Source organism: Protopterus annectens, chromosome 7.part0 (assembly GCF_019279795.1).
Source record: "Protopterus annectens isolate FY-2018-M chromosome 7.part0, PAN1.0, whole genome shotgun sequence".
NCBI classification, from domain to species: Eukaryota; Metazoa; Chordata; order Ceratodontiformes; family Protopteridae; genus Protopterus; species Protopterus annectens.
Window position 1 is genome coordinate 1,658,275,584 of NC_056739.1, and position 72,089 is coordinate 1,658,347,672.

Sequence of the window (72,089 nt, forward strand, 5' to 3'; positions counted from 1 at the left end):
ATCAAATTGCCACCATGCTGGTTTAGGCACTTATACTATCATAAGATTACAGTGCCTCAAATCCTGTTTCCTAGAATAATTTTAGGGTCAGTGCATAGGATAAATTCATGACTTGTAAATATTTGCTGACCACCTCTACCTAATGATGCCAGTACTAAGTATTCAACTGATCAGTGCATCAACAATGACTGATATGCGCTAGGAAAATGTTACATTGACATTTGTTAACCAATGAAACTTGTTCTCTTTTCTTTTCAGTCAAAATAGACATGGACATGCAAATATTCTTTACGTGATTATGGAATATCTGAGATTGGCCATGGGGCAGCAACTGCTGATCAGGTTGACTCTCTTAAAGAAATACGAGGCTTGTATTGTAGTACCGAGAAACAATGCTTTAAAATGGTTTTAGATCACATACTATGTGCAAAATTGTCCCATCTTTAGCACACCAAATTCTTTTTTTACTTATTCTGACCGCTTTACACTAAGCCTTTTAAATAAAATTGACAGTTTTTATACTAGGAATTGGTTAAAGAAGGGGTGGAAGGCCACTTGTGGTGTAGGGCTTGTAATGAAAGACATTAATGAGTAAACAGAACTGTAAACATAGCAAACAGTTAACACAGCTAGCTGAGGAAATAGAAAAAAGGGGAAGGAGGCAAATTTTTGATAGATGGCAAATGAGTAGTGTACAGAACAGGGTTCAGTAAACTGTTAACTGTTCAGATAAGGGCTTTTCACTGTGGAGCAATTAACTCCCTGGCATGGCTCTTGACCTTAGGGTACTTTAAGTTGTTGTCCATCAATAGTCTATATACACACACACAAACACACACACATACATGCACACATATCTATATATATATATATATATATATATACACACATACACACACATATATATATATATATATATATATATATATATTTTTTTTTGCTATTTTTGAAATTGAAGGCAATTGCATTTCTACTGCACCACTCATGTGTAATGCTAAGTGCCATTAGAAGGTAACCAGTATCAACATAGTTAAAGACAATACTTCCTATTCTGCAAAGGTCTGCATATTTGGTGAGTTCAGGCACTGGGGTCAGTTTTGTTAACTGAGAAAAAAAAAGATGCATAAAGAAAGTAGCCCCAGTCAGATCCTTGGGCAACTCCAGTGGTGACAGTTGAGGGTGAGAATAAAATTTCATCAACTGGTCTCTGCCAAAAAAGACAATCAGGGCAGCAAAGGCTTTAGCCAATATGTGGAAAAGCCCTACAGGTGATTCTTAATGAAGCAAGCTGAACTGCTCAGCACCTTATCCCATGTAGACACAGTGCCTCCCCCAGAATGACACCAGCTATTTAATTATTGAAACCAATTATCTATTCCTTATATTTAAGCATCATTTGAGATGAAGGAAGGATTCTACTCTGGATCAGTGTCTTACCTCCATTTAAAACATGCATGTAGGTTTCTCACATGTCTCTCTGGATGTATCTAATGGTTTTTGTGTCTCATGTCATTCATTTACATGTGTACCATGTGTCTCTATCACTGCATCAAAAAATCAATTCATTGAACAGCATTTTCTGTGCTATTGCATTGAGCATGGCATTCATCTAACTGCTTTTACTGAGATCGCAGTACAGCAAGGATCTGGAAATTTGCCCTTTCCCCACTGTAGTGGCATCTTGGACTTAGTATCTATAATTAGCGGGAGGTGTGGGGGTCCAGCTTCCAACATGAGTGGAATCTGATGAATGGCATTTCCAATGAAATGCCATTCATTGAAGTGTTACTTAAATGAAGTGATATAATCCATGTTTCACTACCATGTTGTAGCCATATTTATCATGATGTATGGTCCTTTGCTTTCAGGCGTTTCCAGAAATCCTGACACCTGCTAGAAAAAATCACTGTAGCCCCCTCCTTGTCTAGCCTAATGAGTGATGAGTCAATGTGTCTGACAACAGAATCACCTATCATTAAAACATTTCTGTTGCTGCTGTGGTTCAGAGTTATAGATTTGGAGTTTCTTTCAGGGTGACTCTTTAAAGTAGCTATGCATGGGGTGGAAAAGTGGCCTAATTTTTTTGCTGAGATTTACCGCGGGATTCAATAAAATCTGTGTAGACTTCATATGAACCCTACACAGAGCTTACGTGTTTGTGTGGTGACTAATTACGTATTCATGCCGCTAGCCACATTTAAATGTAAACAAGCACAGTTTCATGGATGGCAACAGTGTTGTCGGCCAGGTAACCATATAAAGCAACACAGATAGCGAACATGATTCCCATAGAGTAAACTAGGTTAGTGGGATTGCATGGAAGGCCACATTGATTACCAAGGTTTAATATATAGCGATGTATATGGTCCAAACACAGTACAGGACAGTGTATACAGTGCAGAGTAGTGTGAAATCCCATTTCAGACATATTGTACAAAAGTTGTGTAAATCACCTGTAAGGGTAGATGGACTGCCATTTATAATAAACAGTCAGGGGAAGTGTGTGTATTGAATAGGGATGCACAGACAAACTGTAAGAATGAACACAAAGAAAAGGACAGGTAAAACATACTAATGTACAGCAGATGAGGGCATGTCAATGGAAGACAGTTGTAGCAGGAACACTAATCACATATCAATATGGCACAGCAGGGACTGCACAGTGAAAATGTGTATTATTTGGCTGTCACACAAGGTGACATAACAATGGAGAAAATGTCTTTCTGAGATAAGCATTCTGACATGAATAATGCACAGGACATCTATCAGGGATGTTCTATACAATTGGGGTTGGGTGCATTTTATGAAGCGGTGCAAACTGATTTCCCTGAATATAAGTTTAATGTCAACAGAGGTCTCCAACAAGTGGGACAAAGTTATAGGCTCATGGACAACAGTAAAAGAAGCATGCACAATCATGGACAATATCAGAATAATACCACCAGTAATCCCATGTCTCTGACACAACATATGTGATAGTGAATGATCTAAGATGGCTCTGCACAAACACACTTGTACAACTATTATGACATGTCAGTAGTCCATGACAGTAGTCATGCACCCCATCCGGACTGTAACATCTGCTGGAGTTATTAGGAGGGACATTGCTATACCTCTATGTAACATTAGGTTCACTACCGGCTAGTTGGCTGGTGTGCATGGCAGATATATATGGGATGATACAGACTCTCATGATTGTAATCCATGCTATCAATGTTTTCAAACAGCCATGTATGTACTGTGTGCATCATTAGAATAGGTATCACACCTGCATGTGGTGTAACACCTTGATGGTTGTTCCGCACCATCAGACAGTAATGTTTATGCAACAAAAGGAATACCTAGGTATGGCCAATATGATGTGTAACAGCTCACTGTGGTAAAAGTGGTACACTTCAGTTACACATCCCTGGAAGATGTGTAGGGAGGTACATGAAGAAGGGTGCATTGTACTCAGTTATTGGTGTGATGAAGGCTGTGAACTATGGAGGTATTATGGCCTTTAATGTTGCTGTCTTTCATATACCCAGTAGATTTGTTACATATAAGGAAGTAGTCAGGACAATGGCTACATGCTGGTGGACATTCCATATACCAGCTACCCAAGGACAAAGGTCACATACCAGTTGGTCTGTTTATAGGGTGTGATGTTTATATTAAACCTGGGTTGTGCATTCGACTTCATAACATAACCAATCCCCCCCCACATTTTTTTTCCATCTCATGTGTTGTCATGGCTGTGGCAGCAATCTTTGGTGTGTGTTGATACTGTCTGTATTATACTGATATCGCAATTCATGTCAGTGATTGCCCACAATCTGTAGCCCTTCAAACAGCTCTGTTTGGGCACAGGATGTGTATGTCATTTGTGACATCAATGACTTAAATAATGGACAGGAAAAGGCCTAGCAGACAGCCCTGATCTACAGACCTGATCACTGGACCTGACATATAGGTCACTTCACACATTTTAACATATTTGGATGCCACATATGTAATACAGTGGTCTACCCACTTGGTGATATAGGTGTTTATGGCCTCATCTGACAGTGTTGAGTGAATACCTCAGTGTGGATTTGTGTGAAATGCCTTGGCCTGGTTAAGTTCCACAGGATGACAGTGTTGTCATCGTATATGTCCTTGATGACCTCTTTCTGTCATCTAACAGATAAATAGACATGAATGTAGCATTAACAACTCACAGAGGTCTGTTGAACACAACTGGGATAGTACAAGTGTTGATTCAGAAAAGGTCCATGATGACATATTGGTCTACCTCACAGATAAGGAGATCCAGGATGTGTCTGTACATGCATGAATCAGGTGCTGTCCCCTCCAGTTCAGATGGATGAATGTTGCTGTACACCCTTCTATGGGAACACAGTCAATGTGGAGGGTGTGTTGAAGTGTATATTCAACCATGTCAGGAAGGTGTATGAGCTGATTTACTCTATAGGTGATCTGTGGTATTTTCACAGCCCATTGATTCTGTGTGATATGCCTGGATGAAGGTAGGATAGTGGATACTGGCTATCTTGATCTGGCCTAGAGTGTTGATACAATCTCTCACTCAGGTATCATTTAGAAACTCTCCCAGCTAGGGATTAACCCTTACATCTCTAGATAGTTAACCAATTGGCTCACCGACATAATACATACTGTGGAAGTCGGCGAATCAATCTCTACCAGTAGATCTGCCACCAGTGGCATACCCTAGGGATCTGTGCTTGCCCTTTACTGTTTGGAATCTATATTTTGACAGTCCAGGCTAAAGTATATGGTTTTCAGCTTACCAAGTTTTCTGATTCTTGCAAAATGGGTTAAGTCATTGAGTCCACCAATGATAATAACGTACTACAGGAGGGGCTAACACAGACAAATGATTGGTGACAAAGCACCATGTTCTACAGATAAATGCAAATATCTGTCTTTATTTTGGCCTTCTGCAAAGTGGAATTCCCTGCTAATCACAGTACTGACAACACTCCCCCTATACTGAAACCCAGTGGTGCAAGACCAGGGAACACACGTAGATAGCAATCTGAGCTTTGACCACCAAGTGTCCAAAGTGGTGTGGAAAGACTACGTTGTGCACATCATAAGTCAGGCCATCATATTCAGATCTAAGGATTATATAACAGCACTGTTCTTGAACCTCATCAGAACACTGATAGTGAATAATGCTCCCTCTTGCATGTAACTCACCAGACAGCTGCAACAGCTGGAGAAACCACATGGGTTTCTCACCAAGAAAATGCAGGGCCTACAAACTATGCCATGATGTACATGGATAGAGTGAAAGCCCTGTCACTGTAATCTGTATCGTATAGGATGAGGTGACTTATACAAGGTCTCCAGGCCAGTCTCTGACCCTGACCTGGTAGAAATACTGCAAATTCACAAATCAACTATAGCTGATTCATAGATTCATAGATAAATACTAGGCTAACTGCCCTTGTGGGCCATTTTAGACCTAGCCAATTTCCCTATATGAGAATCAAACCCTGCACCTTGTGTCTGTAAGGTAAATACCTGTACCATTATGCCAACCTCCCACCCGTCAGCAGAGTCTGGTGAGAGGAAGACAGTAATAACAGTGTCCCACATGCTGGTGTAAAATGCACTCTGCAATATAAAGCAAGGTAAAAAACACACACATTAACTTCAGTGAGAACAGAACCCCTACCTACGTACAACTATAGAACTCTGTATTTAAGGCAAACACCACAGCTCAACTCTGACTTAGAGAGTGTCAGACATTTTATAGCTGATGACATCAGAAGTGACCAAATCACCTAGAGCCATATTTTACACTGTCAAGTGGCTAGCCCTGCCATGGCTCACTGTCTGTGATCCATGCTGTCCTATCTTAAGGATACTGCACACCATAGTAGATGCCCAAAGTGGTTGGTCTATACAACTTTTCACCCTATAGGGCACTATGTAGAGTCTGTGCTGCTGCCCACAGATCCATTCATTGCTGTGTTTGAGCTGCAAACACTCAGCATGTTTTTCAGACATGGGATAAACCCCACAGAGACACAGGGAGAACATGCAAGCTCCAAACAGGCATTGGTCGTAGGTCAGGATCAAACCTTGTACCTTGTGCATGGGAGGCGAAGACCTTAACCATTAAGCCATCTGGTCTCTTCTTGTCTTTACAAGAACAAAGGGGACATCTACAACTGTGGGCAGTGCAGAGGCATCAAACTCCTACCACATTGCATGAAAGTTCTGGAGAGGGTGATTGATAAATGGATGCACAGAGTAGTAGAATGTAAGATGGGAGATGAACAGTTTGGATTCAGATCAGGATGTAGCACAATTGACCCAATGTTTGCATTGAGCCAGATACTTGAGAAGAAGCTAGAGATGAGGAGATAGTCCAAATGGGCATTCCTAGACTTGGAGAAAGCATATGACAAGGTCTCAAGAAAGCTGATCTGCGCAGTACTGTGGTGGTTTGAAGTCCCAGAAACATTGGTAGAATTAGTGCAGGCTATGTATAAGGACCCTTTGACTCAAGTACAAACAGTGTTCAGCCTCACAGAGGGGTTCTCAGTGGGAGTTTGTGTACTCCAGGGTTCAGATCTGGGCCCGCCACTGTTCATACTGGTGATGGACTACATTAGCAAACAGGTTGGAGGGGACAAATCAACAAAGCTGCTCTACGTAGATGATGTGGCAGTACAGAATGACTCTGAGTTAGAATTTCAGCAAAGCATAGCAGAATGGAATGCAAATCTGAAGACACTTGGGATGAAGCTAAGTATAGATAAGATGGTGGTAATGGCAACAAATTGGGGAAATCAGAAAAAGCTGAGAATAGAGATAGAAGGGAAGATAGTGGAACAGGTAAACAGCTTCAAGTATCTGGGAGGGGTGGTTGAGGAAAAGGGAAGTTTGAATGAAGAGGTCAAAGCTAGAATCAGAGGGACTGCAGCCAACTGGCATTGAGTATCAGGTGTACTCTATGACAGAAGAATGCCAAAGAAGCTGAAGAGTATAGTGTACAAGGCAGTGGTATGACCAGTACTACTGTATGGTACAGAAAAATGGGCAGTAAAGGAAGAACAGTTGAAGAAGCTAGAGGTGATATAAATGAAGTGCCTGAGAAAGGTGGTAGGATGCACACTGTGGGACAGGCAAAGAAATGAGGACATAAAAGCAGAAGCCAAAGTAGCTCCAATTGCAGAAAAGATCAAGGAGAACAGATTACGGTGGTTTGGGCACATGTGTAGAAAAGCAGAAGACAATCTGGTGAGGAAGATTTGGGACAGACAGGAAGAAGGTAAGAGGAAGCAAGGACATCCAGCAAAGAGGTGAATGAATTGTGTGAAAGAAAATCTGCAACATTCAGGCATAAATGTTGAAGAAGGCAGGAGTGTAGCACTGAATCCTGAGAATTGGTGACAGTTAACACAATACCCTGACTTGTGTAGAAAAAATGGGGAAAAGGGGGGTGATGATGATGATAATGATGATGATGACATCAGAAGTGTCTGGTGAGAAGAAAATGCTAATAGCAGTGTCCACAGTGTTGGTGTGAAATGCACTCTGCAATGTCAAGCAAGGACACAAGCACACACACCTCAGTTGACCACAGTAAGTAAAGAACCCCTACCTATCTATGTACACTGACTAGAGAGTTCTGTATTTAAGGAAACACCAAAGCTCAAGTCTGCCTTGGGGAATGTCAGACAGCACTTTATGGCTGATGACATCAGCATTGCCCTTTGAGGAGAAAATGCTGATAGCAGTGTCCCACATGTTGGTGTAAAATACACTATGTAATGTCAAGCAAGGATACAAACACCCCTCCCCCCTCAGTTGACTTCAGTGAGAACAAAACCATTACACCAAACACTGCTAGGTGTATGTTCATCTCTCCTTGTATTCATTCCATCACTTCAACCTCTCTTTGTGTGTTGATTATGTTGGTGGATGGTGACTGTGCTGATGGATAATATAAATACGCTATCTTAATTCAATAGTTTATCAATAGTCCTGTACAGTGCAATGTTTTAAAATTATTTCTAACATTCTGTTTTTGTCACATTCAGGTGATGATGGATGAAATCTTCATCTAATGTGATGTGGAATCTGTCCTTATTGTGACAAACCATACTGCACACACTTTTCAGGATATCTGGCTGAAAACAAATAGCATCTGCTGAGTCGATCATTTAAAAGATGTACCACCCCTTCTCCATTTCTAGAAAGCTGTATACAGAATTAAATTATGATTTGCAGTGAAGCCTGCGAAGCAGCTAATATTTACAACTGCATGGAGGGAGGCATTACTGATAAAAATTGTGGAGAACACATATTTTACAGTAGTTATTGATTGTCACATTTACAGTCTTGATCACATTTTACTTAACTAATGCCATCATTTGTAAAAAAAAAAAAAAAAAATTAGAATGATATAGATTTAAACCCTGTTCCCCAACCAGGATCTCACTGCTTTTACCACTGCTGTTACAGGGAAAGCTAGGCAGCAACATTATTTTCCACACTAAGTACTGTCCAGAGTGCTGACAGCTATGCGCCAATGCAGAGCCTGTTTGCAAGAGAAAGGCAAACCAATTGACATATTTCCATTTTTTAATTTAAGCAGAAAACCGCAACTGCTCATTGCTGAACTCCATGCAAATGGGGAATACAACAGCAGATCTATTTATGTAATAAAACTTATGACAGAACACTTCCAATATAAACTGCAGTATGAACAGCATATTGTCTGACAGCTATTTCTCCCATAGCATATCTTCCTAACTACTGCATGCGTTCAAGTTGAATTCATGAAATGGGAATCACACATGCGCTGACACTTTGCCATCATCTGCGCAAATGAGTTTCTCACCAGTGCACTTTGTAAAGATTTGTTTAGCATGATTTAATATGGTTATTGGCTAGTTATCTTCCATCAGATAGAAAGGCATTCATAAGCACAATAGAATGTCAGTGCCATGCACTTCATGGAAGACATCCTTATTCAGAGTTATCTGTGTCCTGCAGCAATGCACTTACAAATGATATATAAGTAATACATCCACTGTAAATGGCACTACAGAAATAAATTGCACAACTGCACTATTACATTTGGTATAGGTTTATAATGACACAGGATATTGGTCATCCATGATCACATCACACTGATAATGTCTGGATATCTTTAAATGTATTTTTGCACATTGCAATCACAGAATCAAATCTAAAGTCCAGCCTTTGCACACAAATCTGTTAACATTATATGGTACTGGTGACATTATGCTGATGTCATCCTCTATAAATACCACTACGAGAATAATGATATCAGACTTCTGTAATAGCTCAAATGTTAGATACTGCCCTCTTGAAGCTGAAATAGATAGATAGATAGATAGATAGATAGATAGATAGATAGATAGATAGATAGGGGTTCAAATGGTACAGCAGTGAACTTGTGTGTGTGTGTGTGTGTGTGTGTGTGTGTGTGTGCGTGTGTGTGCGTGTGTGTGCGTGTGTGTGTGTGTGTGTGTGTGTGTGTGTGTGTGTGTGTGTGCATGCGTGCGCATACTCAGAAGAGCAGTGGTCAATGTCCTCACTCAAGTATCATTCAGAACAAATTTTTACAGTGGTAAATGACTGCATAGCAATTTCATACAGACCTCCCATCATCCTCTTTTAAACATACACGGATGATGTCATTCTCTATAAAGTGCAGTCGGACACTGTTAAAGTTACAGTTGTGCTGTAGTGCTAGTATTAAGTGCTGTGTTCTCCACATTGTGGAACTAGTTAAGTAGGTGTATTAATTTCACAGTAGTCAACTTGTTTGTGCATGTATGTTCAGTGAACTGCCAGTATGAAGACAATTTTTGAGCAGCATATGAGACACTCTTACCAACATCTTCTTCTCATAATGCACTGATGCTCTCATTTGCTATAAAGTGTACTCTGACACTGTGAAAGGCAGACTTGTGCCATGGTGCTAGCATTAAGTACTGTGTTCTCCAGCTTGTGGAACTACGTAGGCAGGTGTTCTAATCTCACAGCAGTCAACTTGTGCTTGCGTGTTTGTTCAGTCAACTATCAGTCAGGATAGAATTTTAGAGTAACATGTGAGACACTTCTCCCAACATCTTTTTCTCACCATACACTGATTCTATTATCTGCTATAAAGGGTACTCTTACAGTGTGACAGTGAAAATTATGCTGGGGCACTAGTGTTAAGTACTGGGTTTTCCAGCATGTGAAACTAGTTAGGTAGGTAGGTGTTCTAATCTCACAGCAGTCAACATGTGTGTGTGTGTGTGTGTGTGTGTGTGTGTGTGTGTGTGTGTGTGTGTGTGTGTGTGTGTTCAGTCAACTATTAGTAAGAAGACAGTTTTAGAGCAGTATTTAAGTACACAGCTATGTGAGACACTCCAACCAACATCTTCTACTCACCACACACTAATGCTGTCATCTGCTGTAAAGTATACTCTCACACATCGAAAGTCAGATTGTGCATTGGTGTCAGATTGTGCATTGGTGCTAGCATTAAGTACTGTACTCTACAGCTTGAGGAACTAGTTAGGTAGGTTGGTGTTCTAATCTCACAACAATCAACTTGTGTGTGTTCAGTCAGCTGTCAGTCAGAAGACCCTTTTAGAACGGCATGTGAGTACAGTGTTATGTGATGCACTCCTACTGATATATTCTTCTCACCATAAACTGATGCTGTCATCTGTTATAAAGTGTACTCTGATATGGTGAAAATGAGGCTTGTGCTGTGGTGCTAGCGTTAAATACTGTGTTTCTAATTTCTGTAAAGCTAGGTAGGCATTCTAATCTCACAGCAGTCAATGTGTGTGTGTGTGTGTGTGTGTGTGTGCGTGTGTGTGTGTGTGTGTGTGTGTGTGTGTGTGTGTGTGTGTGTGTGTGTGTGTGTATGTGTTCACTCAGCTACAAGTCAGTAGACAGTGTTAGAGTAACATGTGAGTATGCAGCTATGGGAGACAGTCCTTACTAACACCTTCTACTCACCATACACTGATGATGCCATCCCCTATAAAGTGCACTCTGACACTGTTAAAGTCAGACTTGTGTGGGTGGCGCTAGTGTATTCTTCAACATGTGTAACTAGATAGGTAGGGGCTCTGATCTCACAACAATCAAGGTGTGTATGTTCATTCACCTATCATTATATGGACAATTTTAGAATGACTTGTGAGTAAGAGCTATGTCAGTCCTTCTCCAAACATCTTCTTCTCAACATACAGTGATGATGTGATCCTGTATAAAGTGCAGTCTGACAGTACTGCACTCACACATCTGTGTTGGTATGAGCATTAACTACTGTGTTATCTAGACAGGTAGAGGTTTGAATCCCACAGCAGACAACATGTGTGTGTGTGTGTGTGTGTGTGTGTGTGTGTGTGTGTGTGTGTGTGTGTGTGTGTGTGTGTGTGTTCATTCAAATATTACTGTGCAGACAATTTTACACAGAGATTTAACTTCACTTGTAGGTCAGACACACATCTCAATATCTTTTTCCCAGCATACAATGGTGTTGTTATCCTCTATAAAGAGCAGTATGACACTTTTGAAGTCAGACGTCTGTGGTGGTGCTAGTCTTTTGCTGTATGGAATCCAACTTGTATACCTACACAGGTTTGATGTTCAATTCTGACCTCAGTCAACTGCTGTAAGTTTTATATTACAGTCAATATATGGTCTTTTGAATCTCTTTTTATTTGAATCTCACTCAGGAGAACCTTTGCCATAGCCCCATGAATCCAACATCCCCTTGCCTGCTCTGTCCACATAAATTTCTTTCTGCAGAACACCAGAAGATGTCATCATTTCAAAGATGCATACACATATCATGGAGCAGTGACCTACCATGGCCTTCTGCAAGTCATCTCCAGACTGCTGAATATCTGATTGATAATTCTGTCATTGGGTGGTGCATAATGTATGTCACATATGGACAAGAGGCAGTATGTAATACAATTAAACACATACACACATATGCACTTACCCCTACTTTCTCCATCATATAGATTTAGTGATTTTGGTTTAAATGGTATAATAGCTAGGATTTTCTTGGATTTTTTGTGATTTTGGCCATTAGCTTACTAGTGTCTTTTGACACTATGAACACTGCACATGTCAATATGGCTGTCATTCACATGTACTATGTTGAGGTATGGATGTACAGTAGCCTTACAACAGTGTATTCCAATTTGTGATTTGAGGTAATGTATTGATGGCCACTGCTGCCATTTGCTTACATGTTCCTTCCAAAACAGTTATAGTAATATGACTCCTTAGGACTGTTGACATGGAATGATGCTATGTACATTGTTGCCTTAGTAAGGCATGTGTTCTTGTAGTGGAGTATATAAACATTCTACACATTTCTCATTCAACCATCACAATGTGAATTGCAGTATGACAGAGGTGTGCATCTGTATGTATACCTACCATCAGGAAATGCTTTGTGATATACAGCAATATTACATCATACTGATTTCATGGGTACATATGCCTTTCTTCAACTATATGTTTTAATGCTGTCATATACACAAACATAACAAGTACAGATTCACTTGCAACTTTGTGGAATTCATTGTATGCACAATTGTGTTGCTATTCACAAGGAATACTCAGGTGTTCCACAGCAGTATTGTATGGTTGTCAGAACTTGTGTCATTAACTGCTGTACATGAACCACATCCACCTTATTTTAATGTGTCCATATATGATATCAGGGCCTTCACAAACACCTTTCCAATGATAAACCTATAGGCATATGTTGTACAATTGATGCAATGATGTGAAATAGACAGAGTTGCTTGAATGTGTTAGTAGTTTTACTGTGTGGCATGTGATGTATTCCTAAGGTTGTATTTGGAAATGTTTTCACAAATCATAAGTCAACTAAGTACAACATTTTAAGGGAAATGCACTGCTACATGCAGAGATGGTTGAGGATGGTACTACTGGAGGCAATAGACATCTGCTAGCTGACAGATTTTGATCAAACTTAACCACCCTGTCCTTAAAATGTACATGCAAACATTACTCAGCTTATTATTTCAAGAGAGCAGTTCATTTTGTATATTCTCTAAGGCTAAAAACATAGCATCAATGGGCACTCACGACATCCTGGTTGCCTTTTCAATAACTGAAAACCTGACATAGTAGACACAGTTGGATCCCTACTTAACCACATCCTCCACACATGCTGTATTTTAGCAGAATGGTGGGCAATAATAGTCATCCCTCTGAACAAGGGTGGACCATCACCCAACATAAGAATTATAGAGACATAAGCCTGACTGGCCTCATCTGTGAAGCAATGGAAAGAATCATCATGGACTTTATCAGCAAGAGCATAGGTAATCTCCCAGTTGTGTATCAGACAATTTTTTTATTAGTTAAGGCTAGGTCATGTCTGTTAAATCTGTTTGATTTCTTTGAGAAAGTCACCATGGCCTTGGATGAGAGCAGCACTGTGTATCCTGCCTAACTTGACCTGGCCAAGTAATTTTCCTGAATTAGATTAGAAATGAACTGTCTCAACTGGGCATAAACACCTATGTCACCAAGTGGGTAACCAAATGGCTCACAGACAGAACACATTCTGTAATAGTCTATTCCTTATTTAGTATTTAATTTACAGAAGTCAAGACAAGCTTAGGCAGCCTTTGTCTGCCAAATTTGCAAATGGTTGCAAATTGCGGACAACCCTTGGCTCTAGTAATGCTATTGATATAATGCACAAAGTAGAAAAGTACTCAGATGATTGCTGCCAGAGCCATGAAAGCACACTAAATGGCCAATAAATCATTATTATTCCACCCAAGCTAGTTACAATATAGACAGCATGCCCCAATGAGTATACTCAGTGGTACATGATCTGCATACAGATAGATAGTAATTGGAAGTTCAATCACAATCAATGTACAGTTGTAACAAAACTCACAAGTGTGGGCATGGCATCCTGATCAAAGGACATTATAATTACATTGTTCTCGGCCCAATAATTGAGTACAATGTACCCCTTTGTATGTACCTCACCACATATCTGCAACAGCTGGACAACCTCATAGGTTTTGCACAAGGAAAATACAGGATGTAAAAAACAAATGTTATGTGGAAATATTGAAATCTCTATAACTGTATCCTGTCCCCTACAGACTACTATGAGCCAAACTGTATCTGACCAACAGGGCGATCTCTAATCCAGCTCTGATGGAAATGTTATACATTGATAAAGCAAACTTCACAAGGGTCACATGTTCCAAAGTTGTTAATCTAGCCCTTGACATAATAAATAATACTGGAGAGATAGTTACATCTGTCAGACGCTACCCCTTTATGGGAACAAGATTTCCTTTCACATAAAGCAAATGTCTTTCCTGATCCTCTTCAAGTGCAATCTAGATCAATTGATGATTAATAGTAATTGTGCTTCTGGTGTCACACACATGTCTATCATGAATAGAGGCAGTTAGTATTAAATAACATAGGACAGGCTCATACCTCTGTGAACATTGTTCAACCAGCTATTGAAAAGTGTGAAAAATATGTAAACTATGGCTAGGTTCTTATGGGATCTTGGAATATTATCCTAGTACTCTCCTATGAACCTAAGAATCTATGAACTCCAGTTGTATCCTAGGTACAATTATAGTGTGACTGTACAGCATCATGGATGTACCAGTACATTACATCAGTATTACCACTCGAAATGCATGCGTGGTAGGATTTCATGGCAGTATAACATTGTCACTGTCAATATCAGGGGGATAGTGATTGTATGGCACAAGTCTTGAGGTTTGATATGTGTTTATCAAATGTGCTCCATGTATTGTTTTGTAAGAGAAGGAGTACCTCAAGGCTCAATTCTTGGGTCACTGCTCTTCACTACATTTACAAACGACCTCCATAGTGCAACCCACACTGGCTTCAACTACCCAGTATGCAGATGGCACAACACTTATATGCGCCACTAATAACCTGCAACACCTCCAGGACAAAACCCAAAACTCATTCTCAGATACCGAGCTATGGCTCTCTGACCATCAGCACATACTCAATCCCAATAAAACAAAACACATTATCTTTCAACACACAAGATTCCTCCCCCAGCACCTTCTACATCACAGCTAGGAATAATACTAAAACTACTGCCAATGCACAAACAGAACTACTAGGAGTAATAATAGATAACAACCTAAGATCTGGCCTACATATACTGCAAACAATTAGAAAGTTCACAAAAAATGTTTACTCTTTACAGAAATAAAAAGTATCTAACTTGCAACTCTAGGTTTGCCATTGCTAGAATCCATCTTCTGTCAACACTTTTGTATGCTTCCCCAATTCTCATCAACCTTAAAAAGAAAGATTAAATTAAACTTGAAATATGCTACAGTAAAATAGTTACATTTGCAACTGACTGCCCACATAATACACACCTCTTTCACTCCTACAACTTCTATCTTATAATCAATTAACCTTAGCACACAAACTAGTATATCAACCTGAAAAAAAACCCTGCCCTTTTAAATATTCTCCAGCCCTATACCACAAATTGAAGTCTTCAGTCAACAAATAAATCTCTACTACAAGTGTTTAAATCCACTAATATGGTAGGGGACTCTATTTTCTCATCATGTAGCAACAAGGTGAAGTTCACTACTTCACAGCATCAGAATCAACACAAATACCAACCAGTTCAAAAAGATTCTTATAAATAATCTTAATGACACTTGGCTTTGCTCCTGTACTACAAGAGACTAACTAGTTTTATTAGTCTCTGGTCATAATTTTTCTTATTCCCTGACCACCTCATAATCTATGCTTTCTCTCATGTCTAGATAATCTCTAACCTTACCTTTTTCTATTCAGTTTCCTCCTACAAACCCTCCCTCAGCTTACTTTGAGAAACTACAATGTCTACGCTACAATAAGGAATTATATCAGATGATTGTATAATACAAATGTCAGCTATAATAGCACAGAATGTACTTTCTGGTGTACTGTATGTCTTGTATATTTTTTGTATAAGTTTTGTATAATCTCTATATGTGGAGCTTTTCTCCCCGGGCCTCCTCTGAAAATGGGACTTATCCCAGTCGAACTTTCCTGGTAAACAAATGTAAAATAAAATAAATAAAATGAGTGAAAAATATCTCAGTGACAGCTTCCTCCCTCATTGATGCTACTGTTTGCACTGCCATAGTTTCTGTGAACAAAAGCATAGTTGATGCATTGCCATCAGTCTTACATACTGCTGTACCATTCTTGATAATGGGTCACTTCCTAATCTACACTTCATCAATTGCAGATGCTTCAGACAATATCCATTGCTATTACATGTGGCAGATGCATGCAATACCCAGCTGTGTGTAGGGAATCCACTCATAATAGTGTGTTGTTTGTATATGTTGTTATCCATATGTCCAGTGCACTTGAGTAAAGCATACATGGCTGACATAGGTATCACATTTGGTGCAGTGAGTTCCCAAACATCTTATTGACCATACAGAACTATTCTTTGGAATGCATAACCATTAGGATTTGACAGTTCAAACTTCCCTTCAAGGTGTTCTTCATAAGGCATGTGTGATAAGTTTTTCTGTGCTGCACCTATTAAATACACAGCTCATTGATAGCAGTGATGGCATGAGTTTGATTCTTGCAGGTGTGGGTGTGGCTTATGTGTCATGCAAACCTTTCAACTGTCCAGCAATGCACCTTATTTCAACTCCAGGTTTAACACTGTCCCTCTTAACCCCTCCAAAAATAGGTCATTTTTGGTGAAGGGGTGGAAAATTCCTCTTATAGAATACTGACAGTCATTACTGTTGTATATGTCTGTTCCTGCAGAACATGTATAATACTGTAAACTCCCATATTCTGTCAGTGTCACAGATTAATGGTGTTAAAATTTTAAAATTGTCCCTGATTGTGCCTGCTTCTATTTATAGTTGTCCATGAGTCTGTTGCTATGTGTCTATGGTTGGTTGAGAGGTATGCTAACATTTCACTCATATTCAAGCAAGTCATTTTGCAAACCTACACAATATGCACATACCCAATATTGTGTATACTGTCCTTGCTAAATGTCCGCTACAGTGAGCATGTCAGTGCCGTTTATATCACAACCATTCATCTCCAATGACATGTAACCTTGTGTGACCATCAGATATATGTGTGATGATATAAATACACTCATACAGGAGGGGTAAACAGCAGTAAGTACTGTGCTATATATATATATATATATATATATATATATATATATATATATATATATATATATATATATATGTGTGTGTGTGCTTAATGTTGTGCTACTGACTTGTCTTGGAAGTGTACATACCATGACATATCGTGTCTTGGGTACATTGCCATATTTATAATGCTCTCTTCATCTTTCCTCTTTTCTATCATTCATGTCTGTGCCCATTTTCATTAGCACACTTTCCTTGCCTAATGTTCTGCTTCAGTTGTATTTGTCTTTGCTTTTGAGCCCCCCCCCCCCAAATCTATTACTTCATTCTGCAAATAACTATTGTAGTGTACATTGCACTGGGTACACTTTTCTTTAATGTGTTAATACTGCTGCTATTGCAGTATTTTCACCATGGGAGTCCTTGTGCTTTCAGTTCAATCCCACCAAGCAGGTTTGCCTGTTGATAAACTTATATGCATTCTCTTTCTGTTTTTACATTGCTCTGCCCAGTGTCCTGGTCGGCAACATTATTACCGGTCATGAGATGCGCTTGTATTCATAAAGGGTGAGCAGCAGCATCAGTACATGTGATTAGCTCTGCTGCTCATTGCGCTAACATGTAAGCTCCATATAGGCTTTGCATGAAGCCTCCACAGTGTTTATTGAATCCCTGGGAATATCTGTATATAAACGTCTTCAATTTTTTCTTGATCTTGTCTCACACTGTGCTTAATTTGTTTACCCAGCTTGTTTATTTTAGTTTTCAAAGTTGTAGTTCGATCTCTTTTCCATTTCTTATTTTTTTTCTCTCACCTTAATCAAGTATTTTGCTCTTCTGGAAATATAGCCTGCTGAAATTGTGTGCCTAGTTCCTGATGTTAAATAGAGTTTGATTTTTTGCATTCAAACAATTTCTCTTTCAAAACATTCTACATTCCTTCTGCGTTTTTTCCATTGAACACATGACTCCAGTTAGTTTTACATAATGACTGTTTTGTTTTCATATAATCTGTTACTAATCTTCTGTGCATTGGTTTAGATTTCAGTATGGCAGAATAATCTTGCAACAAACCCAATGATCACTGCACATTAGGAATGTAATAAATGTTTAGTATCTTCTATTTTTGTAGGTTTTTTTTTTTTTTTTTTTTGCAATCTGAAGGAATTGTTGTTTCTGAACATGCACTGTAAATAATTTCCTTACTAATGCTGTTGAATCAATATTATTCAAGTCTGTGTCTGGTATATGTATGCCCCCAGCCACTATTATTTTTCCCACTTGTGTTTCATGCAAGAAGATCATCAACACTTGACGTTGGTGGTCTATACACTCCAACAAATGTTATATATTCCAGGGTTGCCATTATTGTTATATTTACATAATCCCTAGTATTGAAGTTATCATTGAACATGTAATAGTCAAATGTTCCATAGCTATCTTTAATCCCTATCATAATACCTCTACCTGATATTTTTTGTTAAAATGTCTGTTACAGTAAAAACATTTATGACCTGACAGAACTGGTTTCCACTTAATGTCCTTTAACCATGTTTCAAAAACAATAACAACATCCATCTACTGGGAACATTGCAAACTTTCCAAAAAGAAAAAAATATATATTATTAATTTTCCTAGCATTAACAACAATCAGAGATGCATCAGATATTGCTATCCGTGAACTGTTACATTTTTGAATTGGCTAAAATCGTACCTTATGTTTCAAAAATATTGCAAAATATTTGCTGCAAAAATGATCTTCCCTGATCTTGACAAGTGCTGTTGGAACATGTGCACCCAAATTTATGTTTGTATGTTTTACACATTTCCATTTTTAAAACAGGACATTTTTTCATGTAAGCATTTACTCTTATCATTCATGGTGACATGACTCTCCTTCCTATATGTGATTTGTGAAAAATACATTCTAACATCTATATAAGCTATACTGTCTAAGAGGGATGTAAGTTCTCTTCTAACAGTCAGAGAGTTCTTGCGGATGAGATCATTTGTACCAACATGAATAAAAACACATAATTACTTCCTTACATTAAAGCATTCTAAGGTCTGCCTCACATCCTCTGTGTTGGTCCTGGCAAGAATAACATTACCTGATGTTCATGCTCTTCTCTGCAGATGTTAAGTGTCAGTTCCTCTAATAATTGAATATCCAGTTAGAAGACTATCTTTTCTGACAAGATCTGAAGAATCTTCACCTTCTAAGTCAGTATCTGTTCTATCAATTGTACAAAAGAAATGATCTTCATCACCATTAGCCTTATTAATCCCACTGTTTTTACTGCTTATTACATTTGCAAGCATGCAATTCTCATCTAGCTGGCTTTGCACATCCAGAGCTTGAGCCATGTTGACAGTGTCTACTTTCTCCTCTTTTTTCTCTTCAATCCTTCCATGTTCAGTTTGGATTTCTTCTTTTTTACTTACCCTTTCTCTTTTTCATCTACCTTCTCTTTTGGAAAAACTGATGCCTTTTTCTGTAGACTGAAGGTTTTCTGATAGAAAAATGTTCTCATTTCCTGTAATCTGTGTGCTACAAAATGAAGCAGTGTCCTTTTTAGTGTGCATTCTCATTGCTTTACAGACATTTATCAGTTTCTTTTTCTTCTTTGTTATTTGTTGTGAACTTCTTTTTTTTTCTTTCCTTTAATTCACTCTGAATCCTCAGATTGCTGAATGCTTGTATCCAGAATTCCAAAGTTGTCAGTGGCATTATCTTGTTTTATAGGGGTTGAGTGATCTTTACAGACAATAGAAACATCCTACCCTAAATGTGCTGTGGTTACTCTTTGCCTAACATTATTTATCTCTTCAGTCCAGTCCATACCTCTTAACTTCTTAGTGCAAGAAATCTGGGCAAAGCCTTATGTTATGGGAGACAAAGGCCTAAAATAGTGACAAATGTTAAATATTGCTCTTATAAGCTTAGAAAGTTGATAGGATAAGAGATTTTGAATTAACATGCAGTTAACATGCAATTAACATGTACCAAGTCTGAATCTCAATTGTTTGTTATTATTTAGTGACTTCAGTTCTCATTGATGTATCTGAAATACACAAATTTTATGAAGAACAAATGAAAAATATAAGGCAAAAATCTGGGCATTCTGTAAAACTCTGGACAGATGAGAGGCATGGTCCAGTCATTAACATATGTAACAACAGTTCTCCAAGCTGTGATAATTGCACAAGTGCTATCGTCATCAATAAGTCTACATTTACTATCTTCTGACATGAGGAACACAGCTCACCAGTGTTATCAGGTGTTACCTTTAAATATACATAGCATTTATTTATTAATTTTATTTACATTTGTTTACCAGGTAGTGTCTGACTGGGCTAGGAGCCTGTTTTCAGTGGAGACTTGGGGAGAAAAACTCTAAACAGGTAAGTGACAGACAATAACAGCAATTAACAGCAGAGTATTACTTATATGGTACACAATACAAACTCATCATCATCATCATCAGCCCCCTTTTTCTCATTTTTTTTTCATGGGGTCGGGGTATCGTGTTAACTGTTGCCAACTCTCTCGATTCAATGCCACACTCTTTCCTTCTTCAACACTCATGCCAGACTGTCGCAGACCTTCTTTAACACAATCCATCCACCTCTTTGCTGGTTGTCCTCGCTTCCTCTTACCTTCTTCCTGTATGTCCCAAATATTCTCTACCAGATTGTCTTCTGTTTTTCTGCATGTGTCCAAACCACCATAATCTGTTCTCTTTGACCTTTCCTGCAATTGGAGTTACTTTGGCTTCTGCTCTTATGTCTTCATTTCTTCATCTGTCCCACAGTGTGCATCCTACAACCCTTCTCAGGCATTTCTTTTCCATCACCTCTAGCTTCTTCAATTGTTCTAGCTTTACTGCCCAGGTTTCTGTACCATACAGCAGTACTGGTTGGACCACTGTCTTATACACCTTACTTTTCAGCTTCTTGGGCATTCTTCTGTCACAGACTCCACCTGAGACTCTATGCCAGTTGGCTGCAGCTCCTCTGATTCTAGCTTTGACCTCTTCATTCAGACTTCCCTTCTCCTCAATTACACCTCCCAGATATCTGAATCTGCTTACCTGTTCCACTATCTTCCCTTCTATCTCTATTCTCAGCTTCTTCTGATTTCCTCAGTTTGCTGCCATTAATACCGTCGTATCTGTGCTTAGTTTCATCCCATGTGCCTTCAGTTTTACTTCCATTCCCTTATCCTTTGCTGAGGTTCTAGCTCAGAGTCTGCCTGTAATGCCATGTCTGCATACAGCAACTTTGTTAATCTGCCCCCTCCAGTCTATTTGCTAATGTAGCCAATCACCAGTATGAACAGCAGTGAGCTCAGAACTGAACCCTGGTGTACACCCACTCCCACTGGGAATCCCTCTGTGAGGCTGAACACTGTTCATACTTGAGTCATTGGGTCCTTGTACATAGTCTGCACTAATTCTACCAATGTTTCTGGGACTTCAAACCACTGCATTACTGCCCAGATCAGCTTTCTTGGGACCTTGTCATATGCTTTCTCCCTGTTTAGGAATGTTCAGTTGGACTCTCTCCTCATCTCTAGCTTCTTATCAAGTATCTGTCTCACTGTAAACATTGGGTCAGTTGTGCTGCATCCTGATCTGAATCCAAACTTCTCATCTCCCATCTTACATTCTACTATTCTGTATCTGTTTATCAATCACCCTCTCTAGAACTTTCATGCAATGTGATAGGAGTTTGATGCCTCTATGCCTTTCTCTCCACTATCTCCACACTGCTATTAGTACCCTCAGTAACCATTTCTCCCCTATCTCACACAGCATCTTTATCATATCTGCTGTGACCTTTTCTAAGCCTGCTGCTTTCCTTGACTTCATTTTCCTTAGTGCTGTTCTTACTTCTTTTAGGGTGGGCTCCTCTTCTTCTGTCATCGTAGGCTACTTCAGGGGCAGTACAGCTTCTGTGGGGTTTTCAGTCAGAAGCTGCTGGAAATACTCCTTCCTGATGTCCTGTGGACTGGTGAGCAGGTTGTTGCTGGCATCCCTTATGAAGGGTGTCTGACTATCTTCTTTATCTTTCTGTCTTTGTCTTGCAACCTGATATAGTTTCTTTGTGCCACTTACTGAGTCACTTTCCAAAAGTTGGTAGAGTGCTTAGAGAGCCTCTGATGCCCTATTATTTGCTATTGCAACTTCTTTCATAGCATCTTTGTTAGCCAGCTAGTAGTCCTTCCTAGCCTGGCACTCCTTCTTCCTTTTGATGATTTCCTGGACTTCAGCATTCCACCAACAGCTTTCCTTATGTACCTAGCTCAGCCACATATATTTTCTGAAGTCCTAACACATTCTGTTTTTAATGTTGGATACATGGGATGTCCAGCCTCTTCCATAGCATCATGTCATCCACTTCCAATGTCAGTGAATGTAGTAATTCTCAGTTCATGTTTGGCAGGTTGGTTGGTTTTATGTCCAACTTTCGCTCAACAGAGCTATCAGGATGGACAAGTAGATACTGGCTGGCCAGCCGGCCAGTAGCTTATTGACCCAGGCTGTGGGCTTTATGGCAGGCACACACTGGCACATACACCCTCTCACTGTTAGCAAGGGTCCGTGATGATATAGGTCAGAGTAGGCCAGCTCCTCAACCCATTTATTACAGGTAACTACCCATAGTGGCAACAGTAGTCAACATGACCGAATCACCTAGAGCCATATTTTACACCACTGAGTTGGAAGCCCTGCCATGGTGTGCAGTCTGTGAGCCATGTCCTCCTATCTTGAGGATACTGTGCACCACAGTAGATGTCCAAAGTGGGCTGTACAACTCTTCCCCCTATAGGGCACCATATAGAGTCTGTGCTGCTGCCCACAGCTCCATTCATCGGTGAGAGTAAGATGGAAACACTCAGCATGTTTTTTGGACATGGGAGAAACCCCATGGGGGCACAAGGAAAAGGTGCAAACTCCAAACAAGCATTGGTTGGAGGTCAGGATCAGACCTTGTACTTTGTGCATGGGAGGCAAAGACCTTAACCATTATGCCAAGTGTTCCCACTCAACTAACTGATTAAACGTTGGCAAGGAAGCTAGTCAGCAATATTTAAGTGAGTATAAGAATCATGATACATGAATGAACAAGCACATTTTTAATCAGACAGAATACTAACTTACTGTCTCACAAGAGTGAATAAGTTGGAAAGCATACACATTTGAAGTAAGAGAACATCAAGTAAGTGTATTTAGCCTGGCCATGTGCAGGAAGATAGCCAGTGATTGGTGAGGTGTTCTTTTAGGAGTAGTTTGAATTTTTGACTGTAAGGGTCACTTAAGAGTTGTTGGGGAAGTGAACTCCAGGTTTTGGTTATTTTATTAGAGTATAGGGAGTATCCATAGTAGTTATGAGATTTAGTTACTTTTAGAAGTAACTTGTCAGATGACCTGAGGGATCTGAGGTTTTTATTAGGTTGAACTAGATCCAGTAGAGCAGGGCAGTTTTTGGGTTTATGGATGACCCTGTGGGCAATTGTTAGTTGATTGAGAGTTAATAGGTTGGGTAGTACAATCCAGTTGAGTTGGTGAAGTGCCTATCAGTGATGAGATCTGTGGGGTAGGTTTATGGCAAACTTGGCTATTTTGTTATAGCAGGTATCTAGGTTATTCAAATTGGACTTGTGCAGGTTGGTAAAGATTTGGGAGCAATAAAGAAGGGTGGATAGTAGGTGGGATCTAGCTGTGGATAGTTTGGTTAGGTAGGGTTTGGCCCTATAGATTGAGTCAAGTTTGATGTGGACTTTTTCGATTGTTAGTGATATATGTTTGTCAAATTTTAGAAAGTCATATATTGTTACACCTAGAATCTTAGTTTGATCGACTGGTTCAATTTTTGTTCCATTATAGGAGTAGATGGTCAGAGGGGGTTGGTTGTTTTTTTGCTTTTTTGATTACAGAAGACCATAAGATTAGTTTTGTTTAGGTTGAGTATATGTTGATGGTCAGTGAGGTAGTTTTCTATGTCTTGGAGGGATTTTTGTGTCTTTTTTGTAGTTCCTGGGGTAAGGGAGTAAAGCAGATGAGAGAGGCATCATCAGTGTATTGAATGATAGAGGCTAACTGAGCAGAAGTACTGAGAGTACTGGTAAATATGATGAAGAGGAGAGATCCAAGGATGGAAACTTGGTGGACTCCAACAGAGATTGGAAGAAGGGAGAGAGTTTGTTTTCCCATTTGGTAGACTATTGTTGATTAGAAAGATAGCTGTGAAACTAAATGGATGTTGTAATGAGGTTATATGTTACCAGCTTGTTGAGAAGTACTTTGTGGGATACTGCTTCCAAAGCTTTGGCCATATCAAGGAAAATTGATAAGATGAGGTGTCCTTCATTTTTGAGGAGGTTTCCAGTGTTAGTGTAGCTTATAAGTCTGGTATTAGTACTATGCCTAGGTTGGAGACCATGTTGTGTATTGGATAAGAGGTTGCTGTTAAGGAAATGGTCAAGGAGTTGTTGATGAATGAATTTTTCTATTATTTTAGCTACAGGGGAGAGAATGGCAATTGGACAATAATTTGAGAAATCTGTAGACTAGGGTTGCCACCTTTTCAAATGCCCAAAATGGGACATTTTTTGTAGAAACGTGAGATTTTTCAGGACAAAACATACTTGTGGCCAGTGCAAAGGACACTTTTTTTGCAAAATAAAAGCTTATCCTCATAGCATTTGAATTGCTTATACTATTGCATATAACATTTATGTGTTTCAGATGAAAAAAGTATTTGATGCAACTATTAAAGAAAACTTATGAAATATTTTTGCCCTAAAATCTCAGGATATTTGACATTTTTAGTTTTTTTTTCTGCAGGACACAACTGCCCATAGAGGGAGTGTCCCTCTTAAAGAGGGACAGGTGGTAACTCTATTGTGGAAGACCACCTATGTGTAGGGGATGATAATTGATATTTTCCAGAGTAGAGGTATGTATTGTTCAGAAAAGGAGTGGTTGATTTCTTACACTGTACAAAATATTTGTTCTTTAGCAAAGCATTAATGGCATACTCATCCAAGTGAATAAGAAATCCTTAAAGAAAAGAATAATCAAAATCAGTTATCAGAGAATTCAAAGAGAACTTAAATCAACTTCCAAGAGAAATGTCACCCAAACAATAAACTACTAAGTATTAAATTAAGTACAATAAAGTTGTCACTGTGACCATATAAGTTGTTAGTCACATGAAAGCTGGAATTCCTTTACATCGCACATGAATATGAGCAGTAGCTTCTACCCACTGTTGTTCACAGTCACACCTCTTTTTAACAGTAAAGATCAATAAATCATAAACCAAAACAGGATTGTTTAGATAACCCCTCATTGCAATGCTGTCAGACAAGGGATGCCTAAGCACAGCCACTGTTAACTATAAACCCTTTAGTCTCACTAAACTCATGTAAAGTCATGGAACATGTTGTGTGTTGGATTTAAACAAGGTTTTCTAGTTTGATTCTCAACTGGAGTGTCTTATGTGTGGAGTCTGCATGTCCACCCTGTGTTTGCATGAGTTTTCTCTAGGTGGTCTGGTTTCCTCACACATTCTAAAGATATGCAGAATGCGGGGACTGGACATTGTAAATTGACGAAGTGTCAGGTTGCGTGTGTGTGTGTGTGTGTGTGTGTGTGTGTGTGTGTGTGTGTGTGTGTGTGTGTGTGTGTGTGTGTGTGTGTGTGTGTGTGGGTGTGTGTGGGTGTGTGTGGGTGTGTTTGTGTATTGTACACAAGAACAACCACAGCAGGGCTAGCCACCCAGTATTGTGAACACTGGCGCTAGATGATGTCACTGTTGATATGACACCCAGAACCCATGTCCAAAAGTGAGTAAAATGGGGATATGGATGGAAAGATTTAATCAACAGAACTTCATTAATCTGACCATTGAGCATTTCCTAACCCTGGACTCTCATCAGTTCAGCTTTGTCAAAGGTAAATTCTGCCTCTTTCTTCTTCTTCTTTCAGCTGCTCCCGTTAGGGGTCACCAAAGCAGATCAACTGTTTCCATTTCTTCCTGTCCTCTGCATCTTGCTCTGTCACACCAACCACCTGCATGTCCTCTCTCATCACATTCATAAACCTTATCTTAGGCCTTCTTCTTTTCCTGTTACCTGGCAGGTTCATCCTTAGCATCTTTTTCCCAATATACTCTACATCCCTCCTCAGCACATGTCCAAACCAAAGTAATCTTGCCTCTCTGGCTTTGTCTCCAAACCTTCCAACCTGGGCTGACCCTCTAATATACTTATTCCTAATCCTGTCCATCCTCGTCACACCCAGTGCAAATCTTAACATCTTCAACTCTGCCATGTCAAGCTCTGACTCCTGCCTTTTAGTCAATGCCACTGTCTCCAACCCATATAACATAGCTGGTCTCACTACCCTCTTGTAGACCTTCCCTTTCTTTCTTACTGGTACTCGTCTGTCACAAATCACACCTGACACTCTTCTCCACCCACTCCACCCTGCCTCTACTCTCTTCTTCACCTGTCTTCCACACTCACCATTACTCTGAACTGTTGATCCCAAGTACTTAAACTCATTCACCTTTACCAACTCTACTCCCTGCATCCTCACCATTCCTCTATCCTCCCTCTCATTCACACACATATATTCTGTCTTAGTCCTGCTGCCCTTCATTCCTCTTCTCTCTACAGCATATCTTCACCTCTCCAGGGTCTCCTCCACCTGTTCCCTACTCTCACTACAGATCACAATGTCATCTGCAAACATCATAGTCCACGGGGACTCCTGTCTGATCTCGTCTGTCAACCTGTCCATCACCATTGCAAATAAGAAAGGGCTCAGACCTGATCCTTGATGTAATCCCACCTCCACCTTAAACGCATCTGTCACTCCCACCGCAGACCTCACCGCTGTCACACTACCCTCGTACATATCCTGTACCACTCTTACATACTTCTCTGACACTCCCGACCTCCTCATACAATACCAGAACTCCTCTCTAGGCACCCTGTCATATGCTTTCTCTAAATCCACAAAGACACAATGCAGCTCCTTCTGACCTTCTATGTACTTCTCCATCAACACTCTCAGAGCACTCTCAGAGCAAACATCGCATCTGTAGTGCTCTTTCCAGGCATGAAACCATACTGCTGACCACTAATCATCACATCACTTCTTAACCTAGCTTCCACTACTCTTTCCCATAACTTCATGCTGTGACTGATCAGTTTAATCACTCTGTAGTTACTACAGCTCTGCACATCATCCTTATTCTTAAAAATTGGTACAAAAACACTTTTTCTCCATTCCTCAGGCATCCTCTCACTTTCCAAGATTTCATTAAACAATCTAGTTAAAAACTCCACTGCCATTTCACCTAAACAACTCCATGCTTCCACAGGTATGTCATCGGGACCAACAGCCTTTTCGTTCTTCATCCTCTTCATAGCTATCCTTACTTCCTCCTTGCTAATCCACTGCACTTCATGATTCAGTATCCGCACATCATCCAGCCTTCTCTCCCTCTCATTCTCTTCATTCATCAACCCCGCAAAGTACTCTTTCCATCTGCTCAACACACTCTCCTTGCTTGTGAGTATGTTTCCCTCATTATCCTTTATCACCCTTACCTGCTGCACATCTTTACTAGCTCGGTCCCTCTGTCTAGCCAATCGGTACAGGTCCTTTTCTCCCTCCTTAGTGTCCAACCTTTTATACAACTCTTCATACGCCTTATCCTTAGCCTTCGCCACCTCTCTCTTTGCCATGCACCTCATCTGCTTATACTCTTGTCTACTTTCTTCATCTCTTTGACAATCCCACTTCTTCTTCGCCAACCTCTGTATACTCTCCTGTAATTCTTCATTCCACCACCAGGTCTCCTTGTCCTCCTTCCTCTTTTCAGATGTCACACCAAGCACCTTTCTAGCCATCTCTCTTGCTTTCTCTGCTGTAGTTACCCAGCTATTCAGTAACTCTTCACTGCCACCCAGTGCCTGTCTTAACTCTTCCCTGAACATCACCTCACAATTACCCTTTTTCAATTTCTACCATTTGATCCTTGGTGCTGCCCTCACACTCATCCTCCTCTTCTTGATCACCAATGTCATCCTACAAACCACCATCCTATGCTGCCTAACTACACTTTCCCCTGCCACCACTTTACAGTCTCCAATCTCCTTCAGATTGGCCCTTTCACATAAGATATAATCCACCTGTGTGCATCTTCCTCCACTCTTGTATGTCATCCTATGCTCCTCCCTCTTGTTAAAATATGTATTCATCACAGCCATGTCCATCCTTTTCGCAAAATCCACTACCATATGACCTTCTGCATTCCTTTGCTTAACACCATACCTACCCATCACTTCCTCATCCCCTCTGTTCCCTTCACCAACATGCCCATTGAAATCTGCTCCAATCACCAGTCTCTCACCCTTGGGTACAGTCATCACCACTTAATCTAACTCACTCCAAAAATTTTATTTCTCATCCATCGCATACCCAACTTGTGGAGCATATGCACTAACAACATTCATCATTACACCATCAATTTCCAGCTTCATAAACATCACTCTATCCGACACTCTTTTAACCTCCAAAACACTCTTAGCATACTGTTCCTTCAGGATAATGCCTATGCCATTTCCCCTCCCATCCACACCATGATAAAACAATTTGAAACCACCTCCGATACATCTAGCCTTGCTCCTCTTCCATCTGGTCTCTTGCACACACAATATACCAACCATCCTTCAGTCTATTATATCAGCTAGTTCTCTCCCTATACCAGTCATACTGCCAACATTCAAAGTTCCGACCCTCACTATCACAGTCCTAGCCTTTACATGCCTTCGGGCATGCCTTCCACCTCTTCTCCTCCTTCGGCCAACAGTAGCCTGATTTCTGTCAACACCCTGTTGGCCAACAGTACTGGTGGCGGTCATTGTTAACCCGGGCCTCGACCAATCCAGTATGAATTTCTGTACTGTTTTATGCATGTATGGTTTGGCAAAATTTTATGCCGGATGCCCTTCCTGACGCAACCCTCCCCATTTATCCGGGCTTGGGACCAGCACAAAGAAAGGCACTGGCTTGTGCATCCCCAGTGGCTGGGTTAAGTTCTGCCTCCTTAACTTCATTAATTTTATCAAAAACATCAATAAAGCATTAGGTAGAAGTTATGCTTCCTCCTTAACTTCATTAATTTTATCAAAAACATCAATAAAGCATTAGGTAGAAGTTATGTATCACATGCAGCATATCTGGACCTGGACAAGACCTTTAACAGCATTCTTTATGCAAGCGTTATTGACATTCTTGTAAATCTTAACATAAATCTATATATTGTATCACAGCCATAACCAGAATGCAACAACAAGGATGGCTGCCTCAGGCAAAAGCTGTTAGAGGTTAAGATCATTAAGTGCTGATTCTGCAGGAGTGTAGTACCAGTAATATTTTGTGAACCTGTGAGGAAACTGTGCTTCATGAATGAATGCCAATACTGCATTTGCGGTAACAGATGAAGCAGTGTGTGTGTGTGTGTGTGTGTGTGTGTGTGTGTGTGTGTGTGTGTGTGTGTGTGTGTGTGTGTGTGTGTGTGTGTGTGCGTGCACATGTGTGTTGATTTAACGGCAGCAGGCCACTGTAGAGAAGCTTCTTCTTTTTGGGAGGGTCTTCAATTTGAGACTTTCAATTGAGGGGTGCCAGTTCAGTGACCTGCAAAGGCTGCCAGGTGACTCAGCTACAGTTCAGCATTGCGTCAAGAAGAGCTAACTGGTTGTCTGAAAGAAAATATATACCTCTTAACCTCTTAGTATGAGAAATCTGGTAAAGCCACATAAATTGAGGTGACAAAATCTCAAGATCAGGGGCATGTTTTAATTATTGTTTATATAAACTTAGAAACAAGTCTGGAGTTGTAGCAACAGCTTTACTTTATTTGGAGTAAAAAAACAACTTGGTTTAGCACTTTCATCATTGTAAGCAGTATTTTTTTATTCCAAATAGAGTACAGCTGTTGCTACAACTCCAGCCTTGTTTTTCCAACACTCAGCAGCCTGTATTTTTACTACAAGATGTTTTTCTATGAAGATACTGTTGTTGTGGTTGTCATGAATTTAATACTCAAACTGGTTTAAGGCAGTATGTTGCATACCTCTCAACTGTACAGATTTTTGCAGAATGTCCAGATTTTTGCCTCATATTTTTGGAAAGCTTTTCATAAATTTGTGGTCTTCTGGCAAAATAGTGTCAATTCTGTAAAGACTGAAGTTAGAAAATAATAACAGACATTTGACTTTCAGACTTCATGCACTTCAGAAAATTCATGCTAATGCAAAACCTGTTATTTTATCAACTTTTAAGTTTGTAAGAGCAATATTTAAATTGTCCCTATTTGAGAGCCTTTGTCCCACTTTTATTTATAGCTTTGTCCAGATTTCTTGCTCTAAAAGTTTGAAAGGTATACCTCCAGACTTTCAGCACTCAGCATCCTGGTTTTTAACTACAGGAGGCTTTTCCTGGAAGGTACTGTTATTGTAAATGTATTACTTAAACAGGTTTAAAGACAGTGTGCTACTGTGCTTGTTTGTCCAACTACACTATGTAGGTTTATTTTGCATTTTATGAGTTTTTCATCGAGTTGCATAGACACATGCTCAGGTTTTGCTGTTTCATCATCAGATAGATAACACACACTGGTGTGATAAAGGCATATCCCAATGTACTACCCCACTTCTGTAATAAACTCCCTGTGCGTGCAAGCTAAATATCAACCTTGCCACCTTCATGGTAACCCCAGGTTATTAGATGAGTAGTCTCAAATTCTTCTCCAATGTATCTTGTATTCACGTCTCAAGGCTGGTGGTAACTTCTGAGTATGATTTATTAGCTAACATGTAATGGTCTGCAGACTGATTACATATTACTTATGATTCAATGTCCCTAAGAACAGGCTTAGAGGGCAACATTTCCAGGGCCTTTTTATCATCACTGGGACAGAAAGAGCTATATTGTGTTTTTTATATCTATCTGTCTATCTATCTATCTATCTATCTATCTATCTATCTATCTATCTATCTATCTATCTATATAATCTTTAACTTTAAATCATGTCTCTGCTCTGATCCAGTATGTTGGAGTGCATGCACAAGATGTGCGTATGCAGTCTTAGAGCACTAGAGGGCAATATGAACTCAATAAAAACACAATTTCAAAGGCTACAGGTCCAAGTAAGTGGCTGCAAGTTTGTGCACTGAATAATTTTCATGTATGTGGAGAAGTCAGCTTGCACATTTGTACAAGATCTGTTGTTTAAATACAACAAATAATTGTGTTTAACTAGCTGGTAAACATTGTAAAGAGAGAGCATTAGGGGACATCCTGTTTTGGTCTGGTATGTCTTACTAAATCCAAATGATGGCGAAAAACTGTGTTTTACAAAATTAATATAAAAGAAGAAATACTTCAACACAAGATTCCAAAAAGTTTATGGAATATATTAGCTCCACACATGCTTCACTTTAAGGACTGTTGTTATGTAGTGTTTGTTGACTATTATCCAGAAGTGGTAAAAGTGAGAGACACAGAGTCAGATTCTGTTATTATATTTCTTATGGCAGTTTTGTGGGACAAAGGATTCAACATATGCTTATATTTCAGAATACTCTTTAACTTGTAATAATGGACTGGCTTCTTCGAGATATCCAAAGACTGATGAAAACTGGATTGTTGTCCAGCAACCTGAATATATCACATATTGATAATCTGAGTGAAGATTGTTATTTGAAATTGTTTGAGTACAAAAACACAATGCTACCACCTGCTGAGATAGCATTTTCACAACTGTTGAAGGGGAGAAGACAACAAACAAAGCTATTTGTTCCTTCAGTTTTACTGCAGCCAAATCAAATGAAAAATGTAAAAACATTTTGACAACAAACTCAGCTAAAACAGTTGCTGCTATGCACCAAATCAGGTAGACAGGTATCTTCTTGCCATCAAAACTGAAATGCTAAATACTTAAGAGCAGCAAGGCTTTCAGTAAAGCCGGCAGATTGCAGATACTCCTAGAGCATATTTAGATCAGATTAAACAGAAACACTTATTAAAGCACAACAAAGGACTTTTGTACAAAGTGGAACTGATAACATTCTAAACCAATGAGATCTCAGAGAGACTGCCAAATGTAAACAAGTAGGCCTGCTCTGACTCATAGAGGGATAAAGCCCTCCACAAACCCCAGGTGACCCTATTCAACTGACTGTTCTGGTGCTCGGGAGTTCTGGCAGGTACGGTTGGAACTAGGTGGTCTCTGCAAGTCACCTATCCTGGAGAGAGAGGCAGCTCTGGCTCACCACTTATCTGACGCCTAGCTGGATCAATAGGTGTTATACTCATGCAGCACAAGATTGTGAGCACACACTGCCTATGTGTACTTACATCTGGTGCCAAGAGCATGTGGTGGCCAATTCACTGAGATCAGCAGGCAGCTATAGAACTAATACAAATGATGTGGGGTAGGGACAGTCCTTCTAGGAATGAAAATCTATCCCACTCCTACTACATGAGGAGAAAATGGGCTGATAACCATACCTGTCATCTGTTCATTTTTCTTCAGAATGTCCAGATTTTTGCACACATGTTTTTGGTCTTGACTTCACACAATTTGGGTTTTCCAACAAATCACTGAGGACTGATGTCACTAAATAATAACAGACATTTGTTTTTCAGGTTTTACATTTGTCAGAAAATACATGTTGATTTAAAACCTTCTTTTCTAGCAACTTTTGAAATTTGTAAAATCAGTATTTAAAATCTGTCCTTATTTTTCGGCCTTTGCACCCCCCCCCCCCATTATTTTTGCGTCTGGTTAGATTTTGCGTGCTAAGATAAAGACACAGAGGACAGGAATGAATTGCTTAAAGGACTCTTGCCTAGCTCATGGATGTTTGACTGTTGCCCTCTGATGGAATGAGTGGGTGAGCCAGCTGGATTTAGTTTAATGGAGCCATTAATCAAGTATGGTGAAAGTTAAAAAAAAAAGTCTGACTAAGCAAATCCAGAAGATGACGCACCAGAGAGACTGCTCCTGACTTCTGACACTATTCTGAACTTGACATTGTACCCACTTGTGACTGTCATAACCTTCCAGATTGTGATTTTCCATTATATAATGTGACATTACAAGCAAACTGGTTATTATGAGTTATTCTAAATGTGGCTCGAGGCCAAAAAGATATGGAGCACCTATTAAGAAAAACAAAAGACGGCTAGCCTGTACTTTTTTCAAAGAATGACAGATATGGATGAACCATAGGTATCTAAGCTTAATTTATCAAAGTAAAAATTGATAACAGAGAATCATTTTGCTGGCTCCACCTAAATTGGGTTTGTATTTTTTTTTGTATTTTGTTGTTCTTTCTTTTTTTCTTTTTTGGGGTTTTAATTTAGGACAAGTGGAACTCAGCTCCAGTCCGCTAATGATTGGATTTAGATTTGGTGGTAGCTCGACACCCAACCGACACCCAGGCATGCCCCATCACACCACACACACGCATTTCATTCAAAGGCAAGGGAGGACAGGGAGGACTCCACACACTCCACACTCCAGCCAAGCCAGCCATGGGAGAACTGGAGAACCTCTCTCTTGCTGCTAGGCGACAGCCACCACCGCACCAATCATACATATATCATTCTTACAGCTTTTTTAGTTACCAAAGGGAGGGAGGTGATGATAGTTGTAAAGTTATTGTAAATGTCATTCCATGGACATCTGTAAAATCAAATGCTGGATCCTTTGAGGGTGCTTGCTGAGATGCAAAGCTAAATAGCAGCTTAATAAGGAAGCTCTGCAACTGGCTGCTGCAAAGTTAGTGTTATAGTAGATAAGAAATGTTATTCTGATGTGAAAACAATGACTAAGGGTATTCAGGTATGCTGTGGAATTGAAGGTTAGGAAGTGATATGTAGTGGTGGAAGGATGGAAGCAAAAACAGACAAATCTTAAATTAACTCCAAAGCTTGACTGCTGAGATGAGGGCTTTGCAAACAGAGAGCTGCTGAGAGACTTTCAGGAGGATGTTAGTGTGTCCCCAGAGGCAGTGGTGATAATTTCTAGAAAGGCTGAAGTGTTGGAGCAGACAGTTCACTAATTAAAAGGGGAAATGAAAGAGATAAAACTACTAATGCACTGATTGCTAAAAATAAGAATCTAGAGAACAGAAGAATTGCTATGACTATGTTACATTTATGCATAAACGATTGAAGGAAACTTTGATGGATGTACAATATGCAAACTGTCAAGTGGATTTAGCACATAATATTGAAGTTGCTTCAACACTGACATACTGCAATATATGAATGTGAGCTTCACCATTCCAGGTTTTAGGAGTCGCTGCTCTGGCAAATGGCACGTAGAAAAAGTTTCCAGATGTGAGGTATGTTAGCCAAGAAGACATGATTCACACAACCTGAAGTTCAGAACAAGGGGTTGAGAGTCTGTGGATAGCACTCATCTGTTTATTGTATGGGCACAAAGAACCTAGATGCTCACCAAGAATGAATATATAAAGAAAGAAGAGCAAGAACAGCAGCTTGTTAAATGTTGTTCATGTGGCTGCAGCAGGGACTGCAGAAAGAGTGGGAGGTAATACAGTGTGGCTGCAGACAAGTGCAAACGGCAGTAGTGCATATTAGCTGTGCTGGTGCCCTGATGGTCTGTGCAAACCTGCCTGCAAAGAAGCTGCAAGAAGGATAAGTTATGTAGCAGGCTTAAAAGATCATGCAGCATGTGTGCTGATCTATTTTTTGTCAGAATTAAAGGCTGGAAATGGGAAGATAAGAAACTGGTATTACAAGCTAAACATAAGATAATCATAGAATGATCAGGATAGAGATGGGAAAAGATGGATTTTTTTGGTTTAAGGTGCCAATTTTATATATATATATATATATATATATATATATATATATATATATATATATATAAAATTAGAATTATATTTATATGAAAAAGTTGTAGAAGATAGTAAGGGAAGTAAGAGGAAGGTAAGGGGGTTAGTGTAGGTAGCAGGGGTACAAAATAAACATAGAAGACAGACAAGCTTAACAGGGAGGTACTTGCATCATCAAGGATGAGGAATTCAACAAAGAACAAGTCATCAGACATACAAAGCAAAGACAATAGTGATGAGGAGGCTTAGACAACAGGGTCTGTCATAACCAAAAAAGGGAGAGGATTACTGGGATAGGAAATAAGATGGAATTTGTAGCTGCACTTCCTGTCAACAGTGACCCAGAGGGAGCTTGTTCTCCACTATGAGCTCTCTCACCACTGGACCATGGTTCTGATTTTAATGCCATTGCAGGCCAGGGAAACAACACCATCAGATGCCAGCAGAAGGTCTTTGTCTGGTCGATCCAGTCATCCAGCAGCCTATCAATAAGGCCCACCATTTCCTCGAGCTGCTTCTTGTTCACATAAGTGTCACCTCTGCTCTCACTGCTTCCAGCATGTACTAGAGCAACTCCTTCCTTGGCAGGGATGGTGGCAGTGTCCACTGTATTTGCTGCTGTGGCTGTAGTAGTGACAGCTGTGGACACTGATGGCTATAGTGTTGATGGCAGTGGTGTAATAGCCACTGGTGGTAGTAGGACAGGATTGGATGATTGCAGGGGAGCTGGTCCAGATACTGCTACATATTAATGTAAAATTAATGGAGAAAAAAATAAATAAAAAAACAACAAAAATAGCAAATTAATGCATTTAATTGAAATATTAATAAGAAAGTGAGTTGTTGAGAGAAAAATACAAAGATAGTGAGAAAATGAAGGTAAAATGTAACCTGAGTCTTTGCATGTATTACAATGGAATAGCCATGAAACACCCACCCACCCTCATGATTATTTGCAAGTACATAGTCTATAGTTGACTTCAACTCACAGCCTTCAGCATGTGCAAACTAAAAATTAATGTACTGACGTGGATCTACATGTGGAATGCAAGAAATTCCTCTCATGAAATATACACTAATGGTGAGTGTCACATACTTGCAGAAAAGAAATAGACAACAATATACTTCCCACAGGGGACTAGAAACAACAGCCATCCACACAAGCAAAGTGAAAGGCAATGCATTTACATCCATAACGCACACTTGCAAAATGTAAGAGACAGCAACACACAACTTATAAGGGACTTCAACCCATGGCCTTCAGCACTTGCAAAATAAAAGGCAATGGATTTGTATGCTAAGTTACATCCACAATGTAAGAAAAGTCGCCTCTGAAACTTACTTTAATGCTGTGTGTCACACACTTGCAGAATGAGACACAATACACAACCTATAAAAGCCCTGAACTCACAGACTTATGCACATATACAGTGAAAGACAATGCATGTCTATGCTTAGTTACAACCATAATGCATGAAAAACTGACACAAACATTGCAGGTCACATAAGTATAAAATCAAAGTGACGACATGTAGCTCAACCCAATGAATACTTCACATTGTTGTGGGCATTATAATCGGAGGGACAATGCAACAGCATCTGGAAATTATGCACATTTCCAAAAAGAAATGTGTAAAGGTCAGGAACTGACCACAAAGCCGTCAGCATCACCAATGTATATATCCAAGCATCAAGTTGCTGAGCTATCTATAAAACCCTCCTGATGGTTGCGGTTAAACATGGATTAATGCCAGCAGGCTGGTAGCTTAATAAAACAGGATTTGCGCCAAATGGACCAATGCCATGGAGACTGCAGGTCTCATATATTTTCCCATGAAAGAGAGTGCCTGTAGTATTATAAACTACTACAAACACAAAAGCCAAACATAAGAGTTTTCAAAATAGCTTACAAAGGAGGAACCAATCCCACTGGCTGCATAATACTACAACAGCACCACCTTAACATATTGAGCTACAGGTGTAAGTCTCAAGAGCAACCACTAATATATATATATATATATATATATATATATATATATATATATATATATATATATATATACACACTCAACTGTAGAAATATTGAATGCACAACCTGTGCACCAATACTGTAGGTAACAAGGGCTGACCAATGTCTCCATTTATGCAGTACATTCCCTTTGAGGGCAGGTGTATTCTTCAAAATAACAGGTACAATACCAAATGGCATGTGCATTAAACTATTGTCTGAGCATCTTAAACACCTTAATGCTACAGAAGAGATCCCATACAACTGATAGTCTACAACATAGAACTGCATTTATATGTTAAAGGTTTCACTGCAGTCCATGACACTCTGCATAGATATGGTTATTCCAGACAAATCATACGTGACAGTAAAGTACCTCTCAAAACTTGATAAAGTGGCGACGCTGCAGAAATCCATAACTACCCTGACTATTGCTATAATAACTGACTGGATTTCTAACATGTACAGATACCGTATCCACAGTGAGAATACTCTACCTGGTACTCCTTGAGGTGCTCTAGACTCCTACTATGCATGAACACATTCTCTGAAAGTCATTCAGGAGCTGTGGAGAAAGACATGAGAGTACAGGTGACATTTAAATATCAAACAGTGGCAGTTTGCATAAAAAGGTATGGCATGGTTTACTTACACTTCATAGGAAATACCTGTTGCCTCATGTCAGCCTCCCATTTTTCTAGGGGGTCAGGATTTCTTCTTTTTAGGTCACTGTAATGGTGATAGTTTTAGTCACTAATACTGAGTATGCCCGTGGCACTTGTGAGGTCCTGTGCCAAACTATTCCAGGCTTCTGCCTAATAATGAGGCCTTTGGTAACCCTCTTCAAAGAGTCTGAACCTATAATGCTGATGGAGGATATGAAGAAAGATATTTGTTTCCTTTGCTCATGAACTTTGTGCTTTAAACTCTCATTCTAATGCCATAGTGTTTTCTGTGATAGGTTGCATGAGAAATGTGTAAAAAGTTGCTGTCACACAATTTTTCACAAGTGCCTAGTGTCAAGCAACAGGCAGCTCATTGCATGACCTAAAGTGGAAAAGCTCAATATAAGTAGTACATGACAGTCTAAGGTATGAAGTATTGCAGTCCAGCTTCTTGGACTGTAGTGGTAGTGAACTAAACATTACAGCAATTGTACTGTTAGCATCTGTTAGCAGGAATTATAGATATCCACTGAAAGCCATGGGAAAAAAACATGTATGTGCACTGCCACACACAGGTGCCAAGGCATGTGTACAATGCAGTGGATAAGTCAGCATGAAGCTTTCCCAGTGCACATGATGCAAAAATTGAGCTATTCAGAAATTAGTGAGTGTTGAGCCCTCATTTGCATATTCTCTGTGCCCAGATACTCGATAAAGGATGAGAAGAAGTTCTGTTCCTCATTGTACTACAAAAGAAGGCATGGAACAACATCACCTTCAGTGAATTCAATAAATGGTTGACTTATATTACTTGCCTAACATCTAAGTATGTAATTCCAAACTTTTACATCTTAACATACATTATAAATGGGATGGAATACTAGGTCTAATAGTATTACACATCTAAAGCTGGAACACAACTTTTAATGGGTAGAACAAAATGAACTGAGAAAAGGAGTATGACGTCCAGGAATCAGTGGTGGTTAATTCCTTCCTCATGCAACTCTGAGGCATGTTAAATATAAATTTCTGAACTGATCCATCATCTTGCTTTGCCTCATTTGCATACACCAGAATATTCATTTTGATAATATTCTTTATTGTGATGCTACTATATGGCAATTAGTTTATACTACACCCAACTATACTGATTCTCAGTTAAACCCCTCAATATGTATGTCAGAATAATATGTACGAAATGTCTTTATTAATGTAAATTCTATATTGTATGTGAAATGTCTTATATGCGGAGCTTTTCTCCCCGGGACTCCACTGAAAATGGGCAATTCTGGCCCAGCTGGACCATCCCGGTAAACAAATGTAAATAAATAAATAAATAAATACGAGTTGGGAGGGTGGCCTAATGGTTAAGGTGTTTGCCTTACAAACACAAGGTACAGGGTTTGAATCTCACAGGGGATAATTGGCTAGGCTTAAAATGGCTTGCAAGGGCACTTAGCCTTGTACTAATCTATGAACCTAATATATGAATAAATAAATAAACAATTGCCCAGACCCTGACACACCTTTTAGAGCAAGAAATCTGGGCAAAGCCATAAATAAAAGTGGGACAAAGGCCCCAAAAATAGGAACAATTTTTAAATATTGCTCTTATAAACTTAGAAAGCTGCTAGAATAACAGGTTTTGCATTAGCATGGATTTTTATGAAGGATATGAATTCTGAAACGCAAATGTCTGTGATTATTTTCTAACTTCAATCTTTAATGATTTGCCACTAAGTTGCCAGAAAAACACAATTTTATGAAAAACGGCTGAAAAATATGAGGCAAAAATGTGGACATTCTGTGAAAATCTGTACAGTTGCGAGGTATGGCCTAAGTGTGAGTATTCATAGCTCAAAAATATTTGGCTTCAGCACTGTGGAATTTATGAAAGGAGAGGGCAGACATTAGGCTCCACTACCTGGTGACTCTTTGTGTAATGTGCAACAGCTAACCATATACATACACACATGCTAAACAAACACAACTGGAGAAAAACAAAAATGGTGGCTACTGTTGGAGTTATCTGCTCCTGCAGGGAGAAAAAGAAAACTGTTTTAAGGATAGGGAGAAGGAAGACAGAGAGAGATTATGGCAATAAAAATGAATGGGATGGACAATACCGCAGTGCAAGGTAGAGAGGTGGGCAGACAACTGAATGAATTGGTGAGCCCCATGAGCTGTAAAGGGCTGTTACAGTTTGAACTCAAATCCATTCAGATGGATAGTGAAAAGGAGTGATGGTGGATTAAAAGGAGGGGCAGTGCATGGGAATGAAGGACGAATGGATGGAGGCATTTCAGTAATTATGGACAGAGACTGATGCTCATTAAAATATAGTGAACAAATGAAAAAAATGTTGAGAGATTTGGAGATGCTACAATCATTTCTTTAGAAGGGTAAAGGGGCCTGCAAAAAGACCCCAAAGATCAAATGGCAAAGGTGGACAAAGTAAATGAGGATAAGTAGTCAACATCAATGATAAAAGGAAGACCACCCAATAGATGGCTGATTTCCGGAAACCTAGCAGGGATGTGCCAGCAGGCACTGGGGTAGGAAGTGAATTTTAAAATACTGTCACTGGAGTCATTGTATTTCTTTCTTTTTAATTATAATGGGCTTGCTTCATCCATATGGCTGTGTTTTTACAAAGAGGATAGTTTGAGCAAATAATGAAATAAGTAGAGCAGAGGAAAAAGGGATGTCACAGAAAAGTAGAATGGACATTAAAAAGGTGGGCAGCGAAGAAGAGGAGGAAGTATGGCAGTTGAAGATGGAAAATTGTCACCAGCTGGGTTACATTTCATCATGCAAAAGTAACAGATCATATAGGTACTGAATATTAAAATGAGATTTCAATGGAAAATATAAGGAGAATTCAGTTTTAAAAGAGCAAATGTATATAAATGTTTACTTTGTAAATCTTCTCTTGTTTATAATATTGTTTTAGTTGGATATACTCATACTGAAATAGAGTATTGTGCCTAGTTATGGAATGAGTGAAGTAAATTATTTTAAAATATGAATATTTTATTTTTTGCATGCTCTTTAGTAAATACCAATAAATGTTTTAACTTCTTTTTACAGCAGTGAAGGTGGTGGAGGATTAATAGATAAAATTATACTGAATGTCATTTCGAGCAGTAAGGGTACAGATGTTAGGGGGTTTAGCTCCGTTAACTAATATCGTAGGACTAGAACAAGATATCTCTATAGAAGGTAGATAGTGAATGAAAGTAGTAAGGAAGGGTATTTGTTTGGGTTGTAGAAACCTAAAATGCTTTTTGAAAATGGGATAAATTATGAATACTGTTATGCACAGCAATCAATTAGTAAATCATGAGTTTTTGAAAAGAGTGGGGATCAAGATACAAAAATTGTGAGTTTAACTGGTAGGTAATAGGCAGTAATAGATAACAGGGCTCATACAGTCATTGTCAGTGGCGGTTAGCAGGGCTGGAGGACATGCTGAGGTAGAACTTAAATCTTTACTCATTGGTCATTTGTCCCTAGCCTTGCTGGAGTACAAGGAGATGCAAAGTCGGGAGGAGGGTTTTAGGATACTCACTTAGAATGTGGGGAATGGAAAATACAATTAAGATGGAGAGGATACTTAGTTGATAAATTAGACAGAAGATGGAGACAACATTTTTTACAGGGGTTGACACTGAAGGACAGGAATGTCAAAAAGGTAAGAAATTTTTCTTCACTGCTTAGAGATAAGTGTGTCCAAGAACAGTAGTGGGTGATATGTTTAGTCATTACCCATCTATTCATCCATACAATTACAGATGGCTTAGTGGTTAAAGTCTTTGCCTCCCATGCACAAGGTATAAGGTTCAATCCTGACCTCTGACCAATGCCTGTTTGGAGTTTGCATGTTCTCCCTGTGTCTCTGTGGGGTTTCTCCCATGTCCAAACATGCAGAGTGTTTTCATCTCAAATTCACCAATGAATGGAGCTGTGGGCAGCAGCACAGACTCTTCATGGGGCCCTATAGGATGAAGAGTTATACAGACCAACCGCTTTGGGCATTAGTATCCTCAAGACAGGAGAACATGGATCACAAACTGCACACCATGGCAAGGCTAGCCACTAGCCACATACATAGCTGGTGTAAAATATGGCTCTAGTGATTCGTTCATGTCAACTAATGTCGCCAAAAATGGGCATGGGTAGTTACCTGGCCTACTCTGACCCACGCCAGGGACCCATGCTAATGGAGGGAGGGGTATATGTGCCCCTATTGGCCAGTGTGTGCCTGCCATAAAGCCCAGCAGCAGCACCAATAAGCTTCTGGCTGACTGGTGTCTAATTGCCCATCCTGGGTTACCTGGGATAGCTCTATTGAGTGAAAGCTGGACGTAAAACCAATCAACCTAATGAACTAAAAATTAATATGCTTAATGTAGGTTCACTGGACGCAGCTTCATAGGAGGCTGGACATCCTATGTATCCAGGGGATGGAAGGGCAGTGCAGCAAAGCCACTTGGCTTGGGATCCAGAGTCTAATACTCATGTGGAGGGCAGGCTAGAAATGGTGTAGGTATTGTGTTGAGAGAGGCCTCAGAAGGCAGTAAGGGATATCATCAGAATTAATTACAGACTCATGGCAGTCAGACTCCAGTGTAATAATAGGGCAGTATTCATAATCTCAGCATACGGTTGTGATAGTGAGGCTTCAGACAGCATTTGCAGGACCTATTAGATAAAGCAGGACAACAGGAATAAAGAAGGAGAATCCATTCTAGACCTCTGTCTGACAAATGGCTTGATAGTACCCAATACATGGTTCAGAAAGAGAGACAGTCACAAGATCACATACAAGAGTAGTCAACATGCAACTCAAGAAGACTTCCTCCTAATAAGGAAAAGGCACTGAGGCAGAATCCAAAAGTCATCTCCAGTGAAACAGCTGGTCCACAGCATAAACCACTAGTTGCTGCAAGCAGTGGTCAGAGAAGGCTCTAAGGTCAAAAGTTGACTGGAGAGAAAGTACAATAGTTCAAGGAATTATTTAGGGCTCTAGTATCCCAAGAAGAGGAGGAAATAGGTGGAGCTGAAGAAGAATGGCAGCGCCTACAAACAGCATGTGTTAGGACTACAGAAAAGATATATGGCCAAGCCAGGTATGGAAATAAGGTACATAAGGAAAGCTGGTGGTGGAATGCAGAAGTCCAGGAAGTCATCTAAAGAAAAAAGGAGTGCAGGAAGAAGTGAGAGACATAAAAGACTAACCAGGCTAGGAAGGACTACTGGTTGGCTAACAAAGAAGCTAAGAAAGAAGTTCCAAAAGCAAAGAATAGGGCAATGGAGGCACTATACCAACTTCTGGAAAGTGACTAATTAAGGGGCACAAAGAAACTATATCAGGTTGCAAGGCAAAGACAGAAAGATAAAGAAGATAGTCAGACAGCCTTCATAAGGGATGTCAGCAACAACCTGTCCACCAGCCCAGAGAACATCAAAGGCAGATGGAAGGAGTATTTTCAGCAGCTTCTGAATGAAGAAAACCCCACAGACGTTGTACTGCCCCAGAAACAGCCTACAATGAGAGAAGAAGAGGAGCCCACCCTAGAAAGAGTAAGAATAGCACTAAGGAAAATGAAGTCAGGGAAAGCAGCAGGCTCAGATGAGGTCACAGCAGATATGATAAAGATGCTGGGTGAGATAGGGGAGAAATGGCTCCTGAGGGTACTAATAGCAGTGTGGAGAGAAAGGCGTATCCCAGACATGGCTTAAAGTCACATAGAGTGTCCCAGCATACAGGTATGCTGCTGACTGGAGAAAAAGCATGCTCATGCCAGTGTACAAGAACAAAGGGGACATCCACAACTGTGGGCAGTACAGAGGCATCAAACTCCTATCACATTGCATGAAAGTTCTGGAGAGGGTCATTGATAAACAGGTACGTAGAGTAGCAGAATGTAAGATGGGAGATGAGCAGTTTGGATTCAGATCAGGATGCAGCACAACTGACCTGATGTTTGCACTGAGACAGATACTTGAGAAGAAGTTAGAGATGAGGAGAGAGTCCAACTGGGCATTCCTAGACTTGGAGAAAGCATATGACAAGGTCCTAAGAAAGCTGATCTGGGCAATACTGCAGTGGACTGAAGTCCCAGAAACATTGGTAGAATTAGTGCAGGCTATGTACAAGGACCCAGTGACTCAAGTACAGACAGTGTTCGGCCTCACAGAGGGGTTCCCAGTGTGTGTGAGTGTACATCACAGTTCAGCTCTGAGCTAACTGTTGTTCATGCTGGTGATGGACTACTTTAGCAAACAGGTTGGAGGTGATAGATCAACAAAGCTGCTGTATGCAGACAATGTGGAAGTGCAGGCAGACTCTGAGCTAGAACTTCAGCAAAGGATAGGAGCATGGACTGCAAATCTGAAGGCACATGGGATGAAACTAAGCACAGATACGATGGTGGTAATGGCAGAAAATTGGGGAAAACAGAAGAAACTGAGAATAGAGATAGAAGGGAAGACAGTGGAACAGGTAAACAGCTTCAAGTATCTGGAAGGAGTAGTTGAGGAGAAGGGTTGTCTGAATGAAGAGGTCAAAGCTAGAATCAGAGGGGCTGCAGTCAACTGGCATAGAGTATCAGGTGTAGTCTATGACAGAAGAATGCAAAGAAGCTGAAAAGTAAGGTGTACAAGACAGTGGTGCGACCAGTACTGCTGTATGGTGCAGAAACCTGGGCAGTAAAGGCAGAACAGTTGAATAAGCTAGAGGTGATGGAAATGAAGTGCCTGAGAAGGGTGGTAGGATGCACGCTGTGGGACAGATGAAGAAATGAAGACATAAGAGCAGAAGCCAAAGTAGCTCAAATTGCAGAAAAGATCAAAGAGAACAGATTGTGGTGGTCTGGGCAGGTGTATAAAAGGAGAAGACAATCTGGCGAGGAAGACTTGGGACAGACAGGAAGAAGGTAAGAGGAAGCGAGGACGTCCAGCAAAGAGGTGGATGGATTGTGTGAAAGAAGATCTGCGACAGTCAGGCACGAGTGTTGAAGAAGGCAGGAGTGTGGCACTGAATTGAGAGTGTTGGTGACAGTTCACATGATACCCCGACCCCATGTCGAAAAATGGGAAAAAGGGGGCTGATGATGATGATGATGATAAAGGAAGAAGTTTATGAAGGACTCTGAGAGGGAGTTGGGAGATGAAGATAGTGTCACTAGCACTTTGCAGACCAAATGAGGACAGGAAAGCGGTAATTTGGAAGTGTATAGGCCATACAGAAAAGATTATTAAGGAGTGAGAAAGAACTGTGTTAGGAGGGTCTTTGATGTGGTTAAAGAGCCAGACAAAGATACATTATTTGGGTGACTTTACAGAAAGGGTTGGATAGGTTAGGTTTAGTGGCTGTATGAAAAGTATTTAAGAATGGAGGTGTTTACTTTTTTAAGGTAGGTCGGGATGCAGGTCAGTACTTTCAAAGGTATTTACTAAGCAATTGATCTGCAAGGATCTTAAGAAGCCTAGCCTTGCATTCCCATGGTAATATTAGCCCTTATGTTTTGCAATACTAGTATCCAAAGATGGGCCAAACAAGTATATTTTGAAGTAATTACACATTTTCCCTACCCATAAGGGCCAGGGGTGTTAAACCATGGGTGAATTTGTCATTACCCATCTATTCATCCAAATTATATTTGAATAGAGTAAGAAGAGTATTCTACTTTATGTAGAGTGGAAGGCGGTTCCACAGGAGTGGCAGTCTCTTTGATACATACCTCTACCTCCAGCATGTGCTATTAATTTTGTAAAAAAAAAAAATAGGCTACTTGAGTGAGTGTTTATCACACCACTGGACTTGTGAATGTGTAATAAATTTGACAAAATTAGGTCTGTTGAGGCTGTATACATGAGGCAGAGGACACCTGTCAATAGCCTGTACTATATCAAGAAGAGAGACAGTGCTTAAAAATGGACTGCATAACCTGTATGATTTAGGCCCGATATTTTAGTGAGAAAGTATTGTGGTCTTTCAAGTTGTTACAAGTAATTGGACAGGTACATGAAAAAAGGATATCATACTCAATGATTGATGTAATGAGTGCGAATACAGTGGAACAATTACATCCATGGATCTGTATGCCATGCGATGAAAAGGAACTTCCTTACAAAAGTGGCTATGTGGTAATCAAAACCAATTCATTGCTGACATATGTTCTTAGATCTGTAACAACTAGCTCAATTTTCAGAGGGGTCTTGTCAATATGGCAGTTCAAATGGTAATCATGATTGCTAAAAGGATACGATTATACATTTCTTGGAGTTAAGTTTAAGTTCATAGTTTTGATACCAACAATTTGTCTGAGACAGGCCCTCTCGTAAGATCCCACTGTCCTAAGTCAAGTTTATAATGGTACCACCTTTGCAGTCAGCAACAATTCACTTGCCCCAAAGCCTTAAGCTTTGAAATCTTAGAAGCAAATGCCAAAGAGGACAAGGCCAAGGACTGAATCCTGGGGCATTCTGCTGGTGACAGATTTTTGGAGGAAGTAGCACTAAATATCTTCACTTTGTGGGCTCAATATGTGAGCCACTTTGATGCCCAAGCAGTTACACAGTGGATAACATTTAGTTGGCAGAGTTTATTTATGATGCCTGTGTCAGATGGTGTTGAATGCCTTTGTGAAGTCCAAATATGCAGCGTGAACTGAATTGCCCTCCTTTATTGCCTTGGTCACTTTTTTGAAGAAATTGCCCAAGTTAAGTTGGCAGGATTTGCCCTTGATGAATCTGAATGGGGTTGGGTCAAGAGTCTGTAGGTCACCTATATCCCTAATTGTTAGTTCCATAATGATCCGTTCCCTAGCCTTACAGGTGAGTCTGATTAGGTGTATGGGTCTATAATTACCTGGGTCCATTGACACCCCACCTTTGTGCAAGGGAATGACTGTTGCTTTCCTTCATTCATCCAGCACAAAGCTTGCTTTGAGGATAATTTTGAATAGTCTCTACAGAGTATCTGACAGGTCATGTTTTATTCTAAGCAAAAGGCAGTCCGGTATGTTATCCAGCCCCTCAAATGTAGTGTTCTTGACCTTAGATAGTGCCTGGGGAACTTGTTCTTGGGAGATCTGAGGTGTAATGTAGATGTAGGTATTTGCTCTGAGAATATTAGAGGGAGGGGTGAAGTTACAGCTAAATTTATCTGCCCGAAGATTGGCTATATCTACTGGGTCTGAGTAAGAGATATCATTTGCTATTAGCTTTGTACACTGCTAAATATTGTTTCTAAACTGTTTAACATATCTAATGAAAGCCTTGTGGTTATATTTTGCCTGAGTGGCTATTTTACCTCATATTTAGCTTTGCTTGATTTTATCAAGGTGTAGAATTCCTTGTTTAGTTTAGCAAGACCACTTTTGGTGTCTTGAGAGTTATTTACTTTTGCCTGCAATACTTTTTTTCTTTTGTAATAGAGCCTGTTTATGTTAAGGTTCTACTATGGGGTATATTTTGAACTTGGTGTATTTATTTCAGAGGGGGACAGATACATCTATCCAACTATTTATACGTGCATAGAATATGGCAGTAAAGGATTCTACGAAAGCATTTGGATCATCAAGTTGGAGGGGGCATTTCAATTTAGTCAGGTCATCACAGAGTTTTAGTAGACTAGTTGGGGATTGCCATAATGGTCAAGGTGTTAATCTTACAGATGAAAGAAACAGGGTTTGAGTTTCACCTTTGAACGGAAACTGGCATGTCTTGAAAAATAGCCTGCAAGGGCAACTAGCTTACTCTTTACCAATCAACTTATAATACGTTTTGCATGGTCACTGAATACCGAGTTATTGAAAGACATTACAGGCTTCAGTCTTATGGTGAATGTGACTGACTTCTGCCCTGATCTGACCAGTGTGGAGGTTAAAATTGCTGTGGGGTAGAACTGTTCCATATTGGTAAGAACCAAGTCCAGGATTTTATCGTTCACGATTGGCGAATAGTAATGGGTCCAGAAAGTTTGTATTGATGAAGTCCAAAAATCTTTGGATATACATACTTCAGGAAGTAAAAGTCTCTGAGTTTATGGAGGGATAATTAAAGTCTCCTCACAAAAGTGCTGTTTGGCTTAATACCTAGGCACTTCTTACTTGTTAGGTAGGATGTATGAGCCAAGAGGGATATAGAGAGGATCCTATTGTTAGTTTTGATATGATAAGGGATTTTGCTTGTAATAAGTTGGACTCGAAGGAGTTCCAGGTCCTTATATTGTAAAATGAGTCTGGAGGTGAGACTTTTTTTTGTAAGAATATGGAGACATATCCACCTTTCGTGTTTGCAGAGGTTTTTGGTAGACAAAGAAAGAGGGAGGGAAGCTAGGGAATTTAAGAATAATAGAAGGTGAACTGCTGGACCATAGTATGGTATTATTTGATTGGAAATGGGAGAATGATGTAGAGAGGTGATAGAAATGGAAATGAAGATAGTCTTGGGAGGTTAACCAGCTATGAAGGTTACACAAAATAATGATGCAGGTACTGAAGGGAAATTTTGGTGTGAATGGGGATTATGAAATAGGATGGAAGCAGCATGGAGGAGAGGAAAAATAGGACAAAGAGGTAAAATAAGAGGGGAGGAAGTGTAAAAAGTGGGGAGACTTTCAGAAAAACTGCACAGGTTACAAAGCAGGGTATGGGGGCTGGAAAAGGGAGTTGGGGGATATAGAACAGTTGAAGATTCAGTTGTGGGAATGGAAAGTTTGGCAGATCTGGCCAGAGTTAGCAAGGGAGGAGGTTAGTTGGAGGGATACGGAGAGGACAATATAACGTTGCTATGTTGGAATGATCAAATGAAAGAAGTTTGGAAAACAGAAATTAACAGGGAAAGAGAGAAAACAATAGTGGTCTGGGAAAATTAGGAAAGACTCTAGCTAGATATACCTAGTATAGGGAATTATATCGGGTGCAGCATTGTGATGAGGAAGTGCTTAGGATGGGGAGGAGATGTACTGGAAGAAAGGGAAGAGCTAAATTGGGTAATAGTGGGAGTAGAAGTAATGGAGGTGATTTTAAACAGTGGGAAGAATGGAAAGCTGCATGTTACTATCAACGTTTTATAAAACAAAAATGTAGGCACCCAGGATAATGAGCAATTGACAGAGTGTCTTTAATGATAGTGTAGAGAATATGACTTGCCAGAGCTGATGTACGAGGCAACATAGTTTTATATAAGCATTAGAGAGAGAAGAGCTATCTAGGGAATTATTGAATTCTAGCCAATGTAGTTATGCATTTTATATACCATGACAATTGCTAGGATATTATTGAATAGGTTAGAGAAATAGTTATCTGGGGTGATTAAGGAGGAATAGGTAGGTTTTGTTAAATGGAGGCCATGTATAGACTGTTGCAGAATACCATTACATTTTGCAAAGTGGACAAAATTAAGAAGGGGGTGAGAGACTAGTGGTGGTTTTGATGTATAAACAAAATCTTTTTATAGCCTACAATGGGAATTTTTAATCAATATTTTGAGAGAGATAGTAGGAAGGGGGGGGTGAATTTGGAGGGTGAAGGCATTACATAAGAGATTTAGGATTATGGTCTTGTTAAATGAGGGATAGATAGAGGTGGTGACCCTAAGAAGAAGGATAAGACAGGATGTCTACTTTCTCTGAGATTAATTTTTGATTGAAACAGAGATTCTTGGACAGAAGATAACTAGTGTGATAATTAAAATGGTGGAATTCATGGGTGGAGCTAATATCTGTTATTTTGCTGATAACTGCCTGTTTTATGTTAAAATGTACATTGGCTGTTCCCGCCATCATGTACATCTTTACTAAATTCAAGTTGGAGTTAGGGCTTACATTTCATCAAAAAATCTGTAGTGGTTAGAGTGGGGGATAGAAAGGAACTAGGTTTATCTCTGTCTGATGCAGCAGATAAAAACCTATGGCTTGTGATGTATGGTACTGTTGAAGAATTAAGAAGGACGTGTGAAAAGGAAAAGAAAAATAAACTATTAGAGTATTTGTGAGTCACAGGACCTGTTACACTGAGAAAGAGAATAAAAAGGAGTGGTCCAAAAGAAACGGGGACTGCAGATGTACAAAGGCAAAGTGAAAGTATGTATGGAGGGGAAGGAAAAGCCAAATAGCAGGGGGCAAGATAAACAAGCCAAGGAGTGTTTGGAAATTAGTGCAGAGGATTAAGGTTCTAAGCTGTTTTCCTGTAGTCAAGGGTGCAAGGTCGATTCATTCCTCCGCCAAATCTGACTCTGAACAAGTAATATAATCAGACAGTGCTCTCGGGTCACCCTCGAAATGGGACACGTTTCCAGTCGGCTTAGTTAACAAATAAATAAAAGAGAGAAAGGATAAGAGATGTGGGAAATTATAAGATATTCAAGAGTGCTAAATAGGATACAAATATTGGGGGGAATAGCAGGTTGTGCTGGATCAGATGGGAATTAGTGAAACTAGATGGGAAAGGTAAAGCTTTTGGAAGATAAAAAGGGGTACATATATGTCTGTGGACAGGCAGAGTAGAATAAAAATAAACTGAACCTTCCTTTAAGGTGTTTAGTTATGTTTAGTTATGGAGGTGGGGGAGGGAATATGGAGGGAAAAGGTGTGGGTCAGAGTTCAAAAAGGGGGCTGAAAGGGGTAGAAGATGTGATCAGAGGAGTGAAGAGAAGTACAGAACTAGAGTTTAGGGAGTATAATGACATTGTAGAGGAAATTGGAATGGTGAAGGTGGATGTGTATTTTATAAGAGGGTGAATATGTGACTAGAAGAAGAGGTTAAAAGAAAGGAAGGAGGGAATAATTTAGAAGACAGAAGTATATATCAATGAAATGGAATGGGGAATTAAAACAATAGAATAAGGGTGATTTATAAAAGTCTGGGGCAGAAAATGGTGCAATGTAATGGAAAACTTTAAGGAAAGTGGGATTCAGGAAGATGAATGATGGCGATAGGGAGAGATTTGAGAGGAAGTTTGGAAGACAGTGGTAAAAGTGATGCTTTGTGGACTGGTATGGGATGTACATTGGAGGTTTTTACATAAGTGGTGTAGGATGCCAGTCTGAGTAATTAAGGAAGGTTATAGCTGGATGTCAAATGCTGCAGATAGGGATAGAACAGGGCACCCCTGCTACATATGAGGTTGAACAGTAGAGAAGTACAGAAAATATGGGAAGGTGTGCTAAAAGATAAGGGAAAGTTTTTTTTTTTCAGAAAGAGAAGGGAGGACTTCGGCCTTTTGACTTTTTGGGAAAAAAACACAGCTAGAGGGAAGAGGGAAGACAGACAAAAAATTTTAAAGATAAGAATGACAGTGAAGAAAAAGTGGAAAGAAGAAGAAATGAAGCCCTGGTGTAAGGTAGAGATGAGAAGATACATAGCAATGGTTTGGCAATGAAATATGTCAAAAAGATGCAAGGGTACAACAGGGAAGTAGGGAAAGTGAGTCAAGGGAACCAGGAGAGGATCAGAGTATCAGGGGTAGATAATTAAAGTTTGAGTGGTGCGTGGGCAGGAAGGGTGGTGAAGAGTAAAATGTAAAAAGATCAAGGGAAACATGATGGGGAAAAAACTAAAAAGATTAGTAATAATATGAATTATGTTGTTTTTCACTACCAAGTGGTTTGCTACTTTTCTTTTGCCTGTCAATTTCTCTGCTGGTTTGGTGTATGTGCATGTAGTATAGATTTCTTTCTTTCTTGCAAACTGTATATAACTTAATTTCAAGAAATATGAACTAAAAAAGAGAAAATAATGTTTTCAGAAAGAAGAAATGTGAACTAAAAAGGAGGAAATAATGTTTTCAGAAAGAAGAAGTGTTGATACCGTGGTAAAAAGATGTGTAAAGACATGTCAAATGTTCGATAAAAATAAAAAGTAAATAAAAAATGTACAGTAAAAAGGGGGTGGGCTTTTAACTAATCTCTTGTCAGTAGTTTATGCCCTTTTTTCATCGTGTTAAAAAATAACATTGTATTTTGGATGTAAAACAACAATAATAAAAACAGTATTAAATGTATGACTTTATTCTTAAGACTGGTTAGTCCTTCTTAGATACACTTCATGAGCAGTCCAAGAGTTAAATATAAGAAATACACTTCACACATTAGGCTTTTCCTGAACTGATAAAATTTTAAAGTGATGATAAGTACGTTATAAGAGCTGAGGAGACAAACTGAGACAACTTCTTAAGAAAAGCATGGTAAGATTTCATTCAAGCCTAATTATAAGGTCAAAGATGTAGTAGGGTGGGGCAAAAAGGGCAGCCAACCTAAGCACAAGATGCAAGGTGGGGTGCAGTATTTATTACCGGCAGCTTCTGAATATAACTAATGCATTTGCCAAAGAGCTTTAGCTCTGTGTGTGTGGTATTGCTCATTACCGTCGTTAATGAATGCCGATTATGCATTTTCTGTCATGTTGAATACTCAGTAACCTGTAGGCTGCTCTGAGGTGACTTGTGTCTTGCTTTTCAGGCCATGAAAGACCCAATCCTATTTGAATTTCTTTTTAATTTTTTTGCAAAACAGTTGTTCTGCAAACACCTGCACTCGAGACCTAAATCTTTACAAATTAATAAACAAGAGTCACTCAAGAGATAGGTTCCTGACTCACTGGATTCCCAGGTATGAAATATGTTACCACTTAAAGGCAAACAACAAAATACTACTTTGATTACCTTTAATGTTAGTCTTGATGACTGGATGGATAGGCACAAATTTACACCAAGACTATCATGTACAGCTTTGCTTGATTTGGGAGGTGTGCACAAATATGTGCTTGAAAAGGGAGGCATGAACTTTTAAGTGTCTACTTAAGAGGACCATATGACTAGGCATCTTGTGGTCCTCATGATCACTTGCATAAATTATTCTGATGTTCTCTATTAACTTTAGTAAGCAGCTTGTTACATTAAAGCAGAAATGTGACTCTTTTAATCATCCATTTGAAGTTGAGAGGGGTTTGTTGCCCGTGCACTGGCCCAGTAATCAAGAAGCCCCAATCCTCACCACTAGCACCAGTGAGGGGCATGCACATTGGGAAGGATAACAAGTACACACACTTCTACTTCTTCTTCTTTCAGCTTTTCCCAGTTAGGGGTTGCCACAACAGATCACCTATCCGTTCATGATTGGCAACGGAGTTTAACGGTGTCGAGTTGCTAGTCTGACGCCCAACCTTCCACAGAAGGCACACACACGCACACACACTCATGCCTAGGGCTAATTTAGAGTGTCCATTCCACCTACAGCATGTCTTTTCCCTTTAAAAGCACACAGAGATCACAATCAGTCTGGGGCTGGTTTCTGCCTTTCTCTACAGATCCACAGAAAGACTCCCACTGGCACAGCTATAGAGTGGAGTTCTTAGCCAGGGTTCCAAGCCGAGTCCTCCCAGCACTCCCTCTGTCCAACCAGTGCTTCATATTCCTGCCCAAGTAGCTGACACACACACACACACACACACACACACACACACACACACACACACACACACACACTTTGAGATACGATCTATATACAAATACCCAGACACTCCTGGGGAAGCCTGGCACAGGGTCACTAGGTATGCCCCTTCTGCTCAGGTTATAAGGTTGCAATCTATTGCCACCAGAACCCCTACTTATCAGCTACTATAAGGCCATTCGCAAAAGGTGACCAATTTCGCTGTGTAATAATACTGTTATCCAATTAGTAAGTGTGACCAGAACTTTTAAGGCTATTGGAGTGAATTAGTACAGTATCGCTAAATACATGCAAGTTCTCTAGAGCTTAAATGATCGCTTCACAAAACAGCCACAGTTGAAAGGTTTAGAAATAATTAATAATAAATAATAAAAACACAAAACAAATTTCCTCAATTCAAAACAATGCTAGTAAAGAGGTCAGACACAGGAAAATGCTTAAAATGATACTGTAGAATAGAATACATTTTTATACTGTGGTCTTCTTCTCTTTTTTGTGGTATTCTTTCTTTAACACTGTAGAATAGTCTGACATAGTCTAATCTTACTATTTTCTATCTACTTCTAAGAGAAATAATGTTCTAAATAACTTACATGCATACAGAGCAAAGGTAGAATGCTGATGATTTTGTCAGTTTTGAAGACAAATGTAAAATGCTCTCTCTGTCTCTCTGAGATCTCTTAAATTGATAATACATCACTGCTGACTCATTTTAGATTACATCATTCTTGACACTTCTCTGATTCACAGGCTACCAGAAACTCTAAATTTACATTTTTTAGTTTTCTTAGTAAGCTTAAACCTGGCCGGGAAGCCACAGTAATAAAAGACATTATACATGTAAAACCTTGCAATTAACTCTGGTCTCAGAAAAATAGAAGTAATTCCTTCATCCAGACATCCTGTCTCTGAGCTTTGAGATCAAGCAGTCAGAAAATGCTTTACTTTGTCAGTTTTCTTCCAGAAGGGTGCACTGTGGTTACAGTTTTGAAGTTCAGAACATCTAACACAGTTTTTTTTACATTTAGTTTTCTTACATTTGTAAAACAGCCTGTGGATTATAGTAATATTTACAATGACACATAATTATCTACAAAATTCTATCTAGCTGGGCTGGAAGCCTTTCAGTTTTTGACCCCCCCCCCCCCCCCCGAGAACTCAAGCTAGTTTTTCAAGTGTCCCTTGTGAAACATTGCTTGAAAGGGTTAGGTCTATCTGAGTATACCTTACCCCAATTCCTGTCTTGAGAGCCCATCTGCGCTTGCATTCCAAATCCCACTGCGGTGCTGCACTGATATATCATATGCTTGCAACCTTAAGCTCCGTCTTAGCAATTTAGCATTTTGCTGGCTGGCTCAGTGTAACAATGTTAGGGGATTGTGATCTGTAACAACAGTGAATTTACTTCCTTACAGAGAAGGCTGAACTTTATGCAGTGCCCACACTATAGCTAGACATTCCTTTTCTACAGCTGCATAGCATTCCTCCCTGGGTTGGAGCCTATGACTGAGATAAACCATTGGGTGCTCTTCTCCCTCTGAAGAAATCTGGCTAAGTACAGCCCCCACCCCATGGTTTGAAGCATTCACCTGCAAAAAAAATTTTTGATATAATTTGGACTGGCTAACACAGGGGGTCCTCCCAATACGTCTTTAAACTTCTGGAATGCCTGCTCACATGCTGTGGCCCACACTACCTTATCTGGCCTGTTTTTCTTTGTTAGGTCTGTGAGGGGAGCAGCCATGGTACTATAACTGGGGCAAACTTTCTATAGTACCCTGGTATCCCTAAGAATGCCCTCACCTGCTTTTTGTAACAGGTACAGGTCATGCCTGAATGGCTTCCACTTTGGCAGGTTCTGGCCTGATCATTCCACTCCCCACTCTATGTCCCAGGTAGGAGACCTCTGCCATACCCACCTGACATTTGCTGGGCTTAATGGTCAGCCTTGCCTTCTGTAGTCTGCACAGCACCTCCCTGACATGTTGAAGCTGATTTTGACAGGAATGGCTGTATATGGTAATATTATCTAGGTAAACAAGGCAAACCGTCCTGCTCCTGCTAGGATATGATCTACCAGCCTCTGGAAAGGCACTGGGGCATTTTTCATCCCAAAGGGCATCTTTGTGAACTCATACAAGCCAAAAGGATGCACAAAGGCTGGCCTCTCTCTAGCACTGGTAGTCAAGGGCACCTGCCAGTAATGGTTGGTAAGATCAATGGTGGTAAGATACTTAGCCCCACCCAGCTGCTCTAGGGCCTCATCTGTCCTAGGCATGGGGTAAGCATATGACTCTGTATAACTATTTAATTTCCTGTAGTCCACACAGAACCTGGTGCTGCCATCCTTCTTTGTCACCAGCACCACTGTGGAGCCCCAGGGACTGTTAGACTCTTGAATTACCCCTAGTTCCAACATCTCCTGTATCTCCTCCCTCAGAGTATATTTGACTCTCTCAGGCACCCTATAAGGGGCCTGCCTAATAGGCCTTTGGGGTCCTGTATCCACCTGGTGCTGCACCAGGTGGGTGAGCCCTGGTTATCCAGTGAACATGTCCCCAAACTCCTGTAACACTGCTAGAATTTCTTGAACCTGGGTAAGAGATAGCTGCTGGGACATTGCTTCCCCTTCAACTGAGGTGTCAGTCCTAGCTTCACTGAGGAGCTCAGTCACCAGATTTCCCTCAGACTTCTCCTGCATTCCACTGCAAGTACTCATCACAAGGGCCTCCCTATCATGATAAGTCTTCATCATGTTAACATGGTACAGTTTATGCTCCTGCCTAGCAGTTCTACCATGTAGTTAACATCACTTACCTTTCTTCCCACCTTGTAGGGTCCCACCCTAGCTGCTTGCAGCTTGTTGTGTCTAACAGGAATGAGAACCTTTACCTGCTGACCTACAGCATACTCTCTAGCTTAATGATTCCTGTGATACCAGACCTTTTTCTGCTGCTGGGCTTCTGCCACGTTCTCCTGGGTGAAGCCCATGAGGTCCCTGAGCCTTGTCATCAGATTTAGGACATATACCACAACAGACTCCTTGTGGGATTCACACTCCCCTTCCCACTCATCATGAATTAAATCTAGAGGCCCCCTCACCCTATGCCCATACAGCAAGTCAAAAGGTGAAAAACCTGTGGATTCCTGGGGAACCTCTATGTTAGCAAACAACAGATGGGGCAAATATTTGTCTCACTCCCTCTTAAACTAGTCTGCAAATGCCCTTAGCCTGGACTTGATTGGAGAGTTTAACATCTCAACAAGACCTTTAGTCTGGGGATGGTAGGGGGTGGTCTTCATGTGCTTCACCCCACAGTATTTTCACAGACAAGCCAGCAGGTCTGACATGAAATTGGCACCTCTGTCAGTCAGTATTTCTTTTGGGAAACCTACTCTGCTGAAAATCTCTAACAAAGCATTTGCCACCTTTTCTACCTCAATGGAGGACAGAGCCATTGCCTCAGGGTATCTTGTAGCATAATCTACTACCACTAGGATATACTTTTTCCCTGTGGAACTTGGGGTACTCAGAGGCCCCACAATATCCATAGCTACCCTCTGAAATGGCTCCTCAATCCCAGGCAAAGGCATAAAATGAGCTTTCACCTTGTCTCCTGCCTTGCCTATATTTTGGCTCAACTCATAGGTCCTGCAGTACCCTGCTACATCTATGGAAATCCCAGGCCAATAGAAGTTCTGCATAAAACATCTCTTTGTACATTTTATGCCCATATGACCTGCAAAAGGAATATCATGGGCTATGGCTAGAAGTGCCAGATGGTAGGCTCTAGGCACTACCAACTGCTGCATTCTCTCACCTTCTAGCCCTCTCTCAGGGGTCCACTCTATATATAGTAACCCTTGTCCCAGTATACAGAATCCCCCTTCCCTTGAGAATCAGGTGCCCACTAGCTACCTGCCTCAGGCCTTGTAATGTAGGGTCTGAGAGTTAAGCCTGCCTCAACTGTCTCTTTGTAACCCTTCCCAGCTCCCCTTCCACAAGAAGTCTGGTATCCTCTGACAGTGATGCCTCACTGTCAGCCTGGGTACTACTACTCATCTCTCCCCTTGCATTCACTCTGTCCAAGGGAATATCAGTACCCACAGGCAACTGTGGCTCACCTTCAGTCTCACTGCTACAGGGTAGCTCCCTCCCTGAATAACTACCTCACCAGTCCTGGCAGCAAGTGTGTGGTCTCTATGGGTCTCCCCCAGGCTACCAGATGCACATCCTTCTCTCCAAGCCTGGCTGCATGTAACTGCATGAGCACATGGTACTGCATTATCAAAATCATTCCCTATCGGGACATCTGCAGGATATCCTCAAACAAACCTACTTGCTGGCTTCTTTTTCCACCCTTCTTGTCAAGGTGAACCGTAGCCAAAGGTATTTGAAATGGGGTCCCTCCTAAAGCTTTGACTGGAGTAGACTGCCCAGGCAAGCAGTGCTCCTCTGTAACCATTGCAGCCTTCACTATGGTTATGTCAGAGGCTGTGTCTATCTTAGCAATAGCCTTTTGCCACTCACTACGATAGGATATAACATCTGTTGGTAGTTTGGTACCCTTGTTGTCTCAAGACAACTTACTGTTGGCATTTTGTCTTTCCCACTTACTGGCTACCTCATCTTTTGTTCCCCAACTTGCCTCCATGGACAGCTATATGCCACAGGACCCCACTGGTTACATTCAAAACATTTAACCCTAGGTCCTTGATGTGTACCTGGACTAGTGGCTTCCCCTGCTACTGGAGGATTCTGTTGGGGCTGTCTAAGCTTCCAACCATGGTATCCTTTAGACCCATTAGCAGCACTGGGGGTCCCATTCTTGTGTAGTGATGCCCTGCTTGTTAGGTATAGGTCTCCCTTCTTCCCCAACTCACCTGAAGTACCACATTGTCTATCAGTTAACCAGATCCTCATATCCTCAGGCAAAGTGGTAAGGGCTTGTTCCCTCACCAAAAGGTCTGCAAGCCCTTCAAAAGTGGTGACCTGACATCCACTCACCCACCTATGAAAATAAATGCTTAATTCAGCAACATATTCACACAAACTTTCATCTGCTTTGCATCTAAGCTCACAAAACTTTTTCCTATAAGTTTCAGGTGTTAGCTTAAAAAGGTCTAATAAACAATTCTTAACAGCAGTATAATCAAAGAAAATCATGATCAGATAATTTAGACTACACAGTTACAGTTTTACCATGGAGTAAGAGGGTCAGGAACAGTACCCAGAGCCTTTAGTGAACATCATGCTGTTTACATACTCTCTCAAACATATGAATGAAACTATCAAAAGTATCCCCCTCTGTAAACAGTGGAAGAAATTTACTGACCTTCTGTGCTTCTGGGGTCCAGTTACTCCCTTCCCTAATACCTCTATGACTCTGCCAAAGAGTCAGCATCTCCTTTTCATGCTGCCTCTGCCTCTCCTTCTTCACAGCTTCCATTTCCAAATGCCTGGCCTCCAACTCAAGTCTCTTTAGCTCCAGATGGATTTTTAAGTCCTCTGCAGATAGGTTGATGTGTCCATTCTCTGAGTGTTGCACATCTCCATGGCCAGTCTGATCATCCTCTTGATCTTGATTGCTGTTTTCTGATGCAGCTGTGACCAAAGCTGCAATCATGCCTGCCTTAGTCAGGTTTCCGTGCACAAGTCCTTTAGCCTGGTACATCTCAGCCCACTGGTTCCTTGTCAGCTTGCCATACTCCTCTGCTGACATACTTTCCTGACTAACTAAGCTAACAAAAGGAATAAAACAATTGTGATTTAAACTCTGAGTGTTCACCGTGTGGCTGATTTAGAGAACAAAAACACCTTCAGTGATCACTGTGCACAAGCTATAGGAATTCAATGTCCACACCACTACTAGTCAATTAATATGTGATATGGATAACTCACCACAATCAAACAATTAATATTTGATGTGGGTATCCCACCACTGCTAAACAATTAATATGTGATGCCCGTGCACTGACCCAGTAATCAAGGAGCCTCAATTCTCAGCAATAGCACCAGTGAGGGGCATGCACATTGGGAAGGATAACAAGTACACACACAGTAAAGTACAATTTCCCTTAAGAGCACACAGAGATCATAGTCAGTCTGGGGCTGGTTTCTCCCTTTCTCTCCAGATACCCAGAAAGACTCCCCACTGGCACAGCTATATAGTGGAGTCCTTAGCCAGGGTTCCAAGCCAAGTCCTCCCAGAACTCCTGTCCAACCAGTGTATTGTGTCACTGCCCAAGTAGCTGACACACACACACACACACACACACACACACACACACACACACACACACACACACACACACACACACACACACACACAAACACACACACAAACACACACACTTTGAGATATGATTTATATACAAACACACAGACACTCCTGGGGAAGGCTAACACAGGTTCACTAGGTATGTCCCTTCTGCCCAGGCTATAATATTGCTGTGTAATAATACTGTAATCCAGTTAGTAAGTGTGAACAGAACCTTTAAGGCTATTGGAGTAGCTTAGTACAGTATCACTAAATACATGCAAGTACTCTAGAGCTGAAATGATCTCTTCACAAAACAGCCACAGTCGAAAGGTTTAAAAATATGTAATAATAAATAATAAAAACACAAGACAAAACTCCTCAATTCAACACAGTGCTAGTCAAGAGTTCAGAGATCACTGGAAAATGCTTAAAATAATACTGTAGAATCGTCTGACATAAATATAGAAAACAGGTAGTCTAATCTTACTATGTTCTATCTATTTCTAAGAGACACAATGTTCTAAATAACTTACATACATACAGAGCAAAGGCAGAGTGCTTGTGATGTCAGTTCCGAAGACAAATGCAAAATGCTTTCTCTTTCTTAATGAGATCTCTTAAATTGATAATACATCACTGCTGACTCATTTTAGATTACATCATTCTTGACACTTCTCTGGTTCCCAGGCTACCAGAAACTCTAAATTTACATTTCTTAATTTTCTTAGTAAGCTTGTACCTGGCCAGGAAGCTACAGCAATAAAATACATTATACATGTAAAACCTTGCAATTAACTCTGGTCTCAAAACAATCCTGTCTCTGAGCTTTGAGATCAGTCATAAAATTCTTTACTTTATCAGCTTTCTTCCAGCAGGGTGCACTATGATTACATTTTTGAAGTTCAGAACATATAACACAGTTTTTCTTTCATTTAGCTTTCTTATGTTTGTAAAACAGCCTGTGAATTATATTAATATTTATAATGACATAGAATTATCTACAAAATTCTGTCTAGTTGGGCTGGCAGCCTTTCAATTTTATACAGGGGGTTTCAGATCAGGGAACAGCACTTGGTGTCAAGAGAGTCAGCCATATCTTTGTAAAATGTGTACTGAAGATGCCGAGCAGCATGAAAGTGACATACAAAGGGACAGACAGATAAGTTAATTGCTATCTAAATGGCACTGTGCAGCATTACTTTCTAGATAAGAAAATCTACTTTGCGTTGAAGAAAAGTGGTGTATAAGGTACAGTACTCCTTTTAGTAATGGAAGGTTAAGATCATGTATTAGGTACTAAACCAGTATAAAATGATAATGTGGAGAACAATGCAACAACAGGCTTTTACAAATGAGAAATGTTCTGGGCCAGTCCGAGGGCTCCAACATGTATAGACTCTACTTGACTCATTTATTGCTACTTTCAAGTTTATATTTTCTAGGACTGGATGGGCATTTGATACCTGCTGTTGACTTTCAACCGGTACTAGCCTAGGTATCTACTGGTTTATTCAAGACTAGTAAAATGTTAAAACATAATACAGCTTATTTTTGCTTTTGGGTGTTTCTTTTCTTATTACGGCTCAGCATGCCTGCTTGCCTGCCTGCCTGCCCCTCCCCCCCAAATATCTTTTAAATTCTTGATCTGTGGTTGACTAATTTTTCTGTCTTTGCTTTTTAACTGTTCACTGTCTCCTTGACAGTAGATTAAATATCTGCTACAAAGTAAACAGACAATATTACAGGTTGCTACATTGTCATGACAAGACCAAAAATACCTTGAGAATCAGTTGCTAAAGCTACGATGTTTATGCTATCCACAAACACACCGTGCAGAACAAGGCCTTCTGCTACTGCTACTTTCTCTATCAGCAAGTTATACTTAGTAACTGCTCAGACCACTGAAATGTGGAACATAAATATTACCATTACAAGGCCTGCCACCTAGCAGATCCTGCATATGAGGACCTATCAAAGCAGTTCTTAACTACTATTATTTTAGATTTTATAGGGAAGTTCACTTAACGACACATCATATTGTACAGTACTAATCTCTGCAGATCTGCAACTCAGTGAAGAAATTAAAATGTACACAGATGCATTCCATTAGCTGCAGATTAAATCATGTTGCCGCTGATCTACATATTTATTAATTTATTTTGTAATTGTGTCATAGTATGTCATAATGGTCGAACGCTAATGTTTCAGAATGAATAAAGTAATACTTTTCTAAAATATATACAAAGGTACTCTTGACTGACTTTAAGTTAGAGGGCAACAAGTTTCTAAATGCTCAGGTTTCCTGGAACTTTAAAAGTACTTATGTGTTCTTTTAACTTCTGTTACAAGTGCTTTATTTGGTTTTGAATTCTTTACTCAACCTTAATACTCCAATGATTTAGCTGATGTTTTTGAACTGAAGTTATTATCTCAAAGTAGCTTAAAAATCAACCCAGACAGCAGTATATTAACTGGCTATACATCCCACTTTAAGACAGTTGTTTAAATTCTATTATTGCTATGAGGCTGTTACTATTTTTACCTGAAAGGAAACTTAGTTGGATCACAAGATATTTTGAAGCACTGTCTCTATGGAAAGATGAAACTGTGCAGTTATTGCAAGTGTAGCCCTCGTGCTAAGAAGACTTGACATTTAAAACATTTCCTCAGTTTTGTGAGTGTACTATGCCTTGTGTTATCTGACACCACCTAGCTGCAGATACCTCCTTTAGCTTTGAACCAGATCCCTATTCAATGAACTCTTCAGATTTTACATTCCAGAGTGTTTCCCTCCCTCTGGCATTCATCATGAAGATGGCTGCCAGTCAGAGAAGTAAAAAGTGCAAATTCAGAGATTTTTTTTCTCATAAAGTATCTGTTTTGTCTGTCTTGCTTGGTGAATTCATTAGGTTAATGAGTTTACAGCTACTTGCTTGAGCATGTTCTTAAACTTTTATTTCACCTGCTTTAATATCTCATTTTATTTATTTCTTTTCTTTTTGTCTTTAATTTGTTAAATGATTATTTTTTACCACATGCAATTGCAACCTGAGCATAGAGCAGCCATGTACATTAATTAAGCATATGCATTTGAATCCATCTACATTATCATTCAGAACAGATGTACATGTAACATGTGACTACTGACTCCTTGTAGCTAGTAAGCCTTGCAGAGCATTGCAGTTCTTTGCTATGTTTAATAGCAAGTTTGTATCACAAGTAAAAGGTGAATGCTTTTTTTGTGTGAATCCATGAACATGAAATAGTAAGGTGCCTCAAATCTGTAAAACCTATTACACTGAAAACATGTCACGTGTTTAGAATCTGTTGGTGCTTCATTTTCATACTTGGTTGGTCTAAGGGGAAGCTCATATTATTTGTGCCCAATCATTTTCCAAGCTTCTAATTTTTGGTGAAGAAATATCCTAACCTGACCACTTTAGTAATTCATCTACACTATTTGTAGTTTCAGTGAAAAAAGTACTTGGATGGAGTCTGAAGACAATGAAGATGTTTCTTCATTATCAAAACTGGTATCTGGGAATGGCAATGAATGTATATTAATGCCCTTGCAACATCTGAAGATGTCAGGAAAGGTGTTTTTTTTATTTTATTTTGCAGTTTACCTTTGTGGTACTGCCCAAGATTACAGATATCTGTTCTGAAAAGGTCTGATATAGATTGTTGCTTTGCCAATGTGACTTCTTAAAATATATTAAGCATGTTAAACTATTGCTTGATACTAATTTAAAAGTCTATAAATGCTTGAGATAATGATGGGATACTATTGAAAGTCTCTATAATTGAAAATGAGATTCCCTGCCTTGGCTGTACTGGAATGTATGCATGTTCAGTAGATTCTCAAATAACATACTTTATTTCTTGTTGAATTACTTGCACTTATAATATTATATATATCTACTCTACCAAAGCTACTACCATCAGCCCTGTTTTAAATTTGCTTAGTTTAGCGGCAGCTTTATGGAGTCACATCTGAATAGCTTGATGATCATCTTTATAACCCATTTAATGGAAGATATCAAAGCTGAAGCACCCCTGAACCCAAAAACCTTAGGATGAGACTGGCTCCATGGCACAGGGGTCAGATGCCTAAATAAGATCCAGGCAGCTGTGCCTCTGGGAATGGAAATGATAGACAGGGAGGGGACAAAATGAAGAGGCATGACTTACTTGCCTCTCTTGAGGGGAGGTAGGGTTTTTGCTTACTCAAGGGTGCAAAGGGTGGTGCTAACTTCCTGGTGGATTCTGGGAAGCTCACTGTTCATGCCACTTGGGGTTGGCAGGGAAGCATAGGAGGAATTTATTTTGTAGAAGTGAAGGGAAAGCTTATGCCTTATCTGATATATGCATTAGAAATGGGGGAAACTTAGAATGGAAAACTTCAAAAGAACCCTGATGATTGTTTCAATGATGGCCCTTCCCAGCTGACCCTTACCTGAGTAAAGGGAATGAATGGACCCATTGGCCATTAATGAGGTGCTGATCAACAGACAGTGGAAAGAGTGCAAAAAAAATAACAGGTGGAATTAGCTTAGCTTTTTAGATATATTTAGTGTTACTTCCTTTTTTTGAAAGTCTGTCTAGTGTTTCAGTCTTTTTGTGTCGACAGTGTCTTATGGCTGCAGAAAACTTTTCATATTTAATGCCTCTCTCTTTCTGGAGTGATTTTTGTAAAGAACTCTTAAGCCACATTATAGTTAAATAAAAAGATAAGGCCATTAACCCTCTTAATCTTCCCAATTTTATTTTATTTTTTTAGATGAACCATATCACTGAATGTAATGCAAAAGCCTAAACAAAGAAACACAATGTGCAATAGTCTTTGGAGGCTATTTGCCTACCAAAAGCACATGTTTTAACTGTTCTGGTGGAGAATATATACCCCTGAAGCAGAAGAAAGATCATAAAAAATCAAAAAGTGGTCTATATACAGCAAAAGTATCTTACACATAGTTAATAATAGATACACAGTGTTAACAATAACTGAAGACAATACATGATATTATTGATTTCATATGGGATTCTCATACTACCTATTCAGTACTATCACTTGCATGATACCACTGAAAACATTAACGGCGTAGAAAACAGATTGGGATGAATGACCACATCAGTGCACCTCTGATGGTAAGTTATCCTAATTGCAGTTGATTTACTGTTACAGTGACCCTGCACAAAACATGACTATTTATTTACTTTGTTGATTAGGTTAGTCCCACTAGTCCAGTGGTCTCTTTTCAGGGAAGACCCAAGGTGGTACTCATAATGACTAGGGGAAATTTGACCAAGACAATGGAAAACTTCACTTATTGTTTTCAATACATGCCTTAGGATCTTTGACATCCACCTCAGCTACAACCAGACAAGCAGATGGGACCTCGATGTAATATCTCTTCTGAAGGATGATATACTGAGGAGTGCAGGACTTCCCTTTACACTGTGCAACAGAATCAGTATGAGAAAATTAAACCATAGAACTTGGTGGAGGGAATAAAACCCACAACCTTCTAATCATTTTCTACCACCAAATGTATGTGCACTACCTGTTTACTTACTGTCTTGTTACTGATAGGAGCACAGTTTCACAAATGCTAAGCACATCCTTGCAGTAAACCTTATTTTCAATTATTTTAAATCACACATACTTCACTGCCACAAATCCTGTTATGGTAAATCTTCTTCCCAGTAGTTTGCACATCACTGAATATCTATTTCATATTGCAAACATGTTTACAGCAACAGAGGATGTTTTACATTTTTTGCCCATTTAACCTATTCCATAATGATGTAATCAATTATAATAATGAGACTCTTACTGCTGGTGAGACAATATAACCGACTTGCATTACAACTGTGACATATCTTTGCTTGCCAGTATGGAATAGTGTGTGTGTGTGTGTGTGTGTGTGTGTGTGTGTGTGTGTGTGTGTGTGTGTGTGTGTGTGTGTGTGTGTGTGTGTGTGTGTGTGTGTGTGTGTGTATGTGTGTGTGTGTGTGTGTGTGTTTATGCACATGTCTGTATGTACAGGGGGCATTTAATGTACTTATAATATTTAACTACAAAGAAATTGATTCATCATACTAAAGGAATGGATAAATTTGCAAATAAAATAATTAATCTGGATCTGAAATATGATATAAATCACACTCAGGACATTCACTGATGTTATATCTAAACTATTAGAAGTATAATCTTCCATCAAAATGACATGTACCTGATGTTACAATGATCAACAACTTTGTTGTGTCTTTTGGCTTTTCCCGGTTAGGGGTCGCCACAGCAGAACTCCGGCCCGCTAATGATTGGTAGATGATTTTTACATGCCGAGTTACCAGCCCTGATGCACAACCTTCAACGAAGGTACGCCCATTCATGCATGTCTCCAGCAAGAAGATACTCTAGCTGAGAATCGAACCGGACAGCATCTTACTGTGAGGCGACAACGCTACAGCGAAAATCAAAACATTGTTTCACAAAAGATCAAAAAAGCACAATATTTTTTGTGAGGGGTGGCAATCCCCCCTGCACCCTTACCCCCAACTAACTATATATACCAATGCTGAGATTACACTGTCATGTGGAAAATGGCATATTCCCCAATCTCAACCATACCTTGATCTTATACTGGGAAAGCCAATATATTTCAATAAGCTGATATTCAATCAGTTGAACTGTCTCAGCCAGTTGTCAATGAATTTCCATTGTGACAGAAAGTAGTGCTCCAAAGCTGTAATATGTGGTGTGATGCCCCACCACTGGAAATGTAATCAAGGAGCCTCAATCCTCACCACTGGCACCAGTGGGGGACGTACACTGGGAGGATTACAGGTACACACAGACACAGTATTTCCAGATGCAGCTGTCTGCACAAGTGCAATTTGCCTTAAGAGCCCACAGAGACCACAGTTAGTCCGGGGCTGGTTTCTCCCTCTTTCACCAGATCATCAGTAAGACTCCTCACTGGCACAGCTATAGAGTTGAGATTTCAGCTGAGTGACCAAGCCAAGACATCCAGCACCCTTCTCTGTCCAATCAGTGCTTCATGTCCCTGCCAAAGTAACTGACACATGCACTCCTTGAGGTTCGATTTACATACACACACACACACACACACACACACACACACACACACACACACACACACACACACACACACACTGGGAAAGGCTGGCACAGGTTTGCTAACTATGCCTTCTTCTGCCCAGACTATAAGATGGTTTCCACTGCCACCAGTCACTCCATATCAGTTACTTTAAAGCCATTAACAAAGGGTGTCCAATCTTACTGTGCAATGTTACTATTAATACAAATGGTAGTTTGACCACTAGCAAAGTTATTAGAAGTGGCCTACACAGTGTCATCAGATAAATATGCAAGTACTCTCAGAATTTAAATAACTCTAGACAGATCAGCCACAATGAAAGGTTTAAATATATTTAACAATAAATAATAAAAGAACAAGAAAATAGAGCAGAATTGCTTTAACTGCTTTCTATATTTACTGGCTGATAACTACTGTTCTATAATGTCTTATATTGCTGCTGGCAAAGTCCTTACTTGTATTTATGAACTTTGATTTAATTAGTTTATCTGCTGCTACTAAGTAGAACAGAATTTGTTTTATTTTTTAACTGCTGTTTATATATATATTGTTATACAAAAGGGGTACACAAGTGCTGCATCATATAATCTTGCATTGCTGCTACCAAAGACTTAATATGTATTACTGCTAACCAGCTCTTATGTCCCTGCGTATCTCACTATGCATGTTTTTTTTTTTAAATGTACATTGGATACTACAATAATTGTGTCAGGGTTTGATTACTGTTATTTTGAGAAGTTCTACCTTGCTTTTTTATCTATGTCTCTTATCCTCTATCTTGTCTCACTTGCCTCCTAAAGTTACTCTACTCATCCTGGGCTTCTAGTGCTAGTCAGCAGGAAACTAAGAACCCCCTCCAAATATCGGAGGGTCACCTCATTGCATAACAATCCTACAATCCCTTTTCAAGGAAAACAGTAAAGTATGTCTGCTGAATAATTCCAACAAGAAAGACTTTCTATTGACTGTACCAAAATATAAATGTTGTATCCAGGCCTGAGCAAGGACAGCCAGCAGCCCTTGCTTCCCCTTCTACTTTACCTTCACTATCTCATCCCTCCTACCTGTATAGATACGCCCCTAGTTTTTCTTGTTTTTTTTCTCACTTTCCAACTGTAGTCTACCATTTTTACTCCCTCTCAATCTAGCCTGCAATATTAGAATTGCTCACTAGATGGTACCCTAATTCCGGATATTTTCTTCTCTTACCCTTTTTCTCATTATCAACTCCTTACCCCAGTTCTTAACTTCAGTAGTCCCCGAAGTGCTATTTAGCTGTCTCTTTTGTTTTTTCCTTCATTTCTACTGTCCACTGACATCTCTCCAGTCCTCTTTCTCCCTTTTTTCCCTTTCCCCTTCATATCTACAGACTAGAGACACTTTCTAGCCCCTATTCTATTCCATTCCACCACTAGACCCCACTCCAACCCCAAATAATTCTGGAATACCATTTACAAGCTTCTACACCCTGGTAACCCATCCCCTCCTAACCTTTCCCAAACTGTTCACCTTTAGAAACAGCTACATCCCTCAACTCCTTCTTTGTAGACTCCATACAAAAACTAGTTAAATCTAATACAAAGTCTATTCCTTACACTCCCTCCAACCACTCTACCTTCACCAACAAACCTATCCCCACTACTGTTATTAAATCCTTACTTTTAAAACTTAAGCCCTGCTCTCCTTTAGCAGACAACCTGCCCCTCTATACCTAAAAATAGCAGCCTCCTCTATAGCCTATCCAGTCTCCATACTTATTAACCGATCTATCCAGGAAAACATAGTCCCACAAATATGGAAAAAAGCATACATTATTCCCTTACACAAAAGTGGCAACTCCACCGACCCCTCAAATTTCAGACTTATTGCTATCCTATCTCCTCTCTCAAAAATCTTAGAAAAGATCCACAAACAACTCCTGCCACATATAACTGATGAAAATCTCCTGACACCTACTCAATGATGCTTCTACCCCCACCGCCCTACTGTCCTTCACTAACTCCATCTCTACCTCTCTCAACAACAAACTAGTATCATCCCTCTTCCTAGACCTCTCTAAGGCTTTTGAAACTGTTTCACATAACTTCTTGCTCTCCAAACTTTCCTCCTTTAACCTGTCTTACTCTACCGTTAACTGGTTCTCCTCTTACCTATCTAATAGAACCCAATCTGTCAAATGGTTATCTGCTACCTCACCTTTCCTTCCCGTTCTTACTGGAGTCCCTCAAGGCTCTATCCTGGGCTCCCTACTATTCAACATTTTTACAAATTATCTCTTCCCCTCCTGTCCTCACTCTAAACTTATTCAATATACAGATGATTCTACAATCATCTCTACCTCAGACAACCTAACTCACCTAAATACCCTCACACAAGACACACTCCTGTCTGTCAAAAAATGGCTCACCACTAACCAACTCCTACTTAACCTCAATAAAACCAAACTCCTACTTTTCCTTCCCATACCTCTCCAACATCTCAAAACCTCCTTCTCTATCTCTTTCCTAAACAATACAATCATTATGGCAGAGGCTCACACCAAACTTCTTGATGTATACATTGATGATGAACTAAAATTTGACATCCACATCAACAAACTGCATCAAAAAGATTAATCAGAAACTTGGACTATTATACAGAAATAAAAAATTCCTTACACAGGAAAATAGAACCTTCCTCACCCACGCCTACCTCCTTCCAACATTACTATATGTGGCCTATATTTTTACCAACCTCCAAAAAATCTATTACATAAACTTGAATTAACCTATGATAAAATTGCCAGATTTGCCACAAATCTCCCCTACTTCTCACACCACTGCCTCTCTCTCTACAAAAACTTAATTGGCCAGAGTTCCACAACCAACTCCTTCTACCTCAGCTTCATATGACACAATCTGTCCTGCTACACCCCCAAGCCTGTCCCTCGTTAATTACTCTCATTTCACCTTATGTCCCTAATCACAAACTTTGTAGCTCTGACCAACACCTACTTCAAATCTCCAAACTTAATGAAACCATAAGTAAAAGACTATATAGTCATGCAGTCTCCACTGCTTGGAATAACCTCCCTCTCCCCATCAGATCTCTCCAAAATTTACCCAATTTCACAATTGCCCTAAAGGACTACCTGCAAAAATCATGTTCTTGCCCCTGTAAAAACCCCACTTGACCCCCCTGATTGTAAGCCTGCTTTACCTTTCCTTCCATCCTATACTTCCTTTTTCTCAACATCTTTTTAATGCTTACTAAGCCCTGTCATGCCCTCTAACCCCTCCTCACCTTTCACCTTTAATCTTTTATTTCTTCTGCCTTCTCCCTATCAATCATGAACTCCTCTACATGTGTTTTTCCCTCTAAATAGAGCATTGAACTTATCATATAAACCTATCTTACAAACGTCTCTAGTCTATATTTTTTTCCATTTTTTTATATGCAACTGTAAATAATTTTATATCTGTTTTTCAGTTTTATATGCAACTGTAAATAATTCTGGTATCTAACTGTAAAAGCTATTGCAACTGTAAACTTGTTTCTGTATCTTCTGTAAACATTGTATTCTGGAGCTTTTCTCCTCGGGTCTCTGCTGAAAAACAGCACCTGCCCAGCCAGACTAACCCAGATAACAAATGGCAATAAATAAATAAATAAATAAATGATTGTATACCCTGTCTTTCAGCCATTTCAGCATCTTCCCAACATAAAAACTTAAACAACGGTTGCAAGTCGCGAAATATATTATATTACTGGTGCTACAAGAGGCATAAAACCTAGCTTTAAACGTAAAATTAATGGCAGGGTGTTCATAACACTGCATCTTGCTTATAACTTTACATGTCAGACAATTCATACAAGGAAACGTACCTAATTTGTACCAGGACTTCTGTCTTGGTTGTTTATCATTGCACAATAGCTGTTTTAGAATAAGACTGTTCTTTTAAGTAAACCTAGCCCCCCCCCCACACACAACCACAGCCGTCATCCTATCTGCTATCAAAAGGTGCCAGTTCTTCTTTATTATGTTACATGTGATGCTGTTGTCATTAGTATACTTAGTATCAAAGGAGACCCTATCATCTCGATAGCTGTTCTTAGTCATATTTAAAGGCAGGTCAGATGAAGACCCTGAGTTTTTACTAACTGCATCCGTAAAAACATCCTTCCTTATTGTTCCAGTAGTAGATTTATTATATCCTCTATCTACAAACAATTGTTCAAGACTGGCTACTTCTTTCTTCAACACTTCTTCATCATTGCAGATCCTCTTAACCCTATTTATTTGCCCTCTTATTATGTTAGGAAACAGATGTCTGGAATGCATACTACTTTTATCAAGTATGCCATTCCGCCAACATTATTTGCAAAATAAAGTGGCAGAAATAGTTCCTATTTCATCCTTGGTGATGGAGACATCGAAGAAATCAACTTTAGTACATGAAGATGTTACAGTAAATCTCAAGAAGTCCATAGTGGATTCTAGATATGAGACAAAATCAAGTAGGGAGGATAACTCTCCTTCCCATAACATAAAAATGTCATCCACAAAGCGCCTATACATCTTGATGTTCCCACTAAGTATATTATTATATAGATGTGCTTCCCAATAATATACAACCAGATTAGCATAGGAATTAATGAATGGGGTGCCCAGAGTGACACCCCATTTATGGAAATATATTCTACCATCATACATGAACACATTAAGGCATAGGATCAAATCCAATAGTGTACATATCAGGGTTACTTTATCATTACATATAGCTTTCAAATCATTCAACACTTCTCTCACTGCCTCTAAACCATAATCATTTGGTATTGATTTGAACAGACTTTGAACATCTATGGTGACCATCAAGCAGTGGGTTATGTCAAGTTCCTCATTACAAGCATTAAGATCTCTCAAAAACTGTGTAGTATCTTTGAGAATAGTGGGTATATTTGCAATCAACAACAATAACTTGCCTTCCACATAAATAGACAAGGGTTTTGTTGCCCAGCCACTTCCAGCCACTATTGGTCTCATTGGTGGCATATGTAAAGATTTATGAACTTTAGCTAACCCCTTTATGTATGGTATAACCGGATGTTCAACACTAAAATAATGATATTGCATTTCATTTATCTGTCTGCACATCAGCAAATCATAAAGTGTATCACCTATGGTTTTCACAATGACATTAAACTCAGGTCGTTGTATCAAGCTATAAGTATTGACATCATTCAGCATGTTACACATAGCTAAATAATAGTCCATTCTATTTAATAGAACCACCTCTCCTCCCTTATCAGCTGGCTTAATACAGAGTTCAGCATACTCCCTTAAAGTTTGCAAGGCCTGTTGTTCTGTATGGCTTAAATTATAGAAATTCTTCTTATGTTTGCTATACA